This window comes from Ursus americanus, chromosome 10, assembly GCF_024610735.1.
Source record: "Ursus americanus isolate L20-20 chromosome 10, mUrsAme1.1.p, whole genome shotgun sequence".
Lineage (NCBI taxonomy): Eukaryota > Metazoa > Chordata > Mammalia > Carnivora > Ursidae > Ursus > Ursus americanus.
The window spans coordinates 72,345,326-72,417,414 of NC_142136.1; the positions used below are offsets into that span (position 1 = coordinate 72,345,326).

General features: G+C 40.7%; 2 protein-coding genes across 5 annotated transcripts in view; both read left to right on the forward strand.

Annotated features, from left to right (window-relative positions):
* The first annotated feature begins 10,564 nt into the window (after positions 1-10,564).
* Positions 10,565-20,447, forward strand: RNF6 (ring finger protein 6). Of its 4 annotated transcripts, none has more exons than XM_045797074.2 (5): positions 10,565-10,861; positions 11,532-11,614; positions 13,569-13,779; positions 14,664-14,759; positions 17,623-20,447. In XM_045797074.2, the coding sequence occupies exons 3-5, from the start codon at positions 13,587-13,589 to the stop codon at positions 19,383-19,385; spliced, it is 2,052 nt and encodes a 683-aa protein (XP_045653030.2). In that variant the 5' UTR covers positions 10,565-10,861; positions 11,532-11,614; positions 13,569-13,586; the 3' UTR covers positions 19,386-20,447. The 4 variants fall into 4 exon arrangements, with proteins under 4 accessions (XP_045653030.2, XP_045653031.2, XP_045653032.2 ...); XM_045797075.2 differs by lacking the exon at positions 10,565-10,861 and adding an exon at positions 10,902-11,080; XM_045797076.2 differs by lacking the exon at positions 10,565-10,861 and adding an exon at positions 11,087-11,239.
* A 40,274-nt stretch (positions 20,448-60,721) lies between these two features.
* LOC123791812 (phospholipid-transporting ATPase IB-like) overlaps positions 60,722-72,089 on the forward strand; it is a 189,411-nt gene continuing 178,043 nt past the window's right edge. The window contains exons 1-2 of the mRNA XM_087864917.1: positions 60,722-60,739; positions 65,816-65,931. Coding sequence (XP_087721043.1) covers positions 65,831-65,931 — 101 coding nt within the window. The 5' untranslated portion in view covers positions 60,722-60,739; positions 65,816-65,830. The remainder of the gene's footprint in view (positions 60,740-65,815; positions 65,932-72,089) is intronic.

A 72,089-nucleotide genomic window follows, 5' to 3' on the forward strand; every position in this document is an offset into this window, starting at 1 on the left:
TACAGAATAGATGTGTATTTTTGGACTAGGCTGGGAATTACCATGCATGTTTTCTCAAGAATATGCATTCTGAATCATAAACAATGCTTATTGAAATGAATTTCCAGAACTTCCAGATTTAAGTTCTTGTCTCCTATTCTCCTCATTCCCAGCCCAATTCATTGTGGTTCTTTCCAGATATGACGTCCTTCATATTTTAAAGATTTATTTATTTTAGAGGGAAGGGGAGGTGCAGAGGGAGCAAGAGAATTTTGAGCAGAAACCCTGCTGAGCTCAGAGCCTGACACAGGGCTCGATCTCACAGCCCTGAGAACATGACCTGCGCCAGAATCAAGAGTCCAATGCTCAACCGACTGAGCCACCCAGTTGCTCCCTTTATATTTTAAAAAGACAGTTCTAAACAGGGCATGTGTGGACTATTTCTTGCACAGGAGTCATTGCCCCTCCCGTCCACCCTCTGCTCCATCCTCACTCCATTATTCCTCTGACAATATTTACTGAGCTCCTATTGTATGCTGTGCCCTTCTGGCTGCTATGAAAACAGCTGGTATGGTGTCTGGAACCTGGTGGGTACTCATAAATGTTTATTTCCTTTCCCACTGACATTGACCTTCTTATGAACTTGTCCATCCCTGTTCTCTTGCCTCTTCCAGTAAAATAGATATGCTTCAACCTTCCACTCTTTTGCTGAAGCTGTCTTTTCATAAGTCTGAGTAGGATTTGGTAACTTTTAACCTCTTCTGGGGATATTTGTGACCACAGGAATGGAAAGTTTGCTTAGGTCAACTTTATTTATAAATGTGATTTAATATTGTTAAATGTCAGTTTGCATCATAAATAGGGAAGAAATTGCACTTATCTCTCTACTTTTTTCAATCATTCATTCATTTATTCAGTATTATTGTATGGCTTCCACAGATACTGAGGTAGACCCTGGAAATATCGAGATGAGTAGGACCAGAAGCCTGCCCCATGCACATCATAGTCTAGTTCAGTGCTTCTCAATCCTTATTGCACATTAGAATAATCTAAGAGCTTTTAAAAAAATCACTGATGCCCAGATCCAATCCTAGACTAATTAAATCTGAATGTTTTGGCAATCAGACCCACATACCGAAATTTTTAATAGCTCTTTAGAGGATTCTTATTTTAACCAGAATTGAGAACCACTGGGCTAGTGGATGTTAGGGGATTTAGGGTAGAGCTATAAATATACCTTAACCACCTGGAAAGTTAAATGTATGTATGTGTGATATGAGATATGTATGTTATATATGTATGTATACATGTGTATATATATGTTATATATGTATGTTATATATGTATAGGTATATGTTATATACCTATATCTATCCTTACCTACCCTTACCTACCCCTCCCCTCACCCTAAGGCATATTAAGACCCTCAGAGAGAGGAGTACCATAGGTGTTTTGGAAAATGCTTCTGTTTTCTCTTCTCAAACAAGTGGGAAGACAATTATGTGATAAGTGAAAGACACCAGTTACTTGGGTTACTATAAGATCACATAGAAGGAAAATATAATCAAGGTCAAAGAGTCAGTGAATCTTCTTCAGAAGTGGGATGTCAGAGCTTATGAGGTCTAAAAGAGTCAGCCCGGCAGAGAGAGGTAGGATTGATTTTCCCCAATAAAAGAACAAAGCTAGGCTAGACATTAGCCCATCTTTGCTCAACTTTTCTCACTTTCCCATCTTTCTTCCCTCACTAGTGAAAGGTTTTTCCGGAATAATACTCCATCAATAAGTCACTGGCTCCTGCTCTGTTTCTAGGGAATCCAACCTAAGATAGTTGATAGCTGGAGGAATCCCAGGAAGCAAGGATGACCTTTTGGAGCCTCATCATCTGCTAAGGGACTATCCACAAAGCCCTTAGTGGAGTTTTGACAGTCCTGGCACATGAAACAGTGCAGCAGCTAAGGTTGTCCCCTGTGGGGAGTTGGTGTGTATTGCAGGTGGAAGAGAATGCCCTGGCTGGTTGTCTGGCATTTGAGAGGTATGGAGGAAGTAGTTATTATAAGGGCTGTGGAATTGGATGGCTACTGCTGGGCACCATTGATGTACTGAGGAAAGAAAATGGCAGGCTCAAGTCATTTAATCATGAATGGAAAGTGAAACATGAGAGTCAGAGGGCATTCCTGACAACAAGTCCAGGTCTAACTTGCGGGAGCAGCAGACCTGCAGGGAAGGCTCAATGCTCAGTCAAGGCAGATCTGCTCTGAGAGGGAGGGAGTGGGACCCTGAGGTATACAGATCTCATTGCTGGGTAGACACAGCATGTGAACCCCCACCATCCTGAATTAATGGGCCTGCAGAAGTGGTCCTCGCCCCTTGCTAGGAAGGTCCTATCTCCTACCTTCCTTCCCTTGGTGTGCAGGAATCTCAGATGAGGGCAAGGATTTTCCACCGCCCACTTCTGGATATCAGACCAAAAACTTGGGGTCACATTTTACCGTGATTCAATTAGGGATGTGGTTTTCGTGCTATAAGCAGAGAGGAGTTATAAGCCAAAGAGTAATTGGACCTAAACAACTTTTCATCAGCAACAACAGGGAGAAAATGCCTAGGAGGGGACCAAAATTGTACTGGAGCAAGGCAGGTAGACCAAAAAGCTGGAGAAAAGAGAATTTGTCAGTACGGGGGCATTTCCCCGTGATATAGGATTTAATTCCTTGGAAAGCACCTTGTTTCTGTTATGCTGTTGAATGGCTCTTAGAAACTTGGAAGAAACAGTGGCTTAACGTTAAATGCAGTAGAAATGCCAGAATTGCCATGACAGGCTGTAGAGGAAGAGATCAAAAGACTCAGAGATGTGGGCATGTGTCTCAGTCAGCTCAGGCTGCTATAGCAAAATACCATAGACTAGGCGGCTTATAAACAACAGATATTTACTTCTTACAGTTCTGGAGGCTGGAAGTCTGAGATCAGGGTGCCAGCATAGTCAGGTTCTACTGAGGATCCTCTTGTGGGTTGCAGAATGCTGACTTCTTGTATCTACATACAGCAGAAAGATGAAAAACTAGCTCTCTACCCTTTTCTTATCGGGCACTAATCCCATTCATGAGGGCTCTACCCCGTGACCTAACCATCTTCCAAAGGCCCCATGTCCTAATACTCCCACAAGGAGCGGGGTTGATTTCAACATATGAATTTTGGGGGAACATGAATAGACTGTAACACCATAATAGAATGGATCTACTATAGAAGATCAGAAAGCCCACAAGCTGATTATTTTTCTCAAGAGGCTCCAGGGAAAACTAAGGCAATAAGAAATTCACAGGTAAAAGGGCTACCAGCATCATCGAGAGACCGTTCTCTGTAGGCTGAGGCTGATAATAAGAGATGGTGTTACAGAACTGGGCTTCCTGGTAGCAAAAGGTATTAGAGAATTCCAGAACAGCAGAGGCCAGGTGACAGCACTTAGCCATCAGAAGCACGTAAACATTAGAACCACTTAATGACTACAATGGGTAGCCAAGTCAGAATGTCAGCAAGGGGCCTGACATTTGAGGATCCATGAAGAGAACTCCACAGAGTGCTTGTAGGAGCAAGAGAGATGGGCAGTCAGGAAGAATAATGCTAAAAGTATATAAATAGAATATGACCCTTAATTAATAATGGGCTGGCAGAAGGTTGAGGTCAGGCACCTCAATGGAAAGTCATGATCTCATGCAATTTCCAAACTGGAGTCGTTTCTTAGACTGAGAACAAACCAGCTGAAAGGGAAGTTGCATTCTTATAAGGAAGGACCAACAGAGAGTCAGGTTAATAACTGGAGTTCTGGCCATGGTCCATCTAAAGCGGGTCCACTGAGTCCATGGCCTCCGTTATTTCCCTGGTTCCCAAATGTATCATCAGAATTAGAATGCTTAGCTGTTGTCAGAATTCTCACATTGGTTCCTTGAGCTACTATGGGAGGAAACTCCAAGGAGTAGTCCCTAAAACCACCCCTTTTCCACCAAGATGGTAAATAAAAAACTGTACTGCAGGCCAGGGTTGATGGCAGAGGTTAGTACCATCCACAAAGACTTTAAAAATGAAGATATGTTGCTCCTTGTCATAGCCTTATTTAATTTGTGAATCTGACCTCTGCAAAAACTTAATGGATCATGACACAGGACAGTGGAGTACCACAAACTTATCTAAGTATTGGCCCCACTGCTGCTGTTTTTTTTTTTAATATATCTTTACTAGAGTCTATTAATACAACCTTAGTACACGTATTCAACTATTAATCTGTAGATGTGCTCTTTTCTGTATTCACCAGGAAGAAGGATCAGAGGCAGTTGGCACCCACGTGGCATGAACACAGTAGACCCTCGCCCCAGGGCAATGTTAATTATCCTGCTTTCTGTCATAATAAAGTTCAAAGGGACCCAGACAACTGGGAATTCCAGAAGAACATTGCATTGATCTGCTCCGTTGATGATACCATGTTAATTAGAACTTAGAAGCAAGAAACGGAAGTAGTCTGCATGCCTTGGTAATATATATTTGCAACAGAAGGTGGGAGATAAAGCCGACAAAGAGTCAGGGGCTTGCCACATTAGTGAAGGTTTTAGGGGTCTGGTGGTCTGGGCATGCCTGAACATCTCTAAAGTATAGGGCAAGTTATTGGGTGTGCATTCTTACTGCTAGGAAAACAGCAGAATGCTCAGAGGTCTCTTTGGGTTTGGGAGGCAGCATATTCATTGCACTTGGGAATATATTTGTGAAGTGACTTCAAAGGTTTCTATCTTTTAGTAAGGCCCAGGACAATAAAGGGTTCTATAGTAGGTACATTCTGTGGCACAAGCAGCCCTCCCCCTGGGGCCATTTGAGCCAGCAGATCCCATGATGCTAGAGATATCTGTTGTTGAGAAAAATGCTGTTTGGTGCTTCTGGCAAGCCCTAATAGGCGAGTCACAGCACAAGCCCGGGGGTTCTGGACCTGGGCCATGCCATCTGTAGCATAGAACTCTTCAGCATTTGAAAAGCAACTCCTGTCAAGCTACTGGGCCCTGGCAGAGACTAAGCACCTAACATGGGACACCAAGTGACCATGGGACACCAAGTGATCCTAAGCTGGGTTCTTACTGGGTCAGAGGGTGGCTGGATGGTTGTGGGAGCAATGTGCTATAAAGCCATTTCATACATCTGGGATTAGGCTCAAGCAAGTCGAGAGCACAAGTGAGCTGCGTAACAGGTGGCTGAGACCCCCATGTCACCTACCACCGTTGTACCAATGCTTCTCCCTCAATCCATAACCGTGCCCTCAGGGCTGGAAGAGGGGGTGTCCCTGTGACCAGCTGACACAGAAGGAAAACCTAAGCTTGGTTCATGGATGGGTCACCTTTGTATTTCTACAAGCTGAAAATATCTGCTGTGATTTAGCCCTACTCAGGGGTGGTTCTGAAAGAGAGTGGTGAGGGGAAATCTTCCCAGTTGGCAGAACTTCAGGCAGTGCATTTAGTCCAACTTTGTTCGGAAACAGAAGTGGCCAGGGTAAGGGTGAACTCTACAGTGACAAATGTTAGCTCAGCTTATTGGTCAGGAGTTGGAAGAAGAAAGATTGCGGAAGGTTGGAGAAGAGACAGATGGTTAGATCTATGGGAGGGCACAGGATGTGAAGATTTTTACAGCGCATTATGCCCACTAGAGAGTGTCCACTGCAGAAGAGGCACTACCCAACCATGCAGATAGGATGAGTAGGCCAGCAGATGTCCGTCAACCTACGTCAGTGGCCACCCAAGTTCTCACACAGCAGGCTTATGGATGGAACAGCCATGGTGGTGGAGATGGAGGGATGCATGGACCCAACAACTTGTACTCTCTCTCCAAGGCCAGCATAACTACTGCTGCTACTGAGCGTCTGACCTGTCAGCAGCAGAGACCAATGCTGAGCTTTTAAGGAGGCCAAACAGCTGCTGGGTGGCAAGTTGATTACATCAGGCCCTCCTGATGTAGAGTAATATTTCATCCTGACTGGGTTTGACATGTAGTCCAAGTATGGGTCTGCTTTTTCTGCCCACAGCACTTCATCCAGCACCACTATCCAAGGACTCTGACATGGAATCTCACATAATACAGCCTCAGATCAAAGTCTGATACTCTGGTGTGGGATCTCACATAACGCTGCCTATGACCCAGGGGCTCACTTTACAGCAAGAGGGTGTGGTGGCGGGCACTCGACCAGAGGCTCCACTGGTCATAACACCACACACCACACTGCGAGGGCTGTCAGACTGATGGAGTGGAGCTGTGGCTGGTGAAGGCACAGCTGAGGCTCCAGGTTTGAAATGAGCCTTTGTGAGGTTGGAGCATTAACCTTCAGGATGCAGTATACTTCCTAAAGCAATGGCCGTAATACGGGTCGGTGTCCCTAGTAGGTAAAATATACGGGTCCAGAGATCAAGGGGTAAAAGTAAGAGTGGCCTGCTTGCCATCGCTCCCAGTGATCCATTTGGAGACTTTGGGTTTCCTGTCTGCAACTTCAGGCCCTGCTAGCCTGGAGATCAGACCTGGGATTCTTCCTCCTGCAAAAGTTCCACAAAACTTAAAGCTATGGCTGCTCTCTGGTCACTTGGAGCTTCTAATGCCAGAAGACTGACAAATCATCAGGAATTGGGCCTACTGCTACATAATGGAGACAGAGAGGAATGTGCTTAAGGCACTCGGGAGGTCCACTGGGGACATTTCTGGGTATTCCCATGTCTGGTTGTAACTATAAAAAGATAAAAGTACAGCAACCGCAGCCTGATAAGAACATGATAACCAGGGTATGAAACCCCTTAGGGAGCAGTGCATGGGTTAATCCATCAGTCAAGCCACCTATACTAACAGAAGTGATAGATAAGTGGAGGGGATTCTCGAAAGGGTGGTGGAGGAGGGAGATAATGACTATCAGTTGTGGCCTTGAGATCAACTGCAGCAGTAGGGACTGTAGTTTGTCCCATTACCCTTCTCTTATAAAATTCCCCAGAAATTGTGACCAATAAGAATTTGGGAAAAACTGTGCTTGGATGGAGTAACTTAATGTGAAAAGCAAGTGATCTATGAATTACAAAGGGTGGACTAGAGTGAATTCTGTGTGCTCTGCCCAACTCTACTTTATAAGCTATTTCATCTGTATTTCAGCTGCTCTGAATGTTGGATAACAATTCAGGTTGCCACCTTCCCTAGAGAATTGTCCTTCTGCCCCTGCAAATCTCATCCAATGGCACGGGGACACACACACACACACACACACACACACACACACACACACACACAAAAGGGTCTTCTTGGATAACACTTGCTGATGATTTTGTGGGATCAGCTGAGGTTCATTCTTATTTCTTTGTCTTCTTGGCCAGTCCTGCTTCCTTCACTTGCCTTCTCCAGAGAGCACTTCCCTAATAAATCACTTGAACAAGAGTCCTTGTCTCAGGCTCTGTTTCCAGAGAATCTGACACAATCTCTGGCCTAACTGGATAGGTGAAATTGATGAGACTAGTTTTGTATACTTTGGATTTCCTTGCTCAACCTCCATTCTTTCCTTCTAGTCTGCCATCTTGTACAAAGGCTGGAACACTAAAAGTGACCTCACCCAGACTTTTCTACAACGACAGTTCTAATACAAATTAGATTCTGCCAGTTAAAATGTGTTCACCAAGATGTGGAAAATGGAGCCAAAGCAGAGGCCGTATTTCTATCCACTTGGGGCTATTTCTCTGTGCCCGAGGTTATAGAGAGGAGAGGATTTTCTGCAGCAGGATTCAGCAACCAGTTACCAGCTTTGATGGTGTTAAGAGACAACTGATGGCTGTGGTGGCAGAGGTTTTGGATGTTGGCTTCCAGATCACTGTACTGCAGCAGCTGATGCTGTACCTTCTTGACTCAGGACTTCCAGGGGCAACCTGAGAGGTGGTAGCTCTCTTTGGTCGGTTCTGTAAGAGATGCTCCTTCCATAAGTACTTCAAGTGTTGGATTTAGTGCCTTCCTGAATCCTTAAATAATAAGGTTAAAATTGATCGTAAAAATTCGTATGATGAACCTGAGTATCTCTTAGCTGTTCCCACACTGTCTAGAAACTCAGCAAAATTTCAACTGAAATTTAGATGTCTAAATCAACTATTCACTTTTGCATTTTAAATTTTAATTAAGGCTGCTATTGTAAGAAGCCAAAAGCATTTAAACATTTTAAGAACACAAAACACCAAATATACAGAGGATCTTTTTAATGTCATAGTTTAAATTCTTAACACCTTTTTATTCTTTTTAAGATTTTATTTATTTGTCAGAGAGAGAGAGAGAGCACAAGCAGGGAGAGCAGCAGTCAGAAGGAGAAGCAGCCTTCCTGCTGAGCAAGGAACCCCATGGGACTCTAACCCAGGACCCTGGGATCATGACCTCAGGTAAAGGCAGAGGCTTAACCAACTGAGCCACCCAGGCATCCCTACACCTTTTTATTCTTAATTGTAAAGAGTCCTGGAGTTAAAATATGTATGCATTCCAGTAAACTCAGATTCATTTGAACAGCGATTTTGGCAGGTTATGAGCTCTGGAATACAGATGTCGAGAATGATGTGTGTCGCTGTCCCAATTACCACATCTCATCTCCCTTTATAGTCACTTTGTCTTGGGCTATAAAAACTGAAGCAAGGTGTTGGATTCAAGTTACGTACATTATCCATTTACTCACAAAAATCTGCAGCTTCTGCAGCTTCCCACCAGCTAAACCACTTGATTAGATTTTACATTTTTTGACTCTTAGGATATATCCATGTCTTTCAGTTTAACATTTAAAGGTATTTGCACTTGATGGACTAGTACACTCTTTAAAAAACTCATGTAGACATTTCAAAGGATTTCTGCTTGGATTTTGGATATCTCACCTGTGGCTTTCTCTGACTTACACTCACAATTTCTGAGGTCATTGTACTAACATGCATTAATCCTGTTTGCAGAAAGTTTGCATTTTTCTCTGCTCACCCATGCAGTAAGCGGAGGACAGTGTGCCAGGAGCTGTGCTAAATTCTGGGACTATAAAAATGAATAAAATCATTTCTTCAAATTTATGGATTTTAGACTCTCAGGCGGAGGAGATCTATAAATTAACAGAAAATCATTGTGAGTTACTTGCTTAGTGACTGTCTTTTTCCATTGAAAAGGAGGGCAAGAGGGGCGCCTGGGTGGCACAGCGGTTAAGCGTCTGCCTTCGGCTCAGGGCGTGATCCCGGAGTTATGGGATCGAGTCCCACATCAGGCTCCTCCGCTATGAGCCTGCTTCTTCCTCTCCCACTCCCCCTGCTTGTGTTCCCTCTCTCGCTGACTGTCTCTATCTCTGTTGAATAAATAAATAAAATCTTAAAAAAAAAAAAGAAAAGGAGGGCAAGGACCTTGTCTTATCCTCTGATGTTATCACTAGCACCTAATACATATGGCACCCCATATTTGTCAAGTAAATGAATATATGCTAAAGTAGAGTCATACAGAGTGAGCTATGGGAGCCCCAAAGAGACATCTGCCTAGTTTTATGTGTGAATATTGGGCTGGAGGGTGGAGCGAGGGTGTCCCTTCTGAGGTATCAAAAAAAGTTCTTTGAAGATGAGGAATGAGCTGGGTCTTGGAAGATAAAGGAATTTAGGTAAAAGTGGGCTTGGAGGTTGCTTAGGAGTTCCCATATGATTGTTGAGGAACACTTCAAGTAGTTGAAGAAGAGATCAGTCTATAGAGGTATGCAGCAGAGATATCCCAAAGGACCTTGTAGACTGCATTACTTACATATTTCCATTTTAGTATCTGCAACAATGATTTTTTTAACTTGTCCAACTAGCCCTACTAAAGCTAAGGTTGTCCGTGCTTAAGACTGCATCTTCTACCCAGGCGCTCAGCGTAATGGTGGAGCTAGACTAGCTAGCTCCTCAAAAGTTAAGGCAGGAATGACTGAATGAATGAATGAACGAACGAACCAACCAACGGGGAACGAACGAACAAGGGAACGAACGAATGACGAATAATAGCCGCGTGAGCACTGTGCAATGATTAAGCCTTCTGGATGGTAGGGCTGTTAGGAAAGGAGCCTACACCAGGTTGGGCAGGGTCCTACGCAAGGGCTTAATTAATGGTGAAATGAGTTTGCTTAAGTGTCACATCTCAGCAATAAAACTAGAGACAAGAAAGCGGGGAGTTTCCAAGTGCATTCCTAGCAGGAAAGTGAAGAAACACAAATAAAAGCACTTTAGAATGATTGGGATTTGTAGTTTCCAGGTGCCTGTAGCAATAAAGGGAAGAGCCTGGCTCCTTAGTTACGTGGTACCCGGGCAGTAAAGAGATAGGAACAGGTTGCACTCCGTAGCCAGGCTCGTCAAACAGGCCACAACAAAGCCCGGAGTAGGTGCTACTACTTCCCACGGGTGGAAAGCAGGCTGTGTCCCTGAAGCTATGCAGCTGCAGGATGCCTGAGCGGCCCGGTACTGGGCACGCCAGGAGGAGGCCCTGGGACTACCAGCTCTGGCCGCGAGCACTGACGCGACGGAACGCGGAACGCCAGCATCCTGGATCCCGCCGGACGCAATTTTCAGTCGCACCGGCGAGCGCCCAGCGGGCGGTGCTGCGTCTCCGCACATCCGAGAAGGGACCTGACAGTGGGGGAAAGAAGGGTTGGGGCCTTCGTCCCTCCTCTGGAGCCGCCCCGCCAGCTGGACGACCTTAAACTGCAGCACGGGCTTCCGGCTTCTCCCTTCAGGAAACGATTAGAGGGCGCAACGGCCCCGGAGGCTAACCCCTCTCGTCGTGGGTCACAGCCTCCCAGGACCCCCAGAGGAGCGCCACCCACCGCAGACTCTCCTTCTGGCTGTAGGAGGACGGCCCCGCTCCAGACGGGGTGAGCTGGGGAAAAAGACTCCGGGCCCGGCCACTACTTCCGGGAGACGCTGAGGAAAGCCAGCCCTTCTTGGCCCCCATCGCTTTTCCGATTGGTTAACTGCTCTCTTAATGCGCCCCCCTAACTGGTGATTGGCTCAGACGCGCCGTCTGTCACCTGCCTCCCTGTGGGAATCCAGGTCGCTAAGGGAAGCGTTACTTGAGGCTCGGTTGGGAAGAGGTTGGTTGGGCCCTTGAGCCCAGTTTGTTTATTGTAGTGCGAACCGTACCCCGGCGCGAGCTTTGGTCGCAACGGCCAGGAAAGGAACCAGTAGCAGGACGGAGGGCGGGGTGGCAAGAAAGTGAAGGTTCAGAAGTAAACTGGAGACACCTAACCCTGGTAACATCTGAATGGGAGCAGGGTAGGAAGGAAGGCCTTTGAGAGGGGAGTTGTAATCCCAGGAGCTGTGACAGTGTAGGAGGGAAGGCCTAGTTTCTGTTGTGGGAGAAAGGGCCTTGCGGGAGGTTTTAATGACCTAATTGTTTGGGGATCTAATTTTCTAGGTGAGTGTCCAACAGAATCCACTGAAGATTTTGCTTTGACTTTGCAGCAGAGCTTTGACTTTGCTAGCCATTCTTGTCCTTCAAAGAGACAATTTATTGAATAATTCCATTCTCTCTTATTGCTTCAGATGAGCAGCTCTCAAAAAAAGCACAAACAATTGAAGGATGGATACCATTGCGTATATTAAAAGCATGTTGAAAGGAAACTAAGGTACTCACTTTGTTTAATTGGGGTTAATTGTATAAGAATTACCTTTGAGAAGAAGCTCTTAAAGTTTTGAATAATAGGGTAGCTTGATTTTATAATAGCTTTCATATTTTTTGATAGTTTAATACAAAAATCATATTACTGCTGTACCTACCAAATGTGCTCTTTGCTAATGATGGTCTAGTCCTGTTTATTCTGAAAATGGAAAGAAACCTTGAGTTTTTAATAATGTTAATTTGTGTTTGGGTAGTGCTACTAAATCTTTCCTTTAAAAAACTGTGTAATAATCACTGTAATAAAATCCTTGAATGTGTAACCTAATGTTAGAATGTAAGTGAAATTGGATAGTTGCTTACTCATACATAGTTTAGACTTGTAGACTAATTTGTATTTAAAGTAGTTTGCTTAAACACTGAGTCAGAGTTGCAACAATTGTTTCACTGGTCACCTAGCTATTTGATCCTCCAGCCTCCATTAAGTCATGTGCTATATTACACAGACCCTTTATTAACATCCAGAAATAAACAAATAGTTTATTTCATCCACAGAACACCCGAATTACCTCTTAAAGATAGACCTGGGCCCTACCTTGGAAAATTCTGATTTGGGATTAGAGATGAGATCTGGGCATCTGTATTTTAAAAAATTTCCTCAAGTGGAACTAGAGGGTATTATGCTAAGCAAAATAAGTCAATCAGAGAAAGACAATTATATGATCTTACTCATACATGGAATTTAAGAAACAAAACAGGATCATAGGGGAAGAGAGGAAAAAATAAAACAGGACAAATCAGAGAGGGAGACAAACCATAAGAGGCTCTTGATCATAGAAACAAACTGACGGTTGCTAGAGGGGAGGTCAGTGGGGGAGATGGGGTAACTGGGTGATGGGAATTAAGGAGGGCACGTGTGGTGATGAGCACTGGGTATTATATAACACTGATGAATCACTGAACTCTACCTCTGAAACTAATAATACGTTATATGTTAATTAATTGAGTTTAAATTTAAAAACAAAAAATTTCCTCAAGTAAGTTTGATGTGCATTCCCAGGTGAGAACTGTTGACTCACTAAATACTTGTGTTTCAGAAATTCTAAAATATGAAACAAAAAATTTTCTCCATTGATTTCTTTATAGTTTAAAAATAAGCCTCTAAGGGATGATGTTTAAGTATAATCCAAAAATAAGGTTTGCCTAGACAAGGTCAGGAAGTTTCACTGGCACTCAGAAATCTCTGGGACTAACCATTCCAGGCCTAGGAATGAGGTTTGCTATGGGGAGACGCAGAGTGCTCTGCTCTACATTCACAGTCCTCAGAGCCATGCATTGAGTACTGTTTCCTGTTAGGTTTAAGAAGAGACCAACTCCAAGTCTGTTCAGTAGATATAGTAGGCTAAATTATGTTTACCTCGACAAAGTGCAGTGGAGGGTAATATTACAAATATGAGTTTTATTTTGGGAAGAATACCTTTGCTGGAAATAAATGTAAATCATAGCCTTCCAGTAGCTCTTTGCTTATTAAGTAAAGAACATAATTTAAAATTATGCTTAAAGTGCATAATTCAGCTTAAAATTTGTATGCTAAAATTTGTATGCTAAATTGAAGCCTCAGGGACGGCTTTTAGATCAAATTTACCAGAGAGTGAAAGAGGTTAAAAAAAAAAAAAAAAGAGTGAGATAATCACTTTGGTATTCAGGAATTAGAAATGAGTGATGAAACCAGATCCAGTCTGACTTAAACAACGGCTTTGAGCAAAGCAGTAGGTCCAGTTGTATTCTGTCTCCTAGAAGCTCTTTTTCATTTTATATGTGAGTTCTTCTCTGCAAATGTGACATATGAAGCATATGAGTAGAGGACGAAATTTAGAAATGAAAATAAAGAGACAAGTTAAAAACATGAAGCCATGTGTAGTCCGTGACTAACAGCTTGAATCTAATATATATTGTTTGAACAGAAAGCCAGGAATCTCAGTATGAATCCCTCTAGATCTAGATCGCATGATGGTAGTGAAGAAGCCTCCTCTCAGGACCATAATCATCGTGAAAGTGAGCGAAGATGGCAGCAAGAACGTCTCCACAGAGAAGAAGCCTATTATCAGTTTATTAATGAACTCAATGATGAAGAGTATAGGTTAATGAGAGACCACAATCTTTTAGGCACCCCCGGTAAGAGATGGGTGAAAGAGGAGACACCTTTTTTATCATTATATGAGGAGTTTCAAAATAAGGGTTTTTTCCCCTTCTTCCCTCTCCTAAAACATAATGCACAATTTTTTAAATTTAAGAACCTTTTAATATAACAAAATAGAAAATCACTGGCTTACTTCTGTATTTGGTAAGTAAGTATGAATCTTGGACATGGAGCACTATTATACAAATGCCAAGCTAACAAATAGCTTAATGTACATAATAGTGTCAAATATTTACATATATTGTCCTATTTCTCTTTTAAGTAATATTTGTACAAATAAAATATTATTTAGAATCCAATTCTAACTCATTTGAGGTATTATAATTTATTTATTTAGCTGAATTAATAATACTCCAAATGTCCAGTGTGCTTCATGAATTTTTTACAAATTCATTTCACAAATGAACTAATTAAAACTTGCATGTTTGTACAATGTATATTTGTATATTGCATATTTGCACATTGTATATTGATAACCCATATAGTGAACTCTTGAGGTAAAATTCAAACAAAGATTCAAAGTTCTCTCTAGAAATACAACCTTTTAAATTTCTTTTTATCTCTGACAAAAATCTACGAATTAGCGCTTATAGATTCTTAAGTGTATCAACTGAGAGGACCTTTTTAATTACTCAAATTAAATCTTATTTTTTATTTTAATAAAACATAAATGAAACACAACCAAAATGATATATGCTTGTATCAATTAAATATTTTTAACTGTCTTCAATTTAACAGAACATGAAAAGAATAGAATGTCTTCTACAGATTGCTGAAGACTAGTTTTACCCTTCATGAGTTCTCATAAAGCAATAGTTTACAATATTTACTTTCAGTGAACAATTTTTTTATTGTTTAGGAGAAATAACGTCAGAAGAACTGCAACAGCGGTTAGATGGAGTCAAGGAACAACTAGCATCTCAGCCTGACCTGAGAAATGGGACAAATACCAGAGGTACTGTGGACTCCTTTCCATTAGGAGCAGGTTTGATTGGAGTAGTTGTGAATATGAACTTACTGGATCTTGTATAATATGTTTTTAATGTTTTCCAGTTTTAATGTGATATTCAGATAGCATTTACCCATTATATGCAAAGCAGCATAGTTAGGCAATATAGGACGGGTTGAATACAAAGACATCCTACACACAGATTGCCTTCAGGGAGCTTATAGTATACAATTAAGCTAATTACCAGCATAGTTCTTTTTATTTTATTTATTTATTTATTTATTTATTTATTTATTTATTTATTTAGACTTTATTTATTTGTTTGACAGAGAGAGAGAGACAGCCAGCAAGAGAGGGAACAGAAGCAGGGGGAGTGGGAAAGGAAGAAACAGACTTCCAGTGGAGGAGCCTGATCTGGGACTTGATCCCGGGACTCTGGGATCACGCCCTGAGCCAAAGGCAGACGCTTAACGACTGAGCCACCCAGGCGCCCCCAGCATAGTTCTTTTTAATCTCAGAATGTACACACAACTTTTTTTAAATTAATGGAACTAAGCTTAGCTTGTAAAATGTGTACAGAGTGATACAGAAAGTCTGAGTGAAGAAACCTGCTTTATTGTTTTTACTGTTTTTGTTTGTTATGTCATTTTATTGAACAAACACGAAGTCATAGTATAGGAAGTTCTTAAGAAAAATAAAGTGTAAAAAAAGAAAATTCAAACTAAACAGAAGTATACAGAATTAAAAGTAAAGCCGACTTACTATAGCTCTTACCAGTTCCATTTCCTTCCCCAGAGGTATTTATTATTGGTAGTTTCACTTTTTTTTTTTTTTTGTAGTTTCAGATATTAAGATTATTGTATTAGTTAGGGCAAAGACTATTAAAAACTCAAAAATGCAATGGTTTAATAAGATAGAAATTTATTTTTCTTTCATGTTAACAGTCCAGGGTAGGTTGGCAAACTTTACTCCATAATCCTCCTAGAACCCAGCCAGCCAGCAGAGTAGTTCTGCAACTGTGCCATCCAGTGCGGGAGCTACTGGCCACATGTGACCATTTAAACCTAAATTAAATAACATTTAAAATTCACTTCCTCACTCATCTTAGCCACATTCAAGTGCTCAGTAGTCATTCCATGTGGTTAGTGACTTCTTTATTAGCACAGATGTTAGAACATCTCCACTACTGCAGAAAGTTTCAGGGACACTGCTGCTCCAGAGTATTGTTTGCACAGTCAGGCTAAGTCAACCACATCTGGGTTCTACCTGGCAGGTCTAGCTTCCCGAAGGAGGTTCAGGCTCCAGCCCGAAATGAGGTATATCGCTTCCACTCCCATTCCATTAAGGAGAGCTTAGTCACATGGCCACACCCAACTGCCAGGCTGTTCTTGTGACCCTTACAATGCATTTACAATGGGAGAAGGGCAGGTTTTGTTAGATAATTAGTGAACTCTTTTACATATACACATCATCGCTATATTGTAGTAATTAAGGAAGTAGCCTTTAGAATGCTTTTTACCTACCTTTTACTCCTGTCTCTTTCCAAATTAAAATGGGAATTGGATATTAACCCTTTTTCTTCGTATATGTAGATATGAGAGTTATACTATATTGTTACAGCTGGTAATACTTATCCTTTTACTATGTTTTAATGGAAAATGTACTTACCACATGTAAAATAGCTTGTATCTTTAGATATGGCTAAAGTTGCTGTTTATTTTATTGACACCAGAAACTGATTAATAGCTTTAACATATAAAAAAAGTTTTTATAAGAGATTGCAGTAATAAATGAAATCAAAGTAATCTCATTTAACAGTCGTTTTTGTGTAGAATAATGTTAAGGTTAAAGTCTATATAGTTCACGTGCATTAGAATGCTTTTCATTGAGTTTTGGTCTTTCTATAACCCACTGGTTAAAAATGGAAAACAAGTTTTCCATGGTAGCAGAATTGTAGTCAAAAAAGGTCATCACGGGCACATTTATTTCTAAATTGATTCATTCAACAGTTTGGGGAGTCTGATTTGTACCCGATACTGTTGTAGATGTTGGGGCTTTAACAGTAATTAAAGTGAGACAAAACCCTTCGTCTTCATGGAGCTTACATTCTAAATGAACAGAAAATATGTTATGCGTAATGGCTAACAATTACTGAATGCTTCCTATGTGCCGGTATTGTACTTACCATTTTATATGCAGTATCTTATTTTATTCTCATGATAATTCTATGACATTTATACTTTTGTTATCTCCAGTTTACAGATAAGGATACAGTCATTAAGTAACATGCCTTAAGTTTCCCAGCTTCACATAAAGACATAACGTAGTTCTAATATTGTATTCAGAAGGCCATATTTCTTGAGGTACACATTTTTGGCAGTTCCTGAGAAATAGGATAAAATTCCCAGGTTACAAAAATATGTAATTGCAAAAATGCTGAGTTACCTTTACCAGAAGTATTCTACAAATTCAAGATGAATTATATATAAGTTTTGCTGCTATATTTTATTGATTTTACCATATGAATAAAGCAATTTAAATGTATAATTTTAGTATTGAATCTATTTCTCATTTGCCTTAATATTTTGCCACTAACAGGCATATAGAAAGGAAGAGTGAGGATTTTTTTCAGGGCTTTGCATAAACAGTGTTTATTCTTTTATAATACATAAGAATGTATTGTAATATGCTTATAGTGTACATCTTTCTTTGAGGAAGTTCAGTGTTTTGCCATTTTTCATTCATTAAAATGCACAGATGCTCTTAAATTTAACTCAATTTAATAAAAACCTTATCTTGTAAGCTTTCAATAAAAGTCAAAGCATAGATTTTAGGAATTGATCTTAAGTTGCTTTGGTTTGCTTTCCAGACTCAGAAGTCCCTAGAGAAAATTCAAATGAAGATTCCCTGCTAGAATGGTTGAACACCTTTCGACGCACAGGAAATGCAACTCGAAGTGGACAAAATGGGAACCAAACTTGGAGAGCTGTGAGTCGAACAAATCCAAACAGTGGAGAGTTTCGGTTTAGTCTGGAAATACATATAAATCATGAGAATAGAGGAATTGAAATTCATGGTGAAGATCATACAGGCATTCCACTTTCAGACGTTAGCAGAGATCATACTACAAGTAGGCAACAAAGATCAGCTAGTCCTGTGGCTAGGCGAACAAGAAGCCAGACCTCAGTGAATTTCAGTGGTAGTAGTTCCAACATCCCAAGGACTAGGCTTGGTTCAAGGGGGCAGAATTCAGTAGAAGGATCTTTCTCAACGTTGGGAAGATTAAGAAATGGAATTGGGGGAGCAGTTGGCATTCCTAGAACTAGTGCTCCACGTGCTAATTTCAGTGGTCACACAAACCAGTCGGGGGGTAGTGAACTCAGGCAGAGGGAGGGGCAGCGGTTTGGAGCAGCACATGTTTGGGAAAATGGGGCTAGAACAAATGTTACAGTGAGGAATACAAACCAAAGATTAGAGCCAATAAGATTACGGTCTACTTTCAGTAGTCGAAGCCGTTCACCAATTCAGAGACAAAGTGGCACTGTCTATCGTAATTCACAGAGGGAAAGTAGACCTTTACAGCAAAACATTAGAAGGTCTGTTAGGAGGAGAGGTATAACGCGTGTCTTTTTAGAGCAAGATAGGGGACGTAGAGGTACTGCCTATGCTCCATTCTCTAACTCAAGACTCGTGTCAAGAATAACAGTAGAAGAAGGGGAAGAATCCAGCAGATCCTCAGCTGCTGCACGACGACATCCAACAATCACGCTGGACCTCCAAGTGAGAAGGATTCGTCCTGGAGAAAACAGAGACCGGGATAGTATTGCAAGTAGGACTCGATCTAGGGTAGGGCTGGCAGAAAATACAGTCACTATTGAAAGCAACAGTGGCGGCTTTCGCCGAACTATCTCTCGTTTAGAGCGGTCAGGTATTCAAACCTATGTTAGTACTATCACAGTTCCTCTTCGTAGGATTTCTGAGAATGAGCTTGTTGAACCGTCATCAGTGGCTCTTCGGTCCATTTTAAGGCAGATCATGACTGGATTTGGAGAATTGAGTTCTTTAATGGAAGCTGAATCAGAGTCAGAGATGCAGAGACATGGTCAGCATTTACCAGAGAGGCACTCAGATCTGAGTAATGTAGGTGCAGTTAATGACATCAGCCAGCGCAGTGAAGGTACCTCTCAAAACAGGCGGGCCCAAGAAGACCGCACTGCAATGCATGGTGAAAACGAGCCCACCCAGCCTCCTGCCCGAAGCAGTGATAATAGAGGTAGCAGGCAGTTGCGAAATTCAAATAACTTAGTCGAAACCGGAACGCTACCTATCCTTCGCCTTGCTCACTTCTTTTTACTAAATGAAGGTGATGATGATGATCACATACGTGGTTTAACCAAAGAGCAGATTGACAATCTTTCCACCCGGAACTATGAGCATAACAATATCGATAGTGAACTAGGTAAAATCTGTAGTGTTTGTATCAGTGACTATGTAACTGGAAACAAGCTCAGGCAATTACCTTGCATGCACGAATTTCACATTCATTGTATTGACCGATGGCTCTCAGAGAATTGCACTTGTCCCATCTGTCGGCAGCCTGTTTTAGGGTCCAGCATAGCGAACAATGGGTGAAGTGTTGGGTCTATTCAAATAGTACATTTTAGCGCTCCTTTGTTGAATCATTTGTGATGAGCTAACCAGGATGAAAAAGAACAGATTATTATAGTTTGAACTATTTTTTGTGTGCTTTTTTAACTTGTTAAAAAGAAAATTTATATAAAACTTAAAATGGCAAATGTTAAATTATCCACAAGTACAGAATAGTTAATATTGCTAGAACCAAATAATCTTTAAAATGTTTTTATTTTGGTAATTTTGTCATGCTAAGCACTTTTGTATCTGCACAATTCAGTAGGTTAAAAGTCAATCTTCCTTTTCTTAATAGCACAGCAGATGTTACTTGGACTTTCATGTTCCATGGGCTTAGTACCATGTGCAGACATTGGTGTCTAAATAAGCCTTTCATTCGCTTTTGTTCTAAGGACAGTATCTTCACACGAAAGTGTGTTTGGCTGAATGTTTGCTAAATATATTTAAGTTACTTGAAATGTTAAATTTAATATGCAGCATACCATATATGTATATATAGATATATAATTTTAAGGTTAAAATATTCAGTCTAAAAACTACAGTTTGGTTCTTATTTAAGCTTTTGGGCTATTACTGCATATGGCACAATGTTTAACATTTACAGGATCATCTCTGGGAGGAAGTAGATTAAGATATTTAAAAATAGAGATAATTTACTGAAGCGTCTCTGACAATCTTACTTACTAGACAGCAAGCAATATGTAATACTGAACAAGTATTTCTTTACTCAGAAATGGAACATGGACATTTTAGTACATGTAGATTATTTAACTTGAGTTCAGCCTTTTTGTGACTTTTTTGAACGTGCAGACAATTCTTTGGATTATATTAAGTAAGGTATACAATATGCATGGTTTCTTAAATTTACTTTAAAATCTAAAAAAAAAAAAATCTATGAAGAATCAAATGCATAGATAATATGTTAAGTTCACTTGGAGGCCAAAAAACTCCAAATAATACAAAACAAAACAGAGAATGTAGAATTTATATAAACACAAAGTATGCATTGAAGATCTATTTCTACCAATAAATATTAAAACTAAAGCTGTATGTGAACTATTCTTTTCTCTTGGTCCCCTGTGGTTTATTTACTCAAACAACAAAAAAAATTGCACCTATAAGGTGTAGGCAGCGTTACAGGTGTTGAGGATTTAGCTGAGGACAAAGTCCCTGTCTTCATAGGCAAGAGGATATTTGCTCTTAGAAGCTGAAAATTAGTTGATAAAATGAATTACTGAATTACATGACTTCCAGGTTTGTTTATGAATATATGACACAGTTTTCCTGTGGTAATGCTGCTTGGGCAAAACCACAAGAACAAATACCTCAAGACCAGATTCTGTGAGATTTACATGTATCTCAAGATTTAGTTTTACTTTCTGATTAGTAACTGTATTCAATTTCTCATGTAAGATGCATACACAGGAATTTTTAGGGAGTGCATTTAACACCTGGAGTGAAAGGTTTTAGTAAGAGCCCTGACTGTCTGGAGTAAATGGTTTATATAGTTCAGTTATGGGACATGGGACTGGGATGTTTGAAGGCTTTAAATACCAGACTAAGGAATTTTACTTCACCTTACAGACTTTAGATGTCTCTTGATGAATTTTAGTGGGGAATGGTAAGATCATCTTTCATGTTTCAGGAAAACTGGTATGGTGTAGTGTTTAGAACACAGTGGAATGGAGGAGGGGGAGCAAAAAAAAAAAAAACCAATAAAGGAATCATTGTGATCATGTTTATTGTCAGTTCTCATCATCCTTGGTTGTTCTCTAACCTGGGGTGTTGGCAGTGAAACTGGAAAGAAAGAGAAGGGAGTAAAAATATTAGGAAAAGAGACATTATCTGGTTTCTTGTTCAGTGTGAAAAAGTGGGAGAGTGATATATTCACAGATGGAAAATCACCCAGATAGAAGAGGGAGAGGTGTTACAAGCTATGCCAATTTAGACATTTATCTTGAATATAGATATTCTACCTCCCCTGGTTTGATCAGTTAGGAAAATCAAGAGGAGAACAAAGAAAGGGGGAAATGAAAAAAAGTAGGGATAAAGAAGCAAAAGTAAAGGCACATCAATTCTTTGACTTAGTCCTTTGCAAGACATGGTAGGACCAGCATGTAAAGAGATCCCAAATAGGCATTTGAAATAGAACCAGATCCTATATTATATGGAAAATTCCCTGAAAGCAGCAGGAAAGCTTAATATATTTTGTAAATTGGTATCCTAGTTGGGAACAAAGAAATGTATTCTTTAATATTTTCATTCATTTCCCAGTAAACCAGGCTGATGACAAATACAAAGCCTTTTTATTTATAGCCTCTATTTAGCAATGATTGTACCCCTTATGGTTCCAATATAGAAAGGAACAAATAGTTTGAAACTCTTCATTTGAATATTATGTTCCATGTCATGTCCTTAGAGCTTGTTTTTTATAGTGTGGCTGTCTTGCAAACTTCTATTTCAAAACTGTCAGTCTCCCAGCTGCTTTCCCTCTTGTATCTCAGATTTGTATCGTTTCAACTGGCATTGACCTGTACTTGACTATCCTTTATTCATTCTGTGGTTATTTTCCTTCCAGTATTTAAAATGAATTTATAATTTAAGCCTCCCAAGATCTCCTTGAAGTATTACTGCCACTTAATGTAGTAAGTGGCAGAGTTTAGAGTCAATCACAGGACCATTTGCCTCCAAAGCTTGTGCTTTTCCCACTCAATTCCGTTCTGGAAAAGCAGAACTGTTCTGGGAGGTTTTCAGTCTGATTTACTCCTTCCTAAAGATATTTTTCTAATTTTGTGACTTTGCGATAGCATGTCTTTATGATTACTCTAATTTGCATATGTAGATACATCCTTTCTGTCTCGCAAGTGATGAGAGGACTGCTCCTGAAAGTTATAAAGCAGGCTCTGTGTTGTAAGGATGGATCCAGAAAAGAGATAAATGAGGCATGTGAAGACCCTGTGTTAAGGATTGTAGTTAATGAGCTGAGTTTGAGGCTTTTTCATGAATATTACTTCTAGACAAGAACTTCTAAGGCAATTCTAATCTTCCTGCATCTCTCTATTTGAATAATGCCTGGCCAGAGAAGCAAGAAATTGTGTAGAAATAGTGCTCCACATGAAGGGGGTAATTATTCCCTTTGCAGTGCTAGTAAGCTCATTTGGGGTCTCTTCCTCAATCCTGTGTAACATTGGAAGTCAAAGAGCTGGTTTATCTGTTAATACAGAAGATGATTTCCCAGTAAGCCAGAGCCGTCCATCACCTAGAAGGCCAAATGTTCGATGTTCCAGAGGACAGGACTGCAAGTGTCAGTCCTGCATGTGTCAGTCCTGCATCTATTTCCTGCATCTCTACGGGTGGGTCGTGAGTTCTTTACAGTTACTGTGGAGGTGTTAGGCCCTGAACATATCTGCCCTTAATGATAATTAGGGATCGATTACAATAATTATTCTCAGCAAGTTTTTTTGTTTTATTTTGAACTGTAAAGACTCTGACTTGGCCCCTATACTTTTCTTTTCTCTCTTTTTTTCTTTTAAAATATCATAATCACATATCTTCTGCAAAATAAAAAACACCCAAGTCGATTTTTCCTCAATTGTATTAATGTCTCATTTGAAGACTGGGAAAGCTCTTGGTTGCCCACTATATATGTGCCCTTCCTTCGCACACATTTAACTGAAAAAAGTGCCCCTACTTAATCATAATTAAACTGTCTTCCATGCAATTGCAAAACACTTTCACATTCTCCCTGGTGGGAAATAATTCAAGTTTATATATAGCTTCTGTATTGTGAAGTGACACAATTTAGCCACTCTTAACATGTTCAGCTTCGCTGGTTGGTGTCCGTTCTATTAGCTTGGATTTGATCAAGTTTAATTGTGACCCCTTACCATCCAGCTTAGGGAAAAATGATAAATGTAGCTTCTATCTACCTGATAAAGTGAAGTGGGATAAAGATCAAACTAAAAAGCTGGAAAGAAGTGTCCTTGACTACATTGATTACTGGTAGAGAATGTACACACATCTTGCTGAACAAACTTAATAGGATGAATGAGAGAAATGCTGAGTCTTGTACGCATCTCTGTGTTGACTCCCTTATCTAAATGTAGATGAAGTTGTTTGGTCAGTCAATTTGGCTGGCCCCGATCCTGAATTAGGGCCACTTTCAGAAAGGCATCCAGAGAGAATTTCCCTATTGGTGCTGGGTGTGGGTGTGGGTGGTGGGGGCTCCAAGGTTTGAGGAGATGCTAGTGACCAGCTTTGATCTTAGCACTTTGATGTACTTGGTTCAGAGACTGCTGTCATGTTGAACAGTCCTAAGTCTCGGTGTAACAGGGGCTTTTTAGACAACTTCCTTAAAACTTTGATGAGCTCCTTAACAATTTCATTTGGGGTCTTGTTTCACATGCCAGAAATCTTATATTCTTGATTTGCTAGAGGGAATAGCCATGGCCCTTACAACACTTTTAGGGAATCTTATCGCTCTAATTTTTAGCAAAATAGATTTGCTTCTGGAGTAGTTGGGAGCTTTTCTTTAATCTTCCCTTGAGTGTCACCCTTGTCCCTTCGCTGCAGTTCAGACAGTGTGCTTTACAATAGGAAGGAGACATGTTCATTTTTGTCTGTAGGATGAGGCAGAGTGACTCCTCCACTCTGACCAGCTGGGGTCAGGTGACATGGCCAGTCCACTGCAAGCATGTAGCTTGGGAGGGTTTTAATTCTATCTTGAGTCCCAGCATTGAAATACCAATGTTCCTGATAACTCTCTATGTGGGAAGATCCCAATACCACCTCCAGGCTAGTGGTTGGCTAGGGCTCACAGGACTCTGCATATATACTTGTGCTCACAGTTAAGATTTATTATAAGGGAAGGAGACAAATCAAAGGGAAAAGGCACATAGGATGAGGTCTGGAGGAAACCAGGGAAGCTTCCAAGAGTCCTATCCCCATGCAATCACAGAAGACACACATACCTCCAGCACCAAATGGGACATGGGAAAATGTTGTCTGAGAGGGAAGCTCATTACAGACTCAGTGCCCAAGGTTTTTATTGGGGGTTGGTCACGTAGGCACCTCTGCCTGGCGGGTACCAAAATTCCAGACTCCCAGAAGGAAAGGAAATGTTAAGCATAAAACATTGTTTACACAGTTTAAGCACACTGAGACACTTTTATTAGTAAGGGAATGGTGGAAACACTCCCCAAATCAATTCCTAGATGCCATCAAATCTTGCATTCAGGCCTTTCTGAGGATAGCCTAAGGCTACCTTTTATGCACGCACCCACATCTCCATCTATAGCTCAGAACATTCTCCTGAATTCTAGGATCACATTTGTGTGTTTTAATTTCCTTCAAAATAAGAAAAAAATATCCAAATGTATTATATTTATCCTTCATAGTAACAGAATATAATTTTAATATTTTTTATGGAGAAAGGGGCCCACCAACGAAAACGTGCTGAGCGCGCATGAAAGTCATGATGTGGCCCGGTTCATCTCCCCATTATGCACTTCAACCACACTGTCTTCCGCAAAGAACTGTGAGTTCCTTGAGGTTATCCTCAGTACCTGGCATGATGCCTGGTACATATAGTAGGTCATTCAGTATATATTTAATAAGTAAATGAATAAAAGTTTCATATATAGGTAGGCTCTGGCTTACAAATAGTTCTTACATTAAAAGTTTTTAAGATTTTTTTTTTTTTGAAACTCAGAACATATTTACCATAGATATAGTATCATATGTTTGTGGTTTGAGGCAAAAGGGGAAAGGCTCCCAGGCCAGCCCACAAAAATCTACATTACCCAGAGTGTTTCTGAAATATGATTTAAGTGCAGCCAAAAGCAGAAAAACCTAATATTCCTGCAAGTTAACAAAGAGAACAAGAATGAAATTGAAGAAATATTTCTAAAAATTTATCTCGAATGGTGGTGCTTGAGACTCTATAAGGATGGCTTTCTCTTTTTTTCTTTTTCTTTTTTTTTTTAATGTAAACTCTACATCCAAGTGGGGCTTGAACTCAACGACCCCAAGATCAAGAGTCACAAGCTCTACGGACCTGGGCCAGCCAAGTGCCCCAAGGATTCTCAAATTTCAAGTTGCCCTTTCCTCATTGGGCCTGTTGCAGACACTCTGTTTACTTACCACAGTGGCTAAACCAGGCCCCAATTTCTGCCTCTTACCCTGCTCTGTAAATGGTGGCTTTGGTTGTATGTGCTCTGCTTTTCTTGTCTCTATTTCCATCTTCTCTCTCTTCTGACTCCCATCCCCAACAACCAGGAGGGGGCAAAGGGCCCTCCAGCCAACGAGGAGGCAGACAGGCCAGTCATTTTGACTGTGGGCAGAAGTGGGAAAGGGACTTGGTGGTTGCCAGTGCCTTAGCAGAACAGGTTGACTCTTTTACAGCTTAATTCTGAATGTGTCTCACCATTAACTATACTCCGATTTTTTTTTCCTTGCAATGAAAAAGGTTTCAGGTTTAATCTTAAAGAGTGTTTATTTTGTGTGATTGTCTGATAGTAGAGTTGTTTGTATCTTGGGAGCTGATGATAGCAAACACCTTCTTATTCAATATAACATTATCATGAAGCTCTTTAAACAGTTTGCTCGGGTAAGAACAGAGGTTTAACCTTCTTGGCTCAGTATACAGAGACGGATAATTACCACATCCTCCTAAGGGAAGTGTACTATATCCCTATGAAAAGACATTTTCTGAAATGGCCAGTTCTCATAAGAAACAAAAAAGAACATTAACCTCTTAATAGGGGGTGAGGATTACAACTTCAATGATTTTATAATGTTGACCCCCAAGATGCAGAATCTGTGTGTGTGTGTGTGTGTGTGTGTGTGTGTGTGAGAGAGAGAGAGAGAGAGAGAGAGAGAGAGAGATCTAGACATCTTAAATAATTTATCCAAGGTCATACATGTGGTTAGAAGCAAGACGTAATAGCCTTGTAATTTTTTTAATGTCTTACTTTATTAATTACGAAGAATTATTCAAAGCTCTAACCCCATACCTTCACAGCCAAAATACATCTAACAATGGGTCTTATAAGGCTGATGACTCGATACAGGGAAAGACCTCTTCTACCCCGGTCAGGACAAATGCTGAGCCATAGGCTCTCTGACTCGAGGACTTTGGGGAAGTTTGAGCTGAGTCATGCTGCTCCAGGGATTCAGTAGAGTTCCAAAGCTGGTTTGTGAGGGCTCAAGCCTCAGATCTGCAGCTGTCTATGGTCGCTGTTCACTTTTGATTAATTTTATTAATTTTTATAGTATCTGTCAGAGCAGTGCAGGTTTCAGATCACAGATGGTGGCAGGTGCAGTGAAGGTGTCATTTCAGGCATTTCTCATTATCATTCAGTTAATACCTTAAGGTCATAATTCTTACTTTCATAATGCAGTGAATTTTTTAAAAAAAATAAGGCTGAGAACATTCAACCTGTTATATTTATGCTCCAAATACAGACTCATAGAATTTCAGGCCTAGGAGAAGGTGGACCACCTTCTAAGCACATCCTCTTTGGGCCCTGAGAGCCTGTACTTAAAATTTCTCAATCACTAGTTGCCACACTTGCTCTTAAAGACAAAGGTATCATTTCCCTTTCATTACCCACTCAGTATTGTATCAGTTTGAATGGTGGTCTCTGAGTAGTGAACACCAATACAGGATTGTATGCAAGGGATTTACCGAGGAAATACCTGTTAAGGAGAAAGGGGAGGGAGCAGGAGTAGGTGAAGAGAACCACCTGGTTCTCCCTAGAGATATGCTACCTAAGGGGGGGGGTGTGTAGAAGGAGGCTTAGGTAGAAGAAGCTTCAGACTGCAGTGGAGTTCTGAAACTCTCAGGTGGGAAGTCCAGGCTGATAGGGGAGGAATGGCCCAGCTCTTGTACCTCCTCAGGCTCCCCTCATTGGCCTGAGGCAGCCTGGGGGAAGCATGGCATGGGCTTGAGTGCCAGGGCAGACCCCAAAGTGTAACACTTTTGGAGGCTGTCAGTCACTTATGCTCCCTACACCAGGTTCTCATGGGTGGTGCATTGCATGACTGCCACAAATATTTAACACTCTTTGCTTCTAGAAACAATCATGATTTGATCCTGGTTTACTCTGAATCCTTCTTTGCTCTCCCAAACTACCCATACTGGTTTTCCATTTCTTGATCCCAAGTGCCATCAGAAGTATACATTGCTCTGGATAGTATCTTAGCTTTCTTTTCTCCAGATGACATAATCTTACTCCTTTCACTGCTATCCTTTGCATCCTCGTAAGTTTTGACAAGCCCCTTGGCCAAAGCCCAGAACTGTAACCGTGTTCTATGTGAGCAGGGTACTCTTTGGGAGTCGATTTACAATATTGTGATTAGGAACACAGACTTTGGTAACAGGTATCAGCTCAAGTCTCAGATTTGCCACGTAAGGGCTAGGAGAACTTGTGGAAGTATTTTAACTTTCTGGTCATCATTTTCCTCATTCGTGAGATTGAATAATGATCACACGTACCCAGTGGGACTAAATGCATGTATACACTTAGAGTCCATGGCACATAGTAAGTGCTTCATAAACATCAGCATAAAATATTAGCATTGTTTTCAGTCTCGAGCTTTACTAATAAAAGGACTTGTGTTGCTGACTCATATCCAATTTGTGATCCATTTGGCTAAGCCTTGAGGTTCTTTTGTTCATTATTTATTCTCAGTATCCGCCAGGTGATAATGAGGACTCTATTTTTCCTTTCCAAATGTACCATACTATTTTTATTCTTGCTCGCTGACCCTCTCTCTCCTCCAGCTTTTCTGCAAAGTCTGTGCTTCTGGGAATCAGTGAAATGTTTTCATTTCTGTTTTTGTTTTTTGTTTTAGTGATGCTGTGAGGCAAGAGATAAGCGGACTTGTATCATTGTTAAAATATTCCATTTCTGAGTTTTAACAACTAATGCCTCTTCTGGATTCACAGCAGTTCCTGGGTTTTCAGGAAGTTGGCATAGCCACAGAACTCTTTGATCCTTGTTTCATGAATAGCGATATATTGAAAGGTCATTCTCCAAATCCAAACATGATCCTTATTTGATCCTCTCCCATTGCCAATAATCAAGGGGAGGGTGCCAGCCCCACTGTCTAGTGCTACTAATAATAACTAGCACATCATTTTAATTTTCTATGAAATTTCATTTTCCCAAAGAGATTTCATGCTTACTACCTCATTTTACATACAAACCAACTTGAGAGTAGGTTGGGTAAGAATAACTTATGCTTATCTGGGAAGAAATTGAAGTATAGAGAAGTGAATAATTTGCCCAAGTCAACCAAAAGGCCAGTGGCAGTGCCAAAAACAGACCTTGGTTCTCCAAACTTAGAATGGAGGCTCTTCAGTTTGGGCCAGACTGCTACGCATGGCAGGATAGAGCTACGCCCTCAAAATAAGGACAGAAGAGCACCCCTCCTTTCACCATGCTGGGGTCTAATACCACACACCTCCATAGGCAGCTTGTTTTTGTCCTCCCCCTAGGGAATAAGTAGTCAGTCCCCGAAGCTTCTCGACAGGTTCCACAGCTGGGTCACTGAGTATCGGTCAACTGGCTTTCAAGGAATGATTTTTTTTTTTAATTTTTTTAAATGATTTTTTATTATATTATGTTAGTCACCATACAGTACATCCCCGGTTTCCGATGTAAGTCTCAATGATTCATTAGTTGCGTATAACACCCAGTGCACCATGCTATACGTGCCCTCCTTACTACCCATCACCGGTCTATCCCATTCCCCCGCCCCCCTCCCCTCTGAGGACCTCAGTTTGTTTCTCATAGGCCATAGTCTCTCATGTTTCATTCCCCCTTCTGATTACCCCCCCTTTCTTTATCCCTTTCTTCCCCTACCGATCATCCTAGTTCTTATGTTCCATAGATGAGAGAAATCATATGATAGTTGTCTTTCTCTGCTTGACTTATTTCACTTAGCATTATCTCCTCCAGTGCCGTCCATGTTGCAGCAAATGTTGAGAACTCGTTCTTTCTGATAGCTGAGTAATATTCCATTGTATATATGGACCACAGCTTCTTAATCCAGTCATCTGTTGAAGGGCATCTCGGCTCCTTCCACGATTTAGCTATTGTGGACATTGCTGCTATGAACATTGGGGTGCATATGGCCCTTCTCTTTACTATGTCTGTATCTTTGGGGTAAACACCCAGTAGTGCAATGGCTGGATCATAGGGTAGCTCAATTTTTAACTTTTTAAGGGACCTCCACACTGTTTTCCAGAGTGGCTGTACCAACTTGCATTCCCACCAACAATGTAGGAGGGATCCCCTTTCTCCACATCCTCTCCAACAATTGTTGTTTCTTGCCTTGTCTATTTTTGCCATTCTAACTGGCGTAAGGTGGTATCTCAGTGTGGTTTTCATTTGAATTTCCTTGATGGCTTTCAAGGAATGAAACCAAACTTCTGGGTAGCAACATAAAATCTCAGACCCTTAATGGGCCTCATATGAGTTATGAATACTATTTTAGGAATCTGAGCCCAAGCCTGCCTCTTAGTTACACTACTTTTAAGCAAAATCATTAATAACTCCTCTTAGGGACCAGTGGCCCATATGTGTTCGAATATGTTTGATCCAGGTTTGGTTGCCTCAGGTGTAATTTGCAAGTGATTATTTGCAGAAACCAGTCATTTTTCTAGATAGTGTCTTAATGTAGGCTTGAATCAAAGAATGGATTGAATCAAAGCAGGCACCTGAAATTTGAGCCCCGCCATCTGTAATAGAATATTCTTGTTTCTCTCTTTATTCATTTTCTGCCTCCATTATTTTTGCTTGCTCAGCATCCCTTTCGTCATTCCTCTAGGGGTATTACTCTTCCTCCATTGTATGTGTTACTGGTAGGGCTCATTTCACTTTTCGTCATTCCTCTAGGGGTATTACTCTTCCTCCATTGTATGTGTTACTGGTAGATCTCATTCACTTTCTTCAGAAGGGTGCAAATGTCCTCAACATAGCTCAGTCAGCTTCTCTTTCCAGGTCATGTGGTAAATGCGTGGCTGACTTTACAAAAAGTCATCAAATTGTTTTCCAAAATGGTCATACCACCTACATTCCTACCAGAAATGTATAAGCCAGATCCAGCTACATAATTTGCTGGATCCAGTGAAAATTAAAATGTGTGGTTCACTGTTCAAAAAGCAGGAAATATAAAGCTCTTTTCTTCTGCGATCTCTCTCTTGACTTGTCATGGTGATTTTGATTTTTTGCTTATGTTATTAGTTATTGTCATAAAGTTTACTGCCATTTCATCTTTATATTATGTAATATCAAGGGATTTAATACATATATGGAAAATTTTCTTTGTATTATGATGTTTGGACATCTCAAAAGCCTTTCTGGCTGGGGAGAGACTGCTCCCTCATAGGCTAGCCAATTTCCAGGACCCATTAACCATAGACTATGCCCTGGGCAGGCACCTGCCATCTGACATGGGACCCATTTGAACCTAAACTTCCACAAAAACAAAAACAAAACACAAAACCCTGTTAAGTCTTGATCTTATTATTCCTGGTCTGGGTGCTTTCACTCATTTATACCCCAGTAAACATTTGTTTCAACCAAATGTGACAAATGCTGAGCCCCATATCAACTCCAATAAGTACCCACTTGAAAAGAATACCCCAGTCCCACATCCCTGGGCCAGGAATTCACTGCTGGAGATGACATCACCTCAGATGACATGGTCTCTACCCAAGACTCGCCATTGGAGATGACTTCTGCCACTGTGTGAGAGATACTTCGTCCTGGATACTAAGATCGCCACCCAAACAATGCCTCTGGACTGCCTCTCCTTGCACACAAATTGGATGCAAGACATGTTTGCTTTTCTTCTTTTGATAGTAGGGATTCTATTATGTTTCTGAGCTCACTGTCTGCCTAGCCCTTGATCCTATATATTCCTTGCTCTCTTTTCAAATGTGTATCCCTACATTACCATGCCTAATGAGGAATCTGGTAGAAGTTACTACTATCTGTGCCGTTCTAAAAATTAATGGAGATTATCATTTTCCCCAGGAGGCACTTGCCTCCTAATTGTCAAGACTTTGACCCTCCCACTGCCTTCTCCTACTCTCCACCTCCAGCTTCCCACCACGATCTCCCACCTGGCATCTCAGACCACAAAACTACTAGTTTTAATATATACTCTACTAACTTATCATTTCATACCCTTCGACAACATAACTGCCAGACCTGCCACCTTGACCTGGACATATTTCTAACAAACTTTATAAGTCCACCAAGATAGTATTTAAAACATTCAAAATTTCAGATCTATTTTTCTTGGTTAATGTCGTATTAATGAGGAATGTAGTTGTGGACCAGCCTGTGGAGACTCTTTGTACTTCTACTTCTATTCCTCCTCCCTACTCTTCAGTAATAAAATGTTTTCTATGCTGTTTAGGGCAGCTTATGCCATAGTCTAAAAACCTACACTACTATCATCCAAAACTTTCCTTAATATGATGTTAAAACATCAGAGGACCAATTGCATTGTGTGTGTGTGTATCTTCCCCCTGTACATTGTCATGTTTTGACATCTTAAAAACCCTTGCTGATTGGGAAGAATGTACCCTCCTGGGCTAGCCAATTCTTAAAGATAGCAAGGAATTCAGCCTGAGCATGCCTTTGATACACAAGCTGTCCAGTCCAGAACATGTTCCTCTTTCTGGCCCATGCACCCCCACTAGGCTACATTCCTTTGACTTTATCATCCCAGGTATTCCTTAACTAGGGACCACACCTGTAGTCTAAAGCCCATAGAAATCATTCAGATTAGTCTATCCTACATTGTTTTCTTGTCCTGTCTTGAATTCTCCAAGGAAACACCAATAAAGACCATGGACAAAGTGCACTGCTCCCGGCCCCACCCCCACCAGCACACATAACCACCCCCACTCGTGTTTTCTGCCTCTTGACCACTCTGGTGTCTTTCCCATATGGCCTTGTGTGCCTCCTGTCTTTAGGACCTGTAAGTATAATTACCTTTGTTTTGTCTTGAGCCTCTCCTCTGTCTCCTCTTGTGTCTGTACCTGACTGACGGTCTCATAAAAGAATCCCAAACAGCCAGTTTTAGGTGCAAAGACAAGAGCTTTTAGCTTGTATGTGGAATCACTGAAATTACACAGTTTGGAGTTCATAGCTCATATATTTATTTAACTCTTAGGAAAACATTAGAAACACTGCACAAAACTAACTCAACTATGTCTATTTCTCTTCTCCACACATGCACTTTGTAGCAAGGCTACCTTAGGCTTACTGATGACTAAGGAAGAGCTGAAAGGAACAGGAACTCTAGGTTGCCTGATCTTTTTTGTTCCTTTTGTGTCTTAGGTCTTCATTTTCATTTTAAGTAGCTGGCTAACACAGGAGGTAACACAAGTGAAAAAGGAAATGATAGCGTTCTTTGGCGTTTCATGTTCCTTGGAATGCTATTCCACTTTCTTCATTCAAAGCAAATTCTGTTTCAAATGGCATGTGTGGCCTCTTGAGTAGGATTGCCAGTGTTAGCAAATAAAAATCTGAGATGAACAATTAAATCTAGGTCTCAGACAAACCGCCCATCATTTCTGTAGTACAAGTACATCCCAAATCCTGCATAGGGCATACTGTATGTTACCTGGCAACTCAATATCTTAGGGCTATCAGCGCCCCCTGCTTCCTCAGTCATACATGTAACATAATTTGTTTTTTAAAACTGTGGTAAAATACATGGAACCATTAAGCATTTTTAAGTGTCCATTCAGTGGCATTAAGTACACTTACATTATTGTGCAACCATCACCCACAGAACTCTTTTCATCTAGCAAAATGGAAACTCTGTAGCATTAAACACAAACTCTTCATTTCCCTGTTGCCCCCAGCCCCATGGCAACCACCATTCTACTTTCTGTCTCTATGAATTTAGCTGCATTAAGTACTTCAAATGAGTGGGATCATACAGTATTTTTTTAAAGCATTTTAAAGCCCTTTTGCAACTCACTATTTCACTTAGCCTGATGTCTTCAGGGTTCATCTATGTTGTACTGTGTGTCTGAATTTCCTTCCCTTTAAGGCTGAATAATATTCCATTGTACATACATGCCACATTCTGTTTATCCAGTCATCTATTGATTGATACTTGCATTTCTTCTACATTTTAAGTATTGCAAATAATGCCGCCACGAGCATGGTTGTACGAAGTCTCTGCTTTCATTTCTTTTGGGTTATATACCCAGAAATGGAATTGTTAGATCATGTGATAATCCTATTTTTAATTTTCTGAGGAACAATATGATTAGTTTTTATTTGCTTTGAGTCTTGTTGAACAGCCATGCATTGTGTTCACCAGAATTCTGTGTTCATGGGACTCTGTAAACACCATATCTAAATGAGGCGGCAAGAAATGAACCGGCATATTATGGGCATCTCCTCTGCTCACATGCATTTTCCATTGTTTCATTGGACACTTAGAAAACACTAGTTCAAAGGTAAAATTGATATTAAGAATTTCAGGACAGTGACAGCACAGCCCTAATTCAAGTGTGGAGCCCTTCTGAGCATGGTGCCCAGGAAACCAGCCTTGTATGAGAGTTCCAGTTGCTCCATATTCTCCCTCACATCACTATTGTCAGGCTCTTTGATTTTAGCCATTGTATGGTTGTGAAATGGTATCTCATTGTAGTTTTAATTTGAATTTCCTTGATGATTAGTGATGTTGACAATCTTTTTCTTTACTTGTTGGCTCTTTATACATCTTCTTTTAGTTGTGTCTTTATATAATTATGTATGTTTGTCCATTCCCCCCATTGGTTTATCTTGTTATTGAGTTGTAAGAGTTCTTTATGTATTATGGGTATCAGTCATTTGTGATCCATATCTTTGTATGTGATACTAGATTCTAGATACGTAGATACTACATGTGTATCTATGCAGTTATCTATACTATATATGTATCGATATACATACATACTATATATAGATATATACACATTATAGATGTTTTTTCCTCCCAGTGTCTGATTTGCCTTTTAATTTTCTTAATGGCATCTTTGAAGGAGAATGCTTTTAATTTTGATGAAGTCCAATTTATCAGTGTTCATCTTTTATTGTTTATGCTTTTTGTGTCTCACCTAAGAATCCTTGCCTAATCCAAAATCACAGAGATTTCTTTCCTCCTCCTCCTCCTCTTGTAATTTGTCTTCCTTCCCCCCACCCCCTTCTTTTTCTTTATCTTCTTTAGCTGTTCTATTTAAATCTATGATCCATTTTGAGCTTATTTTTTAGTGTGGTGTAAGGTAAGAATCCAGATTAATTTTTTGTTTGTTTTTGAATATGGGTATTCTTTTGTTTCAACACAATATGCTGAAAATACTATCCTTCCCATTGAACTCTTCAGTAAAAATCAGTTGAGTGTGTATGTATGAGTCTACTGCTAGGTTCTCTGTTCTACTGTGTTGTTCTATATATCATTTCTTCTCCATTCTACACTCTTTTGGCTATTTTAGATCCTTTGTGTTGTCATATAAATTTTATAATCAGCATGTTAATTTCTATGTAAAAGAATGTTGTGGGGTGGGGAGGGGCACCTGGCTGGCTCAGTCAGAAGAGCATCTGACTGTTAATTTCGGGGTCATGAGTTCAAGCCCCAAGTTGGGTGTAAAGATTCCTTAAATAAAAACCTTTTAAGTCCCTCTCCCCCAAGGATGTTGGCATTTTGATTGGGAACGCATTGAATCTATAGGTCAATTTGGGGAGAAATGACCTCTTAAAAAACATTGAATCTTTCAATCTATCAATATTGTATATATCTCCATTTATTTAGGTTTTCTTTAATTTCATCAATGATTTGTATTTTTTTAGTGTATTTTGTATATTTTGTTAAATTTATGCCTAAGTATGTCAGATTGTTTGAAGTTATTGTAAATATTATTTTTGTACAGTTTTAATTTCTAGTTCTTCATTACTAGCATATAGAAATGCAATTGGTTTTTGTATTTTGAGCTTATATTCTCTGATTTTGCTACACTCACTTATTCTAGTAGTTTTTTAAAGATTCTTAATTATATTCTGTGTACCAATCATTTCATATGCAAATAAAGTTTTTTTTTTTTTCTTGCCTTGTAACACTGTCTGGGACTCCCATTACTTTTAGTTATCTGAAAATATTTTATTTCTCCCCTATTTCTGAAGGATCCTTTCTCTGGACATAACATTCTGGATTGATAAAGTTTCCCTTTCAGCACTTGGGAGATTTTGTATCTTTGACTCTGGCCCTATATTGTTTCTCATCAGAAACAATGTATGTTTTTGATATCTTCTTTCTCTTGCTGCTTTCAAGACATTTTCTTTATCTTTGGTGCTCGGCAGTGTGACTACAATGTACCTAGATAGTTTTATTTGAATTCATTTTATTTGGTGTTCTGTGAACTTTTTGGATCCATGAGCTTTAATCAAATTTTGGAAAATTTTGGTCATTATATCTTTGAATATTTTGTATGCCTCATTCTAATTCTCTTCCTTTTCTGGGTCTCCTATTATATATATCTTAATCTGTTTGGTATTTCCCCCCATAGGATCCTGGGTTTATCTTATCAGGATTTGACTGAAAAGAATAATTCATATAACATGTCCAAAGAAAATTAGGTTCAAATAAATAGATCGTCTTTAGAGAAATTACACAAGATGGTCCCGTATATGAGTGTGTGTGTGTGTGTGTGTGTGTGTGTATGTGTATAAGAGGGGAGATGATGGGGGTTTACATATCACCCCACGATGGCACAGTGGTTAGACCTATTAGATCTGGAGACAGACACACTGGTTTCAAATTCTGGTTTTGCAACCGACCTCTTGAAGCCTCAGTTTCTCCATCTATAAAATGGGGACAATATTAGTATAGACACACCTCAGAGGGAGATATTGTGGGTTCAGTTCTGGACCACTGCAATAAAGCTAATATTGCAACGAGTCAAATGAATTCTTTGGTTTCACAGCGCATATAAAAATTATGTATACACTATGTTGTAGACTATTTAGTGTGTAATAGTATTATGTCTAAAAAAACAATGTACATACCTTAATTAAAAATACTTTATTGGGGTGCCTGGATGGCTCAGTCGTTAAGTGTCTGCCTTCGGCTCAGGGCGTGATCCTGGTGTTCTGGGATTGAGTCCCACATCAGGCTCCTCTGCTAGGAGCCTGCTGCTTCCTCTCCCACTCCCCCTGCTTGTGTTCCCTCTCTCACTGGCTGTCTCTCTCTCTGTCAAATAAATAAATAAAATCTTTTTTTAAAAAATACTATATTGCTAAAAAATGCTAACCATCATCTTTAGTTAGTCGAAATCACCGATCACAGATTACCATAACAAATATAATAATGAGGAAGTTTGAGATATTGCAAGAATTACCAAAATGTGACAGAGACACAAAATAAGCAAATGCTGTTGGGAAAATGATACTGACATTCTTACCTGATGCAGGATTGCCACACACCTTCAATTTATAAGAATTGCAATGTCTGTGAAGTGTAATAGAATGAGGTATGCATGTACCTAATTTATGGCATTATAAGAAGGAAAAATTGTACTTTGTTGTTTGAATTAGCATTTATTTTTAAATTAGTGAGGCTGAGCATCTTTTAATGTATTTATAGGTCATATTTTTCCCTGTGAATTGCCTGCTTGTATTGTTGTGCATTTACATATATTCATTGAGTTAATATTCATTGGGTTATGAGTTTTTTCTTATTACTTTAGATATATTATGAAGTTAAAATATTAGGATGTATTATTGCTCATATTACTATTTTGTTGATTATATGTGTTACAAATTCTTATTCCTAGTTGAATTTTTAAAAACTGTTTATTAATAATTTCTAAAGAAATTTACAATTATTATAAAATAAAATGTGACAATATTTCTCTTTATAGCTGTTGGACTGAGGGCCTCCATTCCCAGCTGGCAATTGGCCAGAGGCCACCCTCAGTCCCTTGCCACATGGGCCTCTCCAACATGGCGGCTTAGTTCATCAAAGCATGCAAGCTAAGAAGGTAATAGAGAGAGTCTGCTAATAATATAGAAGTCACAATATTATGTACTCTCCTCATGGAAGTAATATCCCATCATCTTTGTCATCTTCTATTGATTAGAAGCAGGCCACTGGGTCCAGCCCACCCTCAAGAAAAGGGGATTACAAAAGGGCATGATTACCAGGAGGCAGGGGTACTCCTCTTTTTCTTTTGCCTGAATATCCAACCCATCAGCAAATCCTATTGGTTCTGCCTTCCATATATTCAGAAACAATCACTTCTTACCGCCTTCACTGCTACCACCCTGGTCTGAGCCATTGTGCTCTTTCAGCTGGAGTATTTTTTTTTTTTTTAGATCTCTTGCTGTGTCCCCACTTCTTTTTTTTTTTTAATTATAATAATATTTTTTTTATTATATTATGTTAGTCACCATACAGTACATTCCTGGTTTCTGATGTAAAGTTCGATGATTCATTAGTTGCATATAACACCCAGTGCACCATGCAATATGTGCCCTCCTTACTACCCATCACCAGCCTATCCCATTCCCCCATCCCCCTCCCCTCTGAAGCCCTCAGTTTGTTGTTTCTCAGAGTCCATAGTCTCTCATGCTTCATTCCCCCTTCTGATTACCCCCCCTTTCTTTATCCCTTTCTTCTCCTACCGATCTTCCTAGTTCTTATGTTCCATAGATGAGAGAAACCATATGATACTTGTCTTTCTCTGCTTGACTTATTTCGCTTAGCATTATCTCCTCCAGTGCCATCCATGTTGCAGCAAATGTTGAGAAATCGTTCTTTTTGATAGCTGAGTAATATTCCATTGTATATTTCAGCTGGAATATTGCAACAGCATCCTAACAGGGCTCCCTGCTCCTGACTTTGCCTTCATTGACTCTATTTTCAAAACAAAAACGAGAGTAGATTCCATTAAAATTAGATCATGCTACTTCCTATCTGACTTGAAAAAGTCAAGGTTCTTATAATGGCGATCAACCTTCTATCCCTGGCTACCTCTCTGGCCTCATTTCCTATTATTCTCCCCTGCACTCACTGCACATCAGCCACTCCTTGCTATTTCTGAAACAAGTATGCCCCTATTTTAGGGCTTTGTATTACATGCTATGTCTGCCGGAAATGTCCCCCCTCCATAACTGCATGGCAACCTTCCCACCTTATTTAAGTCTTTACCCAAATGTCATCTTTATAGTGTTGCCTTCCCTAAACATCCTATTTGAAATTGCGAACTCCTATTCCCTATTCCCATTGCTTGCTTTGTTTTCCTAAATAACACATATCCCTACTAATATGCTTACTGTCAATCTGCACTAGAATATAGCCTCCATGAGAACCAAGATTCATTTTTTTAAAAGATTTAATTATTTTAGAGAGAGAGAGCGAGCACATACGTGTGCACACAAGTGAGGGAGGAGCAGAGGGAGAGAGAGAGAGAGAGAATCTCAAGCAGGGTCCATGCCCAGTGCAGAGCCCACACAGGGCTTGATCCAACGACCCTGAGATCATGACCTCAGCCAAAACTGAGAGTTGGATGCTCAACTGACTGAGACACCCAGGTGCCCTGAGAACTGAGATTCTTGTCTGGTTTACTGCTGTATCTACGGCAACGTGAGCATGGTAATATCTTAAACATATTTGTTTAGTGAGTGAACATATTTACATATTTAATCCATCTGGAATTAATTTTTATGAATGGTTGGAGATAAGAATGTACCTTAATCATTCCCCCTGCAAACAGGGCCAATTATTCCAACATCTTGTATTTAATAATTTATCCCACACACCACCCTTTTCCCCTGACTTGAACTATAAATAGAGTGTAATGTTCCATAGAGCATTATCTATTTCTCTACCAGCTTTTTAATATTCTAGCTTTACGGCATCCTCTAATGAGGCTTGGCCTCATGAACACTGGAGCTGGATAATGATCCTGTATTCTCAGAAAGAATTTGTAGATTTTCACTCCAGTTCTCTTACATTTCCTATGTCTCAGTCCCCCTTTGGATTTCTGGATTTTTGTGTTTCATGCTAAATGAACAATGAATCAAAACGTTGGTGATAATGGTGATGGTGATGATGAAGAAAACCCATGAATCTACCAGCCATGACATCTTTTGGGTAAGAGAAGTGGTGAACAATGACAAATCAGATAAAATTGACAGTCGTAAACTATTTTGTACGGCCCTTACCTTCAGCAGCTAGTGCATGATCTCCAGCTCCTCTCAAAGTCTTCTTACTTCTTCCTGTGAGACTCCTCAGAGTGTCTCACATGTGCTTACAAACAAGTTCTCTCAGCTCCCACCCACTGTCTAAGGCTACAATGTCAGTAAGGATCTGATACTGTAGAGGCCATATCTTAGATCTAGCAACCCCGGACCTGACCCCAAGAAACAACTTCCTGTAGAAGAGTAGACTTTGAGGTTTGGAATATTGTCCATGGTATTTGTAGACATTAAAAGTGAGAAGAGCTTGGTTCACTCAAATCGTCTCGGTCATGTTATATTTTTAAACAGCTAAACCTCTGTACAAATAAGGAAAGAAACTGAGTCATAGTTGGCTGCCCCAGCAAGATTACAGTTTGCCTCACAGGAATGGGAACCACTTATCTTTGCTACTAGTTTTGCCCGAGTTCCTTGGGGTGATACAGGTAGTAAGAGAAGGTAGTGATCAGAGTTTTCCAGAACCTTGTAGAGAACCAAAAAAGGATAAGATGCCAGTGTCATAGCTCTATTTACTCAGACACTGAATAAGGTAGCCAGCACTGTACTACCCTTTCATTCTTATTTTAGACCCTGCACACTTATAATGGAATTTCTAGTTCTAAGTGAGCATATTCCCATAGGGACCCAACAAAATTTAAAAATAAGAAACACTGAGAACAAGATTATCATCACAGGATACAAATTTGGTCCCAACAAAAACAATGCCAGAAACACTTCCAGCAATCATTACGAAGGTCTTCAGAACTATGACTGACGTCAATCTGTAGCCAAACAAAAGTCAGAATTTTTCTGAGTCTTAAAGGCAGACATGCCAAAATAAATACACAAACTTAAACAGTCATTTTGCAACAAAGCAGTCTCCAAGGAGAGACCTCAAATGTTAATTACAAAATGCATCAGTTTCCCAACCATGGAGAAATTGTGTCATCAGATAACTCAGTTCAATGAACTTTCAATATTATTGTGTCAACAGCAGAGCCTCTGGGAAAGCTGAATTGAAAATAGACATTTTTTTTTTCATTTTCTATGTCAGGAAATTTGAATGAAAATTGGTTAGGTTTATTTACATTATTTCAGTTACATCTAGAAACAGCAGTGTAGAATATGAGTGGAAATGGCACGTTCCCATTACCAGCTCTAAGAATGCATGTGGAGAGGCTGAATTTAGATGAAGAGCAAAGGGTAAAATTTAAGTTAAATGAGTAAGAACAAATGCCTTGATGACCTCACCTATTGGAGCATCCTCTAGCTTTTGCTTTACGGGTTGTCACAGCCTGGAGTTCTGAGTGAGTCAGGTAAACTCAACCACAGCAAGCTAAAGGTGCTTAGGTCTAGATTTTGTAGCCTGTAGAGAGGGACACTGCATGAAGTGGCTCTTGTGCTCCAAACACCTTTACATTATTTCTGAAGAGCCCATCTGTGGGCTCAAGTTACCTTCCTTTTAGCACTACAGGGTCAGACTTCCCCGTTCTGATGTGTTGCCGATTATGTGAGAAAATATCCTTGGACTGGGGAGTCCAACTTCCCAAGTGCCTTGCTTATCCTCCATGTTTGACTTTTGGTTCTTTCTTGCTTTACAGGATCTTTACAAATAGTACGGGGAGATGCCAGAACTGTGCTATACCACTTCCACTGAATCCCTGGTCTTCTTTGTGCCTTTGAGAAGACTTCTATTTAGCAACTAGAGGAAAACATCCAGATATGCCCTACCCTCATCCATATGCCCAAACTAAAAGGCTTATCTGCCCAGATTCTCCTCTGCCATGGTGTCAGTCTGAATCTATAGACTGTCTCCCCGCTAGTCTTTGCTTATTGAAATCTTGGAAGGTCATCTTGGGAGGCTGTACTTTTTCCAGGAAGCCATCTTTGCTTACTCTAATAGAAACTGTTCTGCCTCATTTACAATTGTTTATCCCTCAAGGGCTAGAGTAAGATTTTCAGAGGACCATGGCTCTGAAAAGGTTTTGGCATTCTTCCATTATTCAAAATGTAAACAATTCTAAAATATAAAATACGTGTACAAAGGTCTAACCAGTTCTACCCACCCCCTCCATAATTGCTAGACAGGAGATTTTTTTAAGGGGGAGGGGCAGAGGAAGAGAGAGAGAGAATCTTAAGCAGGCTCCATGCCCAGCACAGAGGCTGACGTGGGGCTCAGTCTCACGACCCTGAGATCATGACCTGAGCTGAAATCAAGAGTCGGACACTTAACCGACTGAGCCACCCAGGTGCCCCAACAGGTGATTTTTTTTTTTAAAGATTTTATTTATTTATTCGACAGAGATAGAGACAGCCAGCGAGAGAGGGAACACAAGCAGGGGGAGTGGGAGAGGAAGAAGCAGGCTCATAGCAGAGGAGCCTGATGTGGGAGGAGCCTGATATGGGGCTCAATCCCATAACGCTGGGATCACGCCCTGAGCTGAAGGCAGAGGCTTAACTGCTGTGCCACCCAGGCGCCCCCAACAGGTGATTTTTAAAACATATACAAAATTCTTTCAAAACTTATTTTGGTCCTCCTGATTTGGTGGCATTCAAGGTGATGCTAAGGCTGTCTTTTGGATTATCCACCTGTTTCCTTCACTAGAAGAAATGCATTATGAGATTGGGGACTTTGGCTGATTAATCACTATACCTCTGAAACCTAGAACAGCATCCACATACAATAAATGTTCAATTTGTTCAACTAATGAATAAAAGGGAAATCATCAGGCTGTCCTCAAATATATTAAGAACTTCACGTGTGGGATGTGTAGGTGGGGATACCAGTTTAGGTTTTCTCCTGTGCTGCTTAAGACAAGGACCTATGCATGGGAACTTCCTACTGGGACTGAAGATAAGAATTCTGTGACATTTAGAGTTAGTCAACATTACCCTTTTGCAGCCTTGTGAAGTAATAATCTCTCCATTAGTGGAAGTACTCAGATTAGAGGAGCATCTATCAGAGAATTCCTTCTTCTAGAAGAGAGTTGGAAAAGACGACTGTGATATGTACAATGATGACCCCCAAGGACGTCTGTGTCCTAATCCCTAGAGCCTTTGAGTGTTATTTTACATGGTAGAAGGCATTTTATACATGTGATGAAGGTAAGGACCTTAAAATGGGGAGATTATTCTGGATTATGGGGGGAACAATCTAATTATGTGTCCTTAAAATCAGGCAACGTTTTCCAGCTGATGTCGCAGTCAAAGGATGATGTGAAGAACAGTCAGAGAGGTGCAATATTGCTGGCTTTGAAGAAAGAGGAAGCGGGCCACAAACCAAAGAATACGGTTAGCCTCTAATAGGTAGAAAAGGCAAGAAAAGAGTCCCCTGCCCCCAAATATGGCCTCCAAAAAGGAACACAGCCCTGCTATCACTTTGATTTTTATGACTTCTGTTGAGTTTTTGACTTCTGTTGGAACTCTAATGTACAGAATTGTGAAATAATAAATTTGTGTTTTAATCCATCAAGTTTGTTGGAAAACTAATAAAACAACCTTTAAGGTTGTTTTCCAGATCTAAGGTTCCATAATGCTGAACTGTTGGAGGAAGGACTGGATTAGAACCAGGAAAACAATTCCAAAGGTGAGGGTTTTTAAGCATGGAGGTGGTTTATCGAGTAGACTGTGAAATCCTATCTTCCACGAGATTAAAGATCAGAATGGGTGAATGTGATCCGTCTAGAGCTCAGTCTAAAGTTCCACTACCCAAGAGTTCTGGGGATAAGCTAGATGAATTTCTACTCCCTGGAGTCTATAAAAGGTCTCAGAAGTGAAAAGGTAGGGTTTCTCTAAGATTGGGGCAATCTGCATTCATTCATTCATTCATTCATTCATTCATTCATTCATTCATTCATATGGCCTTTAAATGGAATTTCCCTTCTGAATGCTTTGGGTTTTAGGTGAAAATGTCCAAACTGAAGCAATTTAAAATCTCTACTTCCTATTTGGAATGAGATACAAGATTTCATATGAACATATACATAAATAACACAGCCATTGATATTATGTTCAAATGAGCCTGCTATTTGATTTTGAGTGATTAAGCAAGGCTGCTTATTTCCATACAAAGGTCTGTTACAATAGGAACCATTTTGATTGTATCTTAAGTTTAAGAAAACTCCCTTTTGCCTCAGGGGAGTGCAAGCCCTTGAGCCTGGAAATCAATTTTCACACAACCAGAACCCTCTCCAGGAATCTGTTCTAACTTGAAAACTAAGGCCCCACAGAGAGGGAGAGAATTTAGCTGCAGATTTCACTTAAAACTCCCCTCAGTCTGTGATTTTGAGTGTCACTGGCCTCCGGCTTCAAGGAAGTCAGCAAGCATGCCTTAAGCAGTACCTGGAGGTTCCGGCTTTTTTTTTTGGAGGGTTACACTTGTTTTGGAAAGTGACATGTAAATTGAGCTGGACTGTTGATAATTCCAGGATAGTTCCAGCCATATGTGATGTGAGGGATCAGTGGCATTGACTACAGTGTCACTGTCTCAAGAGTCAGCCTCCCTTCCCCACACGGCACAGTTAAGTTCTTGTCCGTGTCTGTCTGAAGGGAGGTGGAGAGGGAGTGGATGTAGGGGGCAGTTAGTGTCAAAATTGCCTCCTTTGCACCCTCAGCATTTCTCATCTGTCCTTGTGCACCGATCAGTTTAGTGATATAGAATCTAGTTTTGCATCAGCGATGATGAGGCCACTTCACCTAGGAGCTGCTACATCTGGGCTTGAAAATCTGTCAGCCAGGAGACATCATTATGATGGGATGCATGTGGCCTTCAAACGACCAGTTACACTCCCTAGAATTCCTAGACCTTGGACATTAACGCCATTTCATCCAGAGGAAACTGAAGATGAGAGAACTATAGAGTCTTGTTTTAGGTCACTTTCTGACTTCTAGTCCTATTTTTTGACTCCTAGTCCAGTGTGTTTTATGCTTCAGAGGACTGTGACCCAAACTGGTTTCAAATAAGGCTGAGGCTAAACATTTCATAAAGAGATCTAGCATCTTGGTTGAGAGTACAGCCTCTGGAGTCCAGGATATCTGGGTGTGAATCCTGCCACTTACTGGCAATGTGACCTTGGGTAAGTTACTAAACCATGACTTTACCCAGCAAGTCAGAATTTGACCCAATCCCTGGTAAGGGGACTCCAAGAAGGATTGGGTAATTTTTATTTCTTAACCAGCCCATCCGATGGGAGCAAGGAAGGGTGGGTGGATGTTGTTCAGAGGAGCCAGAAATTGACTGAGACCCAGATAATCAAGAGGCGTGACATTTCTTGCTCACCACAGTTTGCGAGCTGACATTCTTACCAGCCACACCAGAAAATCCCAAGAATTCTCATGCTCCGCTATCCCCAAGGCTATTAGCTCCGTCTGACCATCAAACATTCACCCTTCTTGAGCCGGCTTGTTTCCAGGCCTTTTTCCGTCCTATTGTCTCCTGCCTGCTTTCCAGTCGGAAGGCTGGGATCTCCCACGCTGCCAGAGCCAGAGGAGCCCACGGTGGCCGGAAAAGCTCTGGCTTCGCGGGCTGCAGAGACAAAAGGCACGGGGACCGCGCCTTCCCGTACTTCACACCAGGCGAGGCTCTGGAGAAGTCCTGAGCTAACGTCGGGTCCACCCGTGGGCGGGCGAAAAAAGGAGGGCTCAGGGGACAGAAACCTGACGCTTCTGCCCCCTCCCTACGGCGGGGAAGCCGCGATCCTGGGATGCACCGTCAGCACACCCAGGGCGAGGCCCACGTTTGGAAGCAAGGCGCCACGACACCAGGGACAGTCGGGGACCGCAGAGCCGGCGATGGCGGCCGAGGAGGCCCAAGTCCCAGGCTTCTGCCTATCAGGGTCCGTACTGACGGGTGTGCGCGTGCGCGCCTCCGAGTAGTCGGGGATCAAAGCAGCAGAGCTGTCGGTGCGTCCGTGGCGTGAGCGGGTGCGGCTCCGAGCCGGCCCTGGGGGCGCGCGCCGGGCGCAATACTGGCTCCTGCGGTGAGGTGTAAAGCGAGGCTGCAGAGCCCGGCTAGCCCGCGACCGCCCTCGGCGCGCGCGGCTCTCCCGCTCTGTATCCGAATTAGCGCACCCGGGCCAACTGCGGGCGCTCGGCAAACAAACGCGCATGCGCGAGGTAGTGGCTACGCCCTCGGGATGGAGCAGAGCGGTCCGAGCGCTTCAAGCCGTGTGACCGCCTAACGACTCGGCCTTCTGGCACGCATTTCATCTGTTAGCGGGGCTTAGTGACAGCACTTCCCTAACGCGGGTGTGGCGAGGGCTGGATGAAGAGCGAGAAGCAAAGAGGATGTCTTTCCACCTGCAACTGGGGAAAAGCAACCCCTTCATTCTTGTGGCAGCTCGTGCTGTTGGTGCTTGTACTCCTTTGGAGGGTCAGTTTCTGGAAGGCAGTGTTGGGGACAGCTTTAATTTCCCAGAGGCCATTTACGAGATTTGCTCTGTTCTTTTAAGCTACACATTTCAAAAACATTTCTTCTTAAGGCTGTATATTCCTTATCATGTATTATTTTCACTGAGTGCTGTGCTAGAGGAAAGTAATCAAAGGTATATATATGAGAAGACTCTTCAGGGAAGCATTAAATGGTCGGACAGAAGGCAGCTCACCAGACAGCCAGCATTGTTGCATGCAGAGCCATGGGAGCAAACATTAGACTCTTTTAGGGATCACCGTTGGGTTTTCAGGCATTTCCTGTTAAATCATGGTAAAGAATACATATCTGTGAATAGAGGGGCCCATTTTACCTCTTAGAAACAAGACCAATGGAGTACGTGGATATTATGTTTTAGGAAGTATGAGCCCATTGTGGTAGGGGGAAAATGCACCCACCCCCAAGATATCCACATCGTAATGCCTGGAACCTGTGAATGTTACCTCATTTGGAAAAAGAGTGTTTGCAGCTGTGATTAAATAAGAATCTCCAGATGGAGAGGTTATCTTGGATTAGCTGAGTGGGCCCTAAATGCAGTCACAGGTGTCCTTAAATAGAAAGAGGCAAAGGGAGATTGGACACAGGAAAAAGAGAAGGAGGTCACGGGAAGATGAAAGTGGAGATTGGAGTTTAATGGCCACAAGCCAAGGAATGTTGGCAGCCATCAGAAACTGGATGGAATGAGGACCGGATTCTTCCTTCGAGCCTCCAGAGGGAGCAAGGTGCTTTGTGGACACTTTGATTTTTTTTCTTTTTAAGAGATTTATGTATTTATTTTAGAGAGAGAACGAGAGTGCACAAGTGGGGGCAGTGGAAGGGGCAGAGGAAGAGAGAGAATCTGAAGCAGACTCCCTGCTGAGTGCAAGGCCACAGTGCAGCAGGGATCCTGGGATCATGACCTGAGCCCCCCAGGCACCCCATGGGCACTTGATTTTGGTTCATTAACACTAATTTTGGATTTCTCGCCTAGAGAGCTGTGATAGAATACATTTCTGTTGTGTTAAGGCGTCAAGTTTGTGCTAGTTTGTTACTGCAGCCACAGGAAATATATATATATTTAATAAACACATGTATCAGAAACTGGACTAAATGCTGTACATATACAATCGTATTTCATCTTTGTAACAACCCATAGCAATAACTAATCTTTGTTATATAGATGAAGAAATTGAGTTTCAGAAAAAATTAAGAAAACGTGCCCAAAGCTGTAAAATCAGGGGCTGAGCTGGGATTCGGACACAGAGATGTGTTATTTCCCAGTACATACTGTTAATCCCCATCGAGTAGTTCATACGAGTAAAGACAGTGGAAAGGTGCATCATTATGCATTATAAATTAAAGTCTTTATTGATGTCATTATGATTTTAATTTCAGAACATCAAATGCCCACACAAACTCTAGATTCTGTTCCTCCTAGACTCAGTGTTGGATGTCCTTACTCTGAGTGGCCCCAGTAAACCAGTGAGGAGGATTTCTGGGCGTCAGGGCTTTGATAGTATATTTATTTTGGGAAAACAACCTCAAATCCCACTCTATCAGTGAAGGTTTCTCTCCTCAGTACTTAACGTGGTGAACTCTCATGACCTGAAGATTGCTATAACTGCAGCCTACCGGTTTGGAAACCAAGAAAGTTTCATTCACTATGATTATCCTAAACACATTATCATTTCTTATTTCTCATTAATGTGAATTACCCAGGAATACATTTTAAAGTTTCTGAGCATTTGAATTTATTTTAAGCTGCAAATCTTAACAGAGCTCTAAATGTGGATTTCTCCCCCCCAAAGTATTACAGCTCCAACTGCTAAAACCATTGGGTAACACCTACGAAAGCATGAGTGAAGGGCAGGGATGATGTGACCGTGACAAAGTGAGGAAAAGCCAGCATAACAGTGTGATCTGAAAATCACTACTGTGGCCAGTGGGAGCTCAAGTCCACTGGGAATGTTCCAGATGTTTTCTAGAACTACTTGTTTGAAGGATGGAAACCTGCTTTCTGCCAGTGGTAAAGGTTTTCCCTGAGCTGGGGTGTGGAGAAGGGGTGTGGGGAGCAAGGAAACAGTACTTATTCTCCCATATTTCTGGGCAGAGCTCCAAAAGACCAGTGGCTTCCCACTGCTTCAGCTTCTGAGAAGGCTCTGAGGCAGGACACCTACAGACAAAGGTATGCTCATTCCTGTATTTAACAAGTGTTGAATACCTGCAAATTTTCAGGCACATTGCCTGGCATTGGAGATAGAATGTTGAATTAGACCTTAGGTTCTTGTCCTAATAAGAATTACAGTCTAGTGAGGTATCATGTGCCAGAGTTTATCGGCAAGGAAGTGACTGAGTGTGTAGGGACCCGAAAGTTGTTCAATACTCAATCTAATTGGAACATAGATGGTGAGGGGCAAGACTAAGTAACCAGCGGTCAAGTAATAGAACACTCTTGTTAAGGAGCTTGGGCTCCATTTTGAGGGCGGTCGTGTTTTTAAGCAGAGAGTGACATCATCATATTTGTATTTTGGAAAGAAATAAGCATTGTGGGGTAGGGCATAACTAGAAGTAGGAGGATCTTGCAACAGTGGAGGTGAGAAACAAGTGGCTCACAGGAGCCTCTTGGCAATGGTGGTGGATGGGGAAGGTATTTAAGAGGAAATTGTCAGTTGTATGTGGAGAGTAAGAGAGTAAGCTGAAGAGCTTTAGTTTGGTTTCTGGCAGCAAGACAGATTGTAAAACTATTTCTCAATTTACAGAAAATGTAAGGTGGAATAGGTTTGGGGTGAATTTGAATTTGTGTCTCTTTCATGGTTGTGATTGTCACCCGGGTGTTGAAGAATGGATGGACTCTCACACCAAGAGGACTTCAAACAAAAAAAGAAGGGAACCAGAACAGAGTTCTGCTGCCACTGATGTTTAGGAGGCGAATGCTGCCAGGAAGTGATACGGGGATCTAAGAAAAATCTGTTGGAGTGGTTGACAAGTAGGACATGGGTGATCTTCGCGAGCAGTTTCCATGGAGTGGTAGTAGCCAGATTTCATTAAGTTGAATGGTTAAAGGGAGTTGATAAAGTAGGGTTCGCTGCTGTAGACATTGCTTCCAGGAGGTTTGTCTTTGTATCGGTTCCTTAGAGCTGCTCCATCCAGAAGTTTTGTGTCAGTTTCTTAGAGCAAAACAAACCAGGTGGCTTAAAAATGACAGAAATGTATTCTCACAGGTCTGGAGAATGCAAGTCTGAGATCAAGGTATCTGCAGAACCATGCTCCATCTGAGGTTTTGGGTAGAATCCTGTCTTGCCTCCTCCTAGTTTTCGGCAGTGGCTGTCAATTCTTGGCGTTCCCTTGCTGGTAGACACATCACTCCAATCTCTCTGTCCATCATCACATGGCATTCTCTTGGTGTGTTTCTGTCTTTACATGGCATTTTCTTTTTATAAGGACATCAGTCCTGTGGGATTAGGATCCACCTAGTGACATCTTCTCAACTTGGTTACATCTGCAAAGACCTTATTTCTGAATAAGGGCATGTTCTCAGATACGGGAGGTTAGGACATCAACATATCTTTTTGGGGGGCACAATCCAATCTATTGCCATCTTTAAAGGGGAGGCTGGGAAGAGTGTGCTTAAAGTAAAAGGAAAAGTATAGACTAGAGAATACTAGGAAATGAACTAAAGACAAATTCCCTACATAACAATGGCCAGTCTTTAAAAAAAATTTTTTTTAATTTTATTTTGAGAAAGGAAGAGAGAGAGGGGTGGGGGGCACAGGGACAGGGAGAGACAATCCCAAGCAGGCTCCACGTCCAGTGCAAAGCCCGACGTGGTGCTCATTCTCACAACCCTGAGATCATGACCTGAGCTTAAATCAAGAGTCGGATGCTTTACTGACTGAACCACCCAGGGGCCTCAACAATGGCCAGTCTTGACCAGTAAGGTGGAATTTCAGCTCAGAGTTCACCAGCCAATCTTTCTTTCTGTCTCACATCAGGCCTCCTAGCCAGACAACCACCATTGCCTTTCAGTGCTTTCACCCCGTCTTGGTCAGATCTTTAAGGTTCACCTCTAAACAGTTGACGGACAACTTTGTGTCCTAAGACTGTCCTAAGACTGACTAAGGTTTGTCCAGAGCAAGTCTACTGCTGGCTTTCCCTGAAATATGAGAATACTGTGTTCCTACCTTTTCCTGGTCAAACACATGGACACTATGCCTTGAGAATCATAAGTTTTAAATAAGTGTGACAGAACCATAAGAAATCTAGCATTTTTGTTGTTTTCCATGCACAGTTTCAAATTGGAAATTGCCTTGCATCTTGCTATAACAGAAGTGCACACTTCTGTACAGGGAAGTCACTGCAAAAGTGAAGGGGTGGCAGATTAGTTTCTGGCCTACCCTCTCTGACTCCTTCATGGTACCTTCTTCTGGTTCTCACACCCTCCCCAGGGTTCCCCACTTTCAGATTGCTCATGGTCTAGAAACAAGGTACATCTGTACATAATTTCTTAGGATGCCAGGAGCTTTGATGGTAATCAGGGCACCAAAGATGAATAAGCCAAGTTTTATCTCAGGGAGAGCAATGTGATAAGCCCTAATGATATCCCACAGTTACCCACTACGTTATCTTGGAGAAGAGGAGATGATGAGTATGCCTGGGGCCCAGAGGTTGGAGAAGGAAACTCTTTATTCTTTGGGTCAGGGTATTCTCTTAAAATACGCCTGATTCAGAAAATGAGCACCTTGGTTGGTACTGAACTCTTTGGCTGCTAAAGCATCGAGAGGTACCTAACTGTGAGTAAGACCCTTTGGAAATTGTAATGGATTGAATTATGTCTCCTCAAAAATTCATATATTGAAGTTGTAAACCCTAGAGCCTCAGAATGTGACTGTACTTGGAATTAGGGCCTTTAAAGAGGTAATTAAGTTAAAATGAAGCCTTTAGAGTGGGCCTTAATCCAATATGACTGGTATCCTTATAAGAAGAGATTAGAATCCACAGAGAGCCACCAGGGAAGTGTGTCTACAGAGGAAAGACCATGGGAGAACACAGCAAGAGGGTGCACCTGCAAGGCAAGGAGAGAGGTCTCAGAAGAAACCTAACCTACTGGCACCTTGATCTTCTAGCCTCCAGAACTGTGAGAAAATAGATTTCTATCTTGTAGTCATGTAGTTTGTGGCATTTTGTTAGGGCAGTTCATACTACTCTACACTAGTATGACAATGGGCACTATTAAGTCTCTTGGTGGATAGTCTAGAAGTGGGGCCTGCCCCACTACTGTAACCTATCATGTGGTTGAAGCATCCTCTGGAGAGCTGATGAGGGGCTCTAAGCCAGGTGTGGTAGGGAGAAGCATATAAGGTTGAGCAGATTTACCTCTTCTCGCCCAGTGTGTTCAAGGAGTTGCTTTCTGCCACCTGGGCTTATGTTACAGTTCATCTGGTTAGCATCTTTGCTACAAATGATGTTCCACTTTAAAAATACAGGGTTGGAGAGGGAGGCTAACTCGCTTTCAAGTGCTGATTTCCAAGTGCAATGAACTCAGGAGATGTTCCCTTTTCGGATTCATCTAGGGAAGCAAAACTTCTACGTTTGAGATGATAACAGTGGATCAGAAGCAAGCTGTTTCATGGTGCATGAAGCACGGGCATCACTTCACCAACTGATATTCCTATTTATTTATTTATTTATTTATTTATTTATTTATTTGACAGAGAGAGAGAGAGAGAGAGACTACAAGCAAGCAGAGCAGCAGGCAGAGGGAGAGGGAGAAGCAGGCTCCCTGCTGAGCAAGGAGCCCAATACAGGACTGGATCGCAGGACCCTGTGATCATGACCTGAGCTGAAGGCAGACGCTTAACCAACTGAGCCACCCGGGCGCCCCATCAACTGATATTCTAATAACTTGAATGTGGTGGTAGGAAGAAATTAAAAGTGTATATGCACATGTGTGGAATTTAATTTACTTGGGAATGATGAGGCACGGGAAGAGAAGGATGAAAAATAAATCACTTTTTTTTTTTTTTTAAGAAGGGCCATAAAATTTTCCTGTCCATCTGTGGCAGACAGCCTTATGGAGTAATCCATTCTTGGATTTCTCCCTCTCATGAACAGTTTTTCTTCATCTCCTGCCTGCAATTCCATACTCCTCACTTGGTCATGTAGTTAATATTTGTCTCCCCCAACAAGCCATCTTCCCTATTTTGAATATATTTCCTTGAAAAACTATATAATAATATTTATTTTGTATAAGTTTTAAAATTTTATGTAAAGGATAGTGTGCTATAAATCTCATTATGCTAACTTTCATAAAATGTTAGGTGTCCAGGACCTATTCATATTACTTTATATGACATGCTTCTGACTGGGGCATATTAATCTATTGCATTCACATGCCATAGCTCGTCTTTTCCTCTACTCATACTTACTTAGGTTATTCCCAATGGTTCCTGCTTCCACGAACTTGTACGTGGCTTCTTGTGAACCTGCCCCGATGTGGGTTTTTTGTTGTTGTTATTTTCTTGATATATATGTCCTAGAGTAGATGCCAGAGGTTTCGGGCTTATGTATTTCATTTAAGTAAGTAATGCTAGATTGTTCTCAGGAATGGTTGTACCAGTATAATTTCTTTTCTTTTCTTTTCTTTTCTTTTCTTTTTTTTTTTTTTAAGATTTTATTTATTCATTTGACAGAGATAGAGACAGCCAGCAAGAGAGGGAACACAAGCAAGGGAGTGGGAGAGGAAGAAGCAGGCTTCCAGCGGAGGAGCCTGATGTGGGGCTCGATCCCGGAATGCCAGGATCATGCCCTGAGCCGAAGGCAGAGGCTTAACAACTGAGCCACGCAGGTGCCCCTAATATGGTAAATATCAGTAGATATAAGCTACATAAACTAAAGTTCCTTAGGTTCTTTGATACTTTTTAAGAGTCTGAAGGGTTCCTGAGACCCTACATTTCGAGAGCCAGTGACTTAATCTACAACAGTATTGGCAAAAATCATCAGTTATGGAATCTACATTAAGTCCATGTTTCCAGTGGGGTATTGTCTTATCTTCAAGTGTTCACCTATTACCTACCTACACATTACCTATTTTTTTCACCATTTGGAGGAAAAGTGAATTAGCTCCCAAGCGTGGAAGGTCTCTTTTACCCATCTAGGCTGAGTTGAAAGGAGGGAGGTACTCTGGAGAGCAAAGAAAGCAGGCTTGGTGAGTGTGAAAGGACAGGAAGCTCAGCAGCCCCGTCCCAGGAGCACAGTGGGAGGGTGGTGCTGAGCCCTCAACTGTCAGAACTTCCAGAGGCAAGCTGGGAAGGTTCCTCATTCCAGGCCACCGTTGGGATTAGGGTTGTTGGTGCTGGGTGAACACGTTCAGGATATTAACCATAACAGGTCAGTTTTCCAGTCAAAGGTGGTGTCCCCAGCCTGACTGTGAGTAACTAGGAAGCCCTCTGTTTCAGTGTGTGGTCCCTTTAAGCAGCAGCTCTGCAACTGTTCCAGTAACTGAACTCCTGTCCATTCTCAGATGTCCCAGGCTCACCCAGGGAGCCTGTCCTTCCCTTTCATTCCAGGGTCTTACCCTTGAAATTTTGTGGAACACGTGTCAAGAGGCTGGAATCAGTGTCCTGTACCCTAAATGGTCAGAGAAATAATAAACTGAGATGATAGATTCGCATGTCATTTACCTATTGCTTAAAAACATTCTAGTAGTTTGGACTGTCAGTGTTTGGTGGGTATCAATGCAGTCACTCTGTGTGATGTGTGTCAGTGCACATGTATAAAATTCAACAAATGTGCACATTTTCACCTTACAACCTTTATAACAAACCTTTATATATATGTTTGTTTGTTTTTATGTTTTTAAATTTTTGTTTAATTTAAATTTAATTTAAAAAAATCATTGGAGATAAGGCAAAGCAAAAATCACCTTCAACATTACCTCTAAGTTCAATCCCCATGTCCCCCTCCCCTGGCCCCTGCTGCAGGCAATTACTATTCTGAGCATGTTGTGAATGATTTCAGTTGTTTAAAAATACATTTACATACCTACATTTACAAATACATTTACATTTACAAGTATAGATCCATAAGCAAGATGCAATATTGTACTTATGTTCCTGAAGTTTTACATAAATGATTTAGTAGAGTACACATATCTATCATTTTCACATCACTCTTAAATTTCTGAGCTCTATTTACCATATCAATCATCTATCGATAGTCACTCTTTAAATGTCTCCACAATATTTCATCATATGATTAAGGTGGGTTTTATTTAACTGTTCCTCTATTGATGAGTATTTAGGTTTTTCCTTTTTTCCCCCCACTGTTGCAAACAGTACTGAAATGCACATCCTTGTTCACACCTGCTTGTATACACATAAGAGATTTTTAAAAGCTATAATTAGAAGCGGAAGTACAGTAGTCCTCTCTTAACCACAGTTTTGCTCTCCACGGTTTCAATCACCCCGGGGGTTACCCGCAGTCCAGGAGCCGATGATCCTCCTTCTGGTGTATGGTCAGAAGGTCAATAGTAGTCTAACACTAGTGCCCACGTCCTTCACCTTGCTTTGTCTCCTCACGCAGGCATTTTACCATCTTACATCATCACAAGAAGAAGATGAGTTACCATACTATGAGATATTTTGAGAGAGAGAGTGGCTACATTCACATAACTTTCAATACAGTATATTGTTATAACTGGTCTATTTTATTACTATTGCTGTTAATCTCTTACCATGCCTAATCGTAAGTGTGTGTGTATAGGAAATAACATAGTATTTATAAAGGTCAGTACTCTCTGTGGTTTCAGGCATCCACTGGAATGTATCACCCATGGATGAGGGGCGACTACTGTTATTGTACTGGATTGTGGGACACCTGCAACCTAAACTTATCCTCTAAAATGATTGTATTAATTATACTCCCTCCTGTCCTCTATTGGTTTCTCATTCCCCATGTCCTCACCAACACTTGTCATACTCTTTAGTTTTTAGCTTTAGCCTGATTGAACTTGAGCATATTTTCATATATTTACAGGTCAAATTAATCACCAATTCATACATTTTGCTCATGTTTTTATATTTTTTATTGATTTGTAGGAATCCTTTAAATCATCTGGGTAGAAAACCTGTGTCAGTTACATATATTAAAATATACTCTAGAGGTATGTGGTTTGTTTTTAAATTTTGTTTCACTTTTTAATGTATCAAAAATTCTTTCTTTTAATGAAGTAAGTAGGATTAATTAGTCTTTTCCTTTATGGTTTGTGCTTTTGAACTTTTTGAAGTAATCTTTCCCATTCCCTGATATCATACAGATTCAATTAGTATTTTCTTTTAAATATTTGAAATTCTGCTTTTCATACTTAGACATTTAGCCTATTTGAAATGTATTTTTGTGAGTAGTGTAAGTTAGAGATATAATCCCCCCCCCGCCCCCGTATCACTAACCAGTTAGTCCAGTTTAATTTGCAGAACGGTCTATTCTTTTCCTGAAGACTTATAATGCCACTCATTACTCTCCAGGCCTCTGTATGTATATATGCTCACATTTCCTTTGCTTATTCTGTTCCTAGTCACTGTTTAATTATAATAATTTTATAATATCTATTTCCTATTATTTTATTGCAAAGACAGAAAATCTACCATTCAAATAATTTTTAAGTTTATAATTCAGTAACATAAAGCACATTCACAAAACTGTGCAACTATCACCACTGTGTATTTCAGGAACTTTTTCATTATCCCAGACTGAAACCCGATACCCATTAAACAATAACTCCCCTTTTTTCCTTTCTGCCAGCCCCTGGTAACCTCCATTCTGTTTTTACTGTCTCAATGAATTTGACTACTCTAGGTACCTCATGTAAGTGGAATCATAATATTTGTCCCTTTGTGTCTGCCTTATTTCACTTAGCATAGTGTTTGCAAGTTTCATCCATGTAGGCTGTATCAGAATTTCATTCCTTTTTAAGGCTGAATAATATTTCATTATATGTATATACCACATTTTGTTTATCAGGTTATTTGTCAGCGGACATTTGGGTTGTTTCTACATTTTGGCCATTGTGAATAATACTGCTGTGAACACTGGTGTGCAAGTTTCTGTTTAAGTCCCTGCTTTTAATTTTTTGGGGTATATATCTAGAGGTGGAATTCCCAGATCATATAGAAATTCTATGTTTAACTTTTTTTAAAAAGTAGGCTTGATGCCCTGAGATCAAGACCTGAGCTGAGGGGCGCCTGGGTGGCACAGCGGTTAAGCATCTGCCTTCGGCTCAGGGCGTGATCCCGGCGTTATGGGATCGAGCCCCACATCAGGCTCTTCTGCTATGAGCCTGCTTCTTCCTCTCCCACTCCCCCTGCTTGTGTTCCCTCTCTCGCTGGCTGTCTCTATCTCTGTCAAATAAATAAATAAAATCTTAAAAAAAAAAAAAAAGACCTGAGCTGAGATTAAGAGTTGGACTTAGGGGCACCTGGGTGGCACAGCGGTTAAGCGTCTGCCTTTGGCTCAGGGCGTGATCCCCGGCGTTATGGGATCGAGCCCCACATCAGGCTCCTCCGCTGTGAGCCTGCTTCTTCCTCTCCCACTTCCCCTGCTTGTGTTCCCTCTCTCGCTGGCTGTCTCTGTCTTTGTCGAATAAATAAATAAAATCTTTAAAAAAAAAAAAGAGTTGGACTTAATCAACTGAGTCACCCAGTTGCCCCTCTATGTACAACTTTTTTTCTTAAATTGAGATATAATTGACATACAACATTAGTTTCAGGTATACAACATAATGATTAGATATTTGTATATATTGTGAAGTAATCACCACAAGTCTAGTTAGCATCTGTTGTCACACATAGTTACAAATTTTTTCTCTTGTGATGGAAACTTTTAAGATTTACTCTTAGCAACTTTTAAATATGCAATACAGTATTATTAACTATAGTCACCATGCTACATGTTATATCCCCAGGATTTATTTATTTTGTAACCAAAAGTTGTACCTTTTGACCTCCTTTTAAAGTTTGCCCACTCCCCATCCCTACCTCTGGCAATCACCAATCTGTTTTCTGGATCGATGAGCTTGGTTTTTTCTTTGTTTTGATTACCACATGTGAGTGAGATAATATGGTATTTGTCTTTCTCTGCATTAATTCAGTTAGCATAGTGTCCTCATGGTCCATCCATGTTGCTGATGGCAAGATTTTCTTCTTTTTTTATGGCTGAATAATATTTAATTGTATATATATATACATATACCATGTTTTCTTTATTATTCATTCACCAGTGGATACTTAGGTTGTTTCCATATATTGACTATTATAAATAATGCTGCAGTGAAAATGGGTGTGCAGATATCTTTTAAAGTTAGTGTTTTCATTTCCTGATTGGTGCATAGACCCTCAGGTGTCAGTTTTTAATGTATACAAATATGTGTAGTCCTGCAGGACCCTGAGCGTAAGCCCCAGAGGCTACCAGAGCCAGGCAATCTAGAGGTGTCCCCTGGATTGCAGCTGCAAAGATGGTACCACCCTTGAGGTCTCTGGAGAGGATTCCAGATAGCCGTTAGACGTGTGCTTGATTAGAAGCCTGTCCCTCAGGCTGCAGCTACAAAGCTAATAGGCCTGTTTCACGGAAAGACAGTTGCCACTCTGCTGTTCCCTGGGGGTGGTAGCTGGTTAAGAATTCTTTCTCTGTTGGTTATAGCCTTATGGGACCCATGAGAATAAATCCTGCTGGTTAAGAGCCAGGCAACCTAGAGGTGTCCCCTGGGCAGCAGTCACAAAATTGGGGTGCCCAGACAAGAGTACCAGCTCCTTTCTGGGAGATACTGGCAACCCGGAATGAGGTAGAGGGAGAGCACAAGCTAGCATCCACTGACATCCATCCCTAGAGAATATTTCAACAGCCCTTAGTGTGCCAAACCAGTAGCCTGCCCCTCAGGCTGAAGCTCCAGGACCAGCCAATAGGTCTCTTCCACAGAAAGACTGGGGCTGTGTTTCAGTCTGCTGTCTGTGACATGCCCTGGGGGTGGTGCTGGCCAGGAACCAGCTCTCTGACTGCTACAGTGCCATCCCATGAGGCTCAGGAATGTAAGCCCCACTGGCCCCCAGAGCCAGGCAATCAAGAAGTGTCCCCTGAGTGGCAGCCACAAAAACTGGGGTGTAAGTTGCAGAAACTGGGGTATCAGCTGAGTGTAAAACTTCCGTCTGGGAGATACTGGTGTTCTGGAGGGTGGCTGAGTACCAAGACAGTGCCATCAAGGTCTCTGGAGAGGATGACTTCAGGCCTTCAGATGTTTGATTAGAAGTCTGCCCCTCAGGTGACACCTAAGAAGATAAGTTAATAGCCCACTTCGCAGAGAGACTGGACTCCTCTGTCTGTTGCCTGTATGCTCTGCCTTGGTGGGGGGGGAAGCTAGGTGAAAACTCTTTCTCCGTTGGTTACAGTCCAGTGGGACTCAGGAGCATAAGCCCTGTCAGCTGCTAAACCAGGTCACCAGATGGAGCTATAAGCTCCACTCCAGGAGATACCAGAGGGCTGGAGGGTGGCAAAGGGGAGTGCAAAGATGGAGCCCACAGGCCTCTGTGTTTGGGGAGAATTTCTGCAGACCCCTAGATGTGGTTAATGTGGATGCCAGCCCCTCAAACCTGTGCTTTAGCATAAGAAAGTAAGTCTCTTTCACAGAAAGTCTAGGTAGGCACTTTTCAGTTGGCTGCCTCTGCTTGGTCCTGAGGTAAGTGCATTTGCATATGTGAAACCTTTAAGAACAACTTCTCAGTTCACCGTAGTCTTGTGAGTCTTGTGGGTGCAGCCCCATGAGATGTTTTGGGGGCTCACTTCTACGATGCAGGTAAAAGTCAGGGTGCCAATGGGGGTTCGAACCCTTCACTCCTCAGGGAGAAGCTCAGGGTTTTGAGTTCTCTCCTGACTATGGGTTGCCCCACGTCTGGCAGGGTTCACAGTGAGAGAGTGCCAGCCTCCCCTACACTCTGATGTGGGCTTTTCATTCACTTTATGTGTAGGAGTTGCTCAGCTAGTTTTTAGCCTCCCCTTTCCTGCCCCTGGAAATTGTTCCATATGCAGCTGTAGATTCAGGGTGTAGTTTTGGTTTCCCTAGAGACTCCTTCTTAAACAGACTCTTAGCCAGTTCTTTCAGCTGCAGTTAATTCCCTCTTACTGTACAGGAACAGTGTTCATGTTGTGGTAAGTGCAGGAGCAGGCAAATGTTCTATAATCCTATGATTTGGTTTTGTTCTTCACAAGGACCTTTTAGGTTGTTTTTTGTTTTGTTTTGTTTTCTTTTTCCCTGTTAAGTGAAACAGGAAGACTAAGACTAGAATGAGCTAAAGTTAGGTATTTCCCTTTTTCCATGTTGGTGAGACTTTGGTAAAATACTTTTCCTTGAGGGCAGGCCTTTGTTGAGGGGAACGGATGTGCCGGGCATATTTTATAATGGTCCCTTTTCCCCTTCCCTTGCTGGAAGCATGAGGGACCTTTTCTCTGATCTTCACCCTGAGAAACTGGTGGTGCTCCTTAAGGTCCCCCTCGTAGGCTGTGTCCCCAGGAGATTTTATCTCAAAGCTAGTGCATGGTTCAGCCTTCTGCAATTAGTCAGTTACCCTCTACATCTTTCTACCAGTTGCTTGCCCCAGAGATAAATTGTGATTCTCTGTATTCACCCAACTCTTCCGTTTTTGGAGTGAAAACCTGCTCTGTCACCTGAATTCTCTGATGGATCTATGAAGAGTTGTTGATTTTCAGTTTAATCAGTTTTTTTTCTCTTTATGAGCATGGGAGTCTTAATCTCCAATTATTTTTACATGTTACACCAGCAGAGTTTTTAAAATAGATTCTTTGAGAGTATTTTACATAGGCCATGGTGTAGTTTGTTAATAGAGTTCTATTTCTTTGCTCTTTGCTTTTTATTTGTCTTGCCTTATTGCTTTGACAAGAACCTCCAGTACAATATTGTATTCACGTGGTGAGTAAGGACAGCCTTCATTGTTGTCGGTCTTAGGAAGAAAGCATTTGGTCTTTCACAATCAAGTCTGATATTTGCTGCAGGTTTTTCATAGATATCCTTCATCAGGTGGAAAAACTTACCCTATTTTCTTGGCTTGCTAAGAGTTTTTATCAATTGATGTTGAAATTTGTCAAATGCTTCTTCTGTATCTATTGAGATTATCATAGAGCTCTTTTCTTTTAGTCTTGTGAGATGATAAATTACATCATTTTATTTTCAAATGATGAATCAAACTTCCTTTCTTGGAATAAACCCCACTAGATCATTATCAGTTTCCTAGGGTTATTATAGGAAAGTACCACAAACTGGGTGACTTAGAACAACAGAAATCTATTGTCTCAGAACTCTCAAGGATAGAAGTCTGAAATCAAGGTGTTGGCAGGATCATGCTCTATTTGAAACCTCTGGGCAAAGAATCATTCTTTGCCTCTTCCAGCTTCTGGGAGCTCCAGATGTTCCTTGGTTTGTAGCAGCTTGATTCCATTCTCTATCTCTCATGGCATTATTCCTGTCTCTTCACATTGTCTTCCCTCTATATGTGTATCTGTCTCTGTGACCAAAGTCCCCCTTTCATAAGGACAACAGTCATATTGGATTAGGGTGCACCCTTTGACATTATCTTAATTTGGTTAACTCTGCAAGGAACTTAAGCTATGGTCTGAATGTTTGTGTCCCTCTCCCCTCACCCCACGTGTTGAAATCCTAACCACCAATGATGAGGGTATTAGCAGGTAGAGCCTTTGGGAGGTCCTTAAGCATGCAGGTAGAGCCCTTGCAAATGGGATCAGTGTTGTATAAAAGAGGGCCCAGAGAGCTCTGTAGCCCCTTCCACTCTGTGAGGGGACAGGGAGAAAGCACCAGCTGTGAACCAGGAAACCTGGCCTTCACCAAAACCACCATGCTGGTGCCCTGATCTTGGACTTCTCAGCCTTCAAAACCGTGAGAAATAAATTTGTTTATGAGCTACCTAGTCTGTGGTATTTAATTAGAGCAGCCTGAACAGACTAAGCTTATTTTGAAATAAGGTCACATTCTGAGGTACTGGGGGTTAGGACATCAACATATCTTCTTTTGGTGTGAAGATGCATTTCAACCCATAAAAGTCATGATGTGTAATCATTTTAAATATTGGTAGATTTGAGTTTTTAAGTTTTAGTATTTTGCTAAGGATTTTTGTATTCATGTTTATGAAGGATTTTAATTTGTACTTTTTTTTTTTGTCTTGTAATAACTTTGGTTTTGGTGTCATAATGTGGCTTCATAAAATATTTTGGGCAGAGTTCCTTCCTCTTATTTTTTTTTTTTTCTGGTTGCTTTTAAGATTTTCACTTTTTCCCCCTGCATATTCACTATAAATCTAAGTGTGACTGTTGCTTTTCTTTCTTTCTTTTTTTTTTTTTTAAAGATTTTATTTATTTATTAGTGCATGAGAGAGCACAAGCAGGGGCAGTGGCAGGCAGAGGGAGAAGCAGGCTCCCTGCTGAGCAAGGAGCCTGGAGTGGAACTTGATCCCAGGACCCTGGGATCATGACCTGAGCTGAAGGCAGATGCTTAACCAACTGAGCCACCCAGGCATGTCCACATGTTGTTTTTGTCCCATTTCTCTCTCTCTCTCTCTCTCTCTCCCCCTCCCTCTTTTTCTGTCTCTCTCCCTCTCACTCTCTCTTCCTTCTTCTCCCTCTCTCCTCTTCCCCCTTCACTCCCTCCCCCATCAGGACTCAATTGAAATTTTGTTAGATTTTCTTACTTCATTTACCTATCTCCTAAGCTCTTTTCTGTATATTCTGTCTTCCTGCTTCCCCATACTGTATTTTGGGTAATTGCTCTGATTTATATATCAACTTTATTATTTTCCCCTCAGCAGTATCCTATCTGCTGCCAAATTTGTCCATTGAATTTTTAAGTTTCATTAAGACTTCTCCTATTTTAGAGATTTTATTTGGTTCTATTTCAAATTTCTGGGTCACTTCCCATAGTTTCTCTCCATATAATTATTTTAAAGAATATTTTTCTTCATAATAAGCATGTTTATTTTCGTTTAAAGAAATCTGATGGTTTCTCTCATCTATGGAACATAAGAAATAGGAAGATCGGTAGGAGAAGAAAGGGATAAAGAAAAGGGGGGTAATCAGAAGGGGGAATGAAGTATGAGAGACTATGGACTCTGAGAAACAAACTGAGGGCTTCAGAGGGGAGGGGGTGGGGGAATGGGATAGACTGGTGATGGGTAGTAAGGAGGGCATGTATTGCATGGTGCACTGGGTGTTAAAATGAATCATCGAACTTTACATAAAAAACCAGGGATGTACTGTATGGTGACTAACAAAATATAATAAAAATATAATAATAATAATAAAAAAGAAATCTGTATCTTCTAATTCAAGCATCTGAAATCTATAGTGGGTAGTTTCTGTGGTCTTTTGTTTGTAATGGTTCTTATAGTTTTTGCTTCTTTTGTATAGTATTTCTTTCCTTTGATAAATAATTTTTGGGGGTTCTTTGAGGCCTAGGATGAGGATATTTTTCTTTGGAGAGGATTCATATTTGCTTTTACCTTGTAGCACTACTAATTCTGAACCACTTTAAACTGACAATGCTTGAGATTTCTTGGACAACTCTCATGATGCCACTTTGGGTTATTCTGCTAGAAACCTCCCTCCTTCCCATCATCCTTTCTCTCTCTGTCTGTCTCTGTTCCTGTCTCTTTTTCTCTTTTTCTCTCCTTCCTCAGAATGATACCAACACAACTCTCCCCAAAGCCCTGTGGGAGTGGTTGAATGGATAATGGAGTAACATTCTGTCTACTTCACTCTGACCCTGAGATGAGCCTGTGTGACTATGGGGTTTTCTCAAGGTCTCCATTTTGGGCACAACCTGAGCCTTGACTTAGATACCCCCTGTTTCCCCACAGCTAACTTTAGCATTAATTGGCAAATTTCTTCAGGAGAAAAGTGCTTTTTGAATTTTTTGCCTACTTCTCTTCATTTTTGTTTTTGATTGAAATTTGACTTGATAATAGCTACTATGTTACCAAATGAATTTAAAAAGCCTTTTCTTGCCCCTTAAAGTCAGCATTTGAAGCTGTTTCAACAGAAAGTTTGGTCACAATAAGATGGCCTACCATTATATAAAGTCTTATTTTTATATCCAGGTAAGTCACTGCTTTCTACATCTTGTTTATCAGCTTTTCATTCATTTCTTGATAGGATATATGGATCTCCTGCTTCTAGCTTGAATGTTTCAACTGTCTGAGTGTGGCCCCAATATGCCCTCTCTCTCCAACCTTCATAAGTGATTTGATTTGTCTAATAATGATTTTTTTCATTATTCTTAAAATCCAATAAACTTTGCCAGGAAGTGTCTTGGCATTTATTTTGTGTCAGGTCTTTCTTAGTCATGTTCTCATTAAAGAAAGGTCTATTTTTACCAATATTTTTATTTGTTTTATTTTTTATTTCTTCCTCAAGGACAACGAATATACATGCATTGGGTATCCTTTGTCCCACATTTACAATTTTTCTCCAGTTCTTTATCTTCTGTGCTCTTTTTCATTTCATTTTCCTTAGTTTTTCTTTTTCTCTTTCTTTTTTTTAGATTTTATTTGTCAGAATGAGAGCAAGTGAGAGAGAGAGAGAGAGAGAGAGAGAGCACAAGCAGGGGAAGGGCAGAGGGAGAGGGAGAAGCAGTCTCCCCACTGAACAGGGGGCCTAACATGGGTCTCGATCCCAGGAGCCCAGGATCATGACCTGAGCTGAACAGCTGCTTAACCGACTGAGACACCCAGGTGCCCCGCATTTTGCTTAGTTTCCTGTAGTCCGCGCAGGACATCCCTCTTTTCAGCTGTCTGTTATCATAGTCACTTCTAACATGGCTTTCCTTTTTCTTAAGATATTTCTCTTTCATTTCTTCTCTGAGCTCTTTCAGGTCACCTAAAAAATTCGTCTGCTGTTTCATTATCACTTTAAAAGATAAATTTTTGTTTCTTTTTTTGACCTCTTGTTTCATAATGGCCATATTTAATTTCTTTTACAGGAAATACATTTTATGTGTGTTTTGTAACTTTGTTCTTTTGATGTGCAAATAAGAATTTCCTTTGTCTTTTGTTCCTTATACTTTGTCATTTTTTGGGCAAATGGCTGCATTACTTTTTCATAGATTCTGTGCTGGCTCATTTTTTACTATTACTCACTTTAAGGGGGCCACTCTAACAGACCAGTTATTTGCCAAACAGACATGCTGGTGTAGTGGGAGGCACCTCGTGTGTGAGCTGGGACATGAGCTTAGGTCTTAAAACTAGGATACTTGGTCACCAGCATCTTCTCTCAGGTAGCAAGTCAGCAGGTAGCCTTGAAGATCACAGGTCTCTAGTCAGGTGATTTGAGCTTTATCTATTTGCATCAGCAGCTCCTTAGTTAACTATCACTCCCCTTTTGTTTCTTCACCCTCACACATGGAGGGCTGGTTAGGGAAATGCTTGAAGAGAAATAGCTAAACTAAACATGGAATGATGGCGGGAAAGTTCCTTTGCTCCAGGATCTGCATATCCATATAATCCTGCACTACAGGACTTTTAACAAGTCTGAGGAAATCTGAGCATATGGACCCTGGCACAAAGATGCTTCTTACTGTTGAGGGCATACTAGCCTCTACTTCTCATCAGAAACAAATGGGACTTTCCTTGGCCCCTTGATCAAAAATATCATTCATCTTTGGTTTAGGAGATATCAAAGTAAACATTTCCTGGGCAAAGTTAACCAGGCAAGGAAGACTTTATTCAAGACTATTGCAATAGGGGAGAGAAATTGAACTCACCTCAGCTGAAACAAAAGATGGTAGAGTTTATAAGAGTTGGGGTGGGGAAGGTGGGGATTGTCATTGGCCACTTGTCTGCTAATTGGTTTTGCCCAAAGAATAAGTACATTCTCTCTTATCTTCATGACAGGAGGGAGTTTTACACTTGGAGCAAGGCACTCCCTGAAGTTAGGCTCCTACCTTACCATGGAGATCTTCTCTGATGATTACATTTCAGAGACATCCCAGGTCCTTGAGAAAGGCATTCCCTGGATCTTAAAGCTGGCAAGGGGCTTTAAAGGACGTTTATATACATTTCAAAGGGAGTAGAGTAAGAATTTACAATTATGTTTTCTAAAGTAGATGTTTTATGTTAGCAAAAAGAAAATGGCATTCAGGAGTCTATGGATAAGACATCTGTTTAAAATTTAGTCAAACTGTGGGCAATGTTAAGGCCATCATGGCCAGGGGCTGTTCTCTGGTCAGGGAACTATTACTCCTCAGCCAAGACACTCTATCCTCCCCCTCCTCCAGCCCTCTTCACCTTCCCCCCTCCCCTCTCCTCTTTCTGAGCCCAAGTGCTGGGTCCTATATCACTGTGTGGTCCCTAGTCTCCTCCTTGGGCAGAATGTCAGTGCCTGCCCAGAGCCTCTGGGGCTGGGGAGGGGATGGGGATGTGGGAGCTGTGAGGGAACTAGAACTGCCCCTGCAATGCAGGGTGGCAGGGGAGTTCTAGGGGGTGTGAACCCTGAAGAAGTGGATTGGGCAGATGAGGAGCTGGGGGCTAAGAAAGCAGGCTGCCTCCAGAGACTCACAGAGGCTGAAGTGCCCGACCAGAACATGCAGTGCACTTCCTACTTTCCCTGGAGCCTGACTTCATTTGCATTTCTGTGTAACATCCCTGTGCCTTCTTGCTGCAGGACCTGTCAATTTCTCTTTGGGCTGTCAGAAGGTGGAGGAAAAGATGGGCTGGCAACAATCTCTGCAAGAATCAGATGTGTCCAAAGTCCGCACCATTTACCTTAATGAACCCCTGAGGAACAGTTTCTGCAAAAACGTGATCAGGTGAGAAGTGTGCGTAGCTGGGAGGAGAGGAAGGAGGAAGAAGATGTGATCCTGTCCTGCAAAAAATCACTTGGTGTGGATGCTTCAGGCTATAACAGTTGTCTCAGACCTTGACAAACTTTGAATTCTCAAGTTCATCACCTAAAATAGGCTGTGTTTTCATCTCACCTTCAAGGTTTCTTTCTCTGAGTTGGGCTCTCCTCTCACTTGTTCCGGTTCATGGCAATACCATGCAGCACACAGCCATTTGGGAGCTCTCTTTAGTAACACCTACCTATGAGGTGAAGTGCTTTCCAGTGGAACCTCACAGATCTGCTGAATTCTCCACCAATATCCTATACTGGGGAAGTGAGCATTAGGCTTTTTTTTTATTGCATTTTAATTAACATACAGTGTTATATTAATTTCAGGATTACAATATAGTGATTCAATAGTTCTATACATTACTCAGTGCTCATCAAGATAACTGTACTCTTAATCCCCTTTACCTACTTTCCCCATCCCCCCACTCACCTCTCTCTGCAACCACCAGTTCATTCTCTGCATTTGAGTCTGTCTCTTTTTTCTTTGTTTCTTTCTTAAATTCCTATATGACTGCAATCATACAGTATTTGTCTTTCTCTGACAGCTTATTTCACTTAGGATTATACCCTCTAGGTCCATCCACACTGTTGCAAATGGCAAGATTTCATTCTTTTTTGTGACTAATATTCTGTTGTGTGTATGCACCACATCTTCTTTGCCCATTCAACTATGAATGGGCACTTTGGTTGCTTCTATATCTTGGCTATTGTAAATAATGCTGCAGTAAATATAGGCATGCTTATATTTTTGTGAATTTCTGTTTTTGTTCTCTTTGGGTAAATATCCAAAGTGAATTACTAGATCATATGGTAATCATTTTTTAAAATTTTCAAGGAACCTCCATACTGTTTTCCACAGTGGCTGTACCAGTCTGCATTCCCACCAACAGGGCACAAGTGTTCCTTTTTCTCCACATCCTTGTTATTTCTTGTGTTTTTTATGTTAGCCATTCTGACAGGTGTAGGGTGATATCTCATTGTGGTTTTAATTTGCATTTCCTTGATGATTAGTGATGTTGAGCATCTTTTTGTGTCTGTTGGCCATCTGTATGTCTTCTTTGCAAAAATGTCTGTTTAGGTCCTCAGCCCATTTTTAATCAGATTAATTGTGGGCAGGTGTTAAGTTGAATAAGTTCTTTATATGTTTTAGATGTTAACTTCTAATTGGATAGGTCATTTGCAAATATCTTCTCCCACTCAGGAGGGTGCCTATTTTTTTGTTTATGGTTTCCTTCACTGTGCAAAAGCTTTTTATTTTGGTGTAGTCCCGATAGTTTAATTTTGCTTTTGTTTCCCTTGCCAGACTAGACATATCTAGAAAAATGTTTCTACATCCAATGCCAAAGAAATAACTGCTTATGTGTTCTCTTAGGAGATTTATGATCTTTAATCCATTTTGCGTTTATTTTTGTGCATAGTGTAAGAAAGTGGTCCAGTTTCATTCTTTTGCATTTAGCTGTCCAGTTTTCCCAGTACCATTTATTAAACTCTCTTTTCCCCATTGTATATTCTTGCCTCCTATGTCATAGATTAAGTGATCATGTAAGTGTGGGTTTATTTCTGAGCTCTATTCTGTTCTATTAATCTATGTGTTTATATTTGTGCTGGTACCATACTGTTTTGATTGCTATAGCTTTATTATAAATCTTGAAATCTGGGGCTATGATATGTCTAGCTTTGTTCTTCTATCTTAAGATTGATTTGGCTATTTGGGGTCTTTTGTGGCTTCATACAAATTTGAGGACTATTCTAGTTCTGTGAAAAATGTTGGTATTTTGATAGGGATTGCATTAAATCTATAGATTGCTTTGGATAGTATGCACACTTAAAACATATTGATTCTTCCAACTGGAACAAACAGCCCTTAAATTTGTGTGGAATCAGAAAAGGCCCTGAATCGCCAAGGAATTGTTGAAAAGGAAAAACAAAGCTGGGGGCATCACAATGCCAGATTTCAAGCTGTACTACAAAGCTGTGATCACAAAGACAGCCTGGTACTGGCACAAAAACAGACACATAGACCAACGGAACAGAATAGAGAACCCAGAAATGGAACCTTGGCTCTTTGGGCAACTAATCTTTGATAAAGCGGGAAAAAACATCCAGTGGAAAAAAGACAGTCTCTTCAATAAATGGTGCTGGGAAAATTGGTCAGCTACATGCAAAAGAATGAAACTTGACCACTCTCTCACACCATACACAAAAATAAACTCCAAATGGATGAAAGACCTCGATGTGAGACAGGAATCCATCAAAATCCTAGAGGAGAACATAAGCAGCAACCTCTATGACATCGGACACAACAACCTTTTTCATGACACATCTCCAAAGGCAAGAGAAACAAAAGATAAAATGAACTTGTGGGACTTCATCAAGATAAAAAGCTTCTGCACAGCCAAGGAAACAGTCAAAAAAACTAAGAGGCAGCCCACAGAATGGGAGGATATATTTGCAAATGATACTACAAATAAAAGACTGGTATCCAAGACCTACAAAGAACTTCTCAAACTCAATACATGAGAAACAAATAAATAAAAAAATGGGCAGAAGATATGAACAGACACTTTTCCAATGAAGACATACAAATGGCTAACAGACACATGAAAAAATGTTCAAAATCATTAGCCATCAGGGAAATTCAAATCAAAACCACACTGAGATACCACCTTACGCCAGTTAGAATGGCAAAAATAGACAAGGCAAGAAACAACAATTGTTGGGGAGGATGTGGAGAAAGGGGATCCCTCCTACATTGTTGGTGGGAATGCAAGTTGGTACAGCCACTCTGGAAAACAGTGTGGAGGTCCCTTAAAAAGTTAAAAATTGAGCTACCGTATGACCCAGCCATTGCACTACTGGGTATTTACCCCCAAGAGACAGACGTAGTGAAGAGAAGGGCCATATGCACCCCAATGTTCATAGCAGCATTGTCCACAATAGCTAAATCGTGGAAGGAACCGAGATGCCCTTCAACAGATGACTGGATTAAGAAGTTGTGGTCCATATATACAATGGAATATTACTCAGCTATCAGAAAGAACGAATTCTCAACATTTGCTGCAACATGGACGGCACTGGAGGAGATAATGCTAAGTGAAATAAGTCAAGCAGAGAAAGACAATTATCATATAGTTTCTCTCATCTATGGAACATAAGAACTAGGATGATCGGTAGGGAAAGAAAGGGATAAAGAAAGGGGGGTAATCAGAAGGGGGAATGAAACACGAGAGACTATGGACTATGAGAAACAAACTGAGGGCTTCAGAGGGGAGGGGGGCGGGGGAATGGGATAGACCGGTGATGGGTAGTAAGGAGGGCACGTATTGCATGGTGCACTGGGTGTTATACACAACTAATGAATCATCGAGCCTTACATCGGAAACCGGGGATGTACTGTTTGGTGACTAATATAATATAATAAAAAATATTACTATAAAAAAATAAAAAATAAAAAATATTGATTCTTCCAATCCATGAGCATGAAATATCTTGCTATTTGTTTGTGTCATCTTCCGTTTTTTTCATCACTGTTTTATAGTTTTCAGAGTACAGCTTTTTCACCTCCTTGGTTAAGTGTATTCCTAGGTATTATTTTTGATGCAATTGTAAATGGGATATTTTTCTTGATTTCTCTTCCTGCAACTTCATTATTAGTTGCACAACACATTATTAGAAACACAACACATTTCTGTATATTAATTTTGTATTCTCCAACTTTACTAAATTAATTTCTCAGTTCTAATGGTGGAGCTTTAAGTGTTTTTCATATATGGTATGTCATCTACAAATAGAGCTTTTCTTCCTGATCAATTTAGATATCTTTTTTTTTTCTGATTGCTGTGGCTAGGACTAAAAGTACTGTTTTGAATAAAACTGGTGAGAGTGGACATCTTTTTTTTTGTTTTTGATCTTAGATGAAAAGCTGTCAGTCTTCATTGTTGAGTACAGTGTTAGCTGTGGGTTTTTCATATAAAACCTTTAGTATGTTGAAGTATGTTTCCTCTAAACCTATTTTGTTCAGAGTTTTTATCAAGAATGGATGATCTATTTTGTCAACTGCTTTTTCTTTTCTTTTTTTTTAAAGATTTTATTTACTTATTCGACAGAGATAGAGACAGCCAGCGAGAGAGGGAACACAAGCAGGGGGAGTAGGAGAGGAAGAAGCAGGCTCATAGCAGAGGAGCCTGATGTGGGGCTCGATCCCAGAACGCTGGGATCACGCCCTGAGCCGAAGGCAGACGCTTAACCGCTGTGCCACCCAGGCGCCCCTGTCAACTGCTTTTTCTGCATCTATTAGGATGATCATATGTTTTTATCCTTTTTCTTGTTGATGTGGTACATCACACTAATTGATTTGCAAATATTGAACCACATTTGCATCTCTGGAATAAATATTTGATCCTGGTGAATGATTCTTTTAATGTATTGTTGAATTCAGTTTGGTAATATTTTATTGAGGATTTTTGAATCTATTCTCATCAGGGATATTGGCCCGTCATTTTCTTTTTTGTAGTGTCTTTATCTGGTTTTAATATTAGGGTAATGCTGGCCTTGTAGAATGAATTTGGAGGTTTTTCTTCCTCTTCTTTTTCTTTTTTTTGGAATAGTCTGAGAAGACTATGTATTAACTCTTTTCCGAAAGTTTGGCAGAATTCACCTGTGGAACTATCTGGTCCTGGACTTTTGTTTGCTTGGAGATTTTTGGTTACCAATTGATTTTCAGTATTAGTAATCTGTGTGTCCAAATTTTCTATTTCTTCCTGCTTCAGTTTTGGAATATTGTATGTTTCTAGGAATTTATCCATTTCTTCTAGGTTGTCCAACTTTTGGCATATAATTTTTTCATGATATTCTCTTATAATCCTTTTATTTCTGTGGTGTTGGTTATTTCTCCTCCATTTCTGATTTTATTTATTTGAATCATTTTTCCTTGATGACTCTGGTTAGAATTTATCAACTTTATCTTTTTAAATGAAACCAAGAACTGGTTCTTTATCTTTTTCTAATGTTTTTGTTTCATTTTATTTATTTCCACTCTAATCTTTATTGTCTCCTTCCTTCTACTAGCTTTGGACTTCATTCATTCTTCTTTTTCTAGCTCCTTTAGGTGTAAGGTTAGGTTGTTTGAGATTTTTTTTTGTTTTTTTACATTTCTTGAAATAAGCCTGTATCACTATAAACTTCCTTCTTAGGATAGGTTTTTACTGTGTCCCAAAGATTTTGGACCATTGTGTTTTCAATTTCATTCATTTCCATGTATTTTTTGATTTCTTCATTGATTAGGTGCACGTTATTTAGCCTCCATGTGCTTATGTTTTTGTCTTGTTTTGTTTTTAAGATTTTATTTATTTATTTAACAGAGAGCACATGTGTGAAGGAGTGGGGAGGAGGGGGAGAGGGAGAAGCAGACTCCATGCTGAGCAGGGAGTCAGACACTGAGCTCGGTCCCAGGACCCTGGGATCATGTCCTGAGCTGAAGGCAGATGAGTAACCCAGGCACCCCATGCTTGTGTTTTTTACAGTTTTTTTTGTAATTGATTTCTAGTTTCATATCATTTTGGTCAGAAAAGATACTTGATATTATTTTAGTCTTCTAAATTTATTGAGACTTGTTTTGTGACCTAACCTATGCTCTACTCTAGGGAATGTTCTATGTGCACTTGAAAAGAATGTGTATTCTGCTCTTTTGGATGGACTATCCTGTTTATATCTATCAGATCCATCTGGCTCAATCTAGTTCACAGCTACTGTTTCCTTGTTGATTTTCTGTCTGAATTGTCCATCCATTGATGTAGGTGGAGTGTTGAAGTCCTTTACTATTAACTGTATTACTGTCAGTTTCTTCCTTTATTACTGTGTTTGCTTTCTGTGTTTAGGTGCTCCTATGTTGAAGGCATAGATATTTACAATTGTTATATCCTCTTGTTGGATTAATCCCTTTATCATTATGTAGTGTATTGTGTATTGTGTATTGTCTCTTGCTATAGTCTTCGTTTTAAGGTTTACTTAGTCTGATATAAGTATTGTTATCCCAACTTTTTTTTTTTTAAGCTTCCATTTGCTTGGTATGTTTTT

Excerpts from the sequence above, each read along its gene's own strand:
- RNF6 (XM_045797074.2), top strand. The coding sequence starts at position 13,587 with ATGAATCCCTCTAGATCTAGATCGCATGATGGTAGTGAAGAAGCCTCC. Across the intron at positions 13,780-14,663 it reads CAATCTTTTAGGCACCCCCG|GAGAAATAACGTCAGAAGAA; the intron begins GTAAGAGATGGG and ends TTTATTGTTTAG. Across the intron at positions 14,760-17,622 it reads AAATGGGACAAATACCAGAG|ACTCAGAAGTCCCTAGAGAA; the intron begins GTACTGTGGACT and ends TTTGCTTTCCAG.